The 59,471-nt window shown below is 38.9% G+C and overlaps 1 protein-coding gene across 1 annotated transcript; it reads left to right on the top strand.

Annotated features, from left to right (window-relative positions):
• Positions 1–20,403: 20,403 nt before the first annotated feature.
• calcr (calcitonin receptor) lies at positions 20,404–46,374 on the top strand. The gene is made up of 21 exons (XM_040121768.1): positions 20,404–20,465; positions 23,086–23,233; positions 23,538–23,645; positions 26,403–26,488; positions 26,620–26,779; positions 26,903–27,013; positions 27,140–27,252; positions 28,340–28,412; positions 28,564–28,674; positions 28,908–29,020; positions 29,533–29,698; positions 29,793–29,903; positions 30,123–30,235; positions 31,683–31,774; positions 34,349–34,475; positions 39,160–39,313; positions 40,182–40,242; positions 40,417–40,483; positions 40,623–40,841; positions 41,502–41,543; positions 45,467–46,374. Exons 1-21 carry the CDS (start codon positions 20,421–20,423, stop codon positions 45,686–45,688), a joined length of 2,442 nt encoding a protein of 813 aa, XP_039977702.1. The 5' UTR covers positions 20,404–20,420; the 3' UTR covers positions 45,689–46,374.
• Positions 46,375–59,471: the final 13,097 nt, after the last annotated feature.

The raw sequence follows: 59,471 nt of genomic DNA on the forward strand, positions 1-59,471 counted from the left end.
AGTGAATGGCTGATGGCATAGTAAACACAGGTCTATACAACAGAGATGGCAAGAGTAGTGTGTGCTTATGACAAAGAGAAACAGACAGACCCATTTGTCATGGTTTAGCATTTTCATAAAGACGTCTCTGTGCCTCCTCTGGCCTGTGATATCTTCCCCTCCTCTAATACCTGAATTCAATTTGCAGCACCGCTGCTCAAGTTGCTACAGCTGCACAGCTAATGGCAAAACGTGCTCCCTTACCACCTTTATTGATCAATTGTTCCCTATGTGAAATCATCAAGATTTGTTGGCAAAGCCGAGGGACGTGCAGATCCACATCACCTTTCTATTATTTCTACAGTGTTCGCCTCACAAGTTTACCTTAAGGTCATAAAAATCACTTTATAGGTTTTGAAACATAAAAAGCAATTTGTTGAAAGGATAGAAAAGTCCTTGCTGGGGCTTTTATAACTTAAAAACAGCTGTTTTTACTGGCAAGGTAGCTCATTATTGAATAGCTGTAAGTCTATGCAAAGGACTGATTAAAGCCTCCTTGCAGTTGTTAAATTGGGCTTTTAATGCAAATTCAATTCTCCAGAATGGTTAATGATAAATTTCCACTTGACTAAGAAAGCTGTTACGCCTCTTAAGTATTGAAATCTCCCATTCATGCCGTCTTTAACAAGTGACTCATTGCAAACACCAATTAACAAATCTCGCAGATAAATGTTTAACGCTGATAGCAAATTCATTTTCTCTGAACACAACTATTAATAACCAAACACGAAGCCTTCACGGGGTGTGAAAGAATGGGTTTGGCACAGCAGCAGCCAGATGCCATTGCAAGTCCCTCTGCATGGGATCAGAGTGCCTCATGTGTGATCAATATACTGTATATTGTAAAACTAAAAGTCAATGAAGGAGCCTTTAAAAGCCAATTTACTGCAGACCCTTCTCTACCCTTCTGGATGACTTTGACAGTAAATGGAACGACCACGTCCATGTAAAGGACCCAATTAGCATACTAATGTCTATTTGCTTCTATTTTCTATAGTTGGCACAACAAGAAACGGCACTTGTCTCATTTTTTTCCCCATATTTATCTTGCTGGTATTTGCTGTTCATTTGCTCAGATTCTTTTGTCAGTTCCTTACTTTCATGTTCCTTTACAATATCTACTTTACTCTTATCTATTTATCTGATAGTATTTTTTGTTGTACTTCCAAAGTGTCTCATTCCATCTTCATAGTGTCCTCACCTCATGTTTCTCCTTTCATTTCTTAGTATTTTTAAACTTTTTAAAAATTCATCAGAGGCCAGACTGAAACACCGACCTGCCTCCTCTTATGTGATTTCATTTTTTTCTGTTTCTGCATGTCTCTCTTCATCTCTGTCCTCTGTACTTCTCTGCCCTTTCACTCTTTGTCCTTCACAGTTAATTGCATTCTCAGTCTCTCCTCTCTTGTGCCCTTCTCTCTTTTCCCTCTATCCTCCCACTTTTTTTCTAAATCTTTCCACCTTCTCCCTCCTGCGCGTGGTTGGAAAACACATCCTGTGGGTTTGTCCCTGCCAAAGTGTCAACCCCTGATGGCTTTCTATTGCTTGGAGACACATGCAGCCACAGATTGCATATAATGCGGGGTCACTGACACAAATCGGGGAACTGATGGCTTGTCTTGAAAAGATCCTATTTAATAATTAAAACATACTTCCTTTTTTTCGTTGATTCAAGTCCGTCTGGGAGAAAATTGGATTCTAGAAAGTTTGGAGCAGAAAAAAGAGGGCTCAACCTCTCATAATGTCCTTAATCTTCATCAGCCATTTCTTTTACCTTTCTGCCATTGTTCACATCAGATCTTTCTTTCTGTTTACCAGCCAGGTGTCCAGATTATCACTTCAGGTATGCCTGACATTTAGAGTGACGCACTGGAATATTTTTGGCTCCAGTTCTGCAGATCTGATGCTCTCACACAACACTGATGCATCTGTCTGCAAACGTGTCTGCAAACTGTGAGACAATGGCATGGATAATGATCTTTTTATTAATTGGAACTTGACCTTGTTTGCACTAAATAGAAGACTTTGCATTTTGAAGAAAACATGAAAAGGTCATTAAAGGGATAGTTCTACATTTGGGGAAATTAGCTTATTTGCTTTGTTGCCCAGAGTTAGATGAGAAGATTGATGCCACACTCCTGACTGTATATTAAATACGTAGCTTGAGCAAGGAGAATTAGCTTAGTATAAAGACTGGAAATGGGGTGCTGTCCAAAGGTAACCAAATCTGCCGACCATCACCTCTCAAGCTTACAACAAGTTGTGGTTTTATGGGGCCTATTTCTTGGACCTGGGCAGTCAGTTCCTGGCACACCAATAAAACCAACACCAGTTTTACACTTAGGTTTAAAAACGACAAGAGAGATTAGCTGTTTCAAGCTAATGCTCCATGTTTTATCCGTGTTTCATTCAGAAGACTTTCCCCCCGCTTTTTCCAGGACTGGAAAAAGTCTTATGAGAAGCCAAGATAACCTTGCTGCCGGTTACCATACAGACACAAGAGTGGTGTCAATCATATCATCTAACTATCGGCAAGAAAACAAATAAACACATTTCACATTTTTCAATTTGCTTTAACACTATACATTTAGCATTGGATACAAAGGGAAAAAGCTTATTCCAAGTTTCTTTTTTGTGTCTTATAAAGCCCAGTGGTTAAGACAATTTTTTTTGCCAAAAAAGTAAAGACCAGTGAGAGAGAGCCTTGATAAAAAAAATAGTTTTGAGATTGAAATGAAATCCAGTCATTCTGAACACAAGACAGCAGATAAAAATCAGAAATGACTTTTAGGCCCAAAGAAATATAGCAATAGCATTAGTGACACATCAGGCCCCTCTAAAAGACCCCAGCTGTTCAAAATAAAGTTTCACTTTCAAGGGGCCTTAATTTATCGTCCTTTTTCCCTCTAAGAGCAGCTCTGTGTGTGCTATGAGACAGTGGTAGCTACCGTTATTATCTGACTTATTACAAAATCCCTAGACTACCAGACAACTCATTGATTTCCTTTGCCGTTCGTTCCCTTTTCCTCCTAATTGTGGCTCGCACTTCAAGTTTCTTTATGACTCAAAGGGTCCTCTGTAATACCTGATGTAATCACCCCCTATTAAGACTTCCGTGACTGATTGGAGGCACCCAGGTAGAGCCGTTACGCTGACGTTAGAGGTTGTGGCAAACGATTTTCTCCTTTCTCCTTTTTTTTTTGTCAGTTGGTGTCTGTTTTAGGCAATTTTCTCTGGAAAATCAGAGTTGTATTTTCAAGTTGAGTGCGACTTTGATGGAATCGCAGATAGAAAGAGTTTATTTCAACAGTTATCATCACACAAGTGGTATTTGAACAAACTCTCTGCATAATGTCTGCGAAACTTCAAAACATGGCTTTTTTCAGCCTCAACAGGGATGTCTGTGATCATGGTTATTATTACACACTGGTGTCCTCTCCTCCTCCTAGTATCATTTTCCAAAATGTTCCAAAAAATGTCCCAAAACTGTTCACAAACTTCAGTGTGAGATACCAAAATAATACTCTTGCTGTTTACTTTAAAGAACCCTTGTTGCATGGTAAATATGCCCTTTGCTCACAGTTACAGTGGGTCAGAGCTGTAGAAAGGCCTGGAATGACTTTTTCTGAGGGTCTGAGAGGGGTTCAGGGGCTTCAGAATGAGGCTTGAGTGGTTTATTTTGCAAATAGAGTGTTTCTCAGTGTTCTTCAAAAGCTTTCTACTCTCCCCTATTACTTATTTATTACTTCTTACTTTATTCTTTTCCTCCTTTGTGATTGGCTTCCTTTCCTATTTTCTCCATTCTCAATGACGCTCCTAACTGAATGTATGATTCTAATTAACCACATTTTTATTGTAATATTTGCTCATTTTCTCTCCCTCTCTTTCTCTCATTACTATCTTTATTTCCTCATTTTTTAATTTCCTTACATTTTTACCCGCAAGTCACAATATTACAAGACTATCAGAGAGCTTGCGCTACTATTTGAGTTATCCTGTTGGCTACGTGCGTACCATCCCTCTCACTCTGCCCGTCTCTCTCTCTCTCTCTCCCTGTGTACAGCTTGTAATACCCAGACACAGTCCATTCCCTGACCCAACAGAGTGTGCTGGGAACACTGTGCCCAGAAGAGAATTGCAGTGAATGGCTGAAGTCCAGCGCCAAAATACCTCTTTAATTGGTTTCCCATAGCCCTCAGCTGCAGTGTGCATCCTCTCCAATTGCACATGGATGCAAGCGGGAGTTAGCGATGTGGGACAAAAGACATATCCTAGTGGGATCTGTATTACATGCAAATACGAAGCAGTGCAAAAAGTTTGCCATGATCATCAGTATATAATGTAGCTATTCATCAATTTGAGCCTATTCTGTTTTTCTATTTTTTAAATCTCATTTATGTTCAAAAAACAATATTTCAACTTTTTAAAGTTTTGAGCAGACTTGCTAAAAGCCTAAAAGCAAATACCTATAGTTTCTTGTTAGATAAAGTATCTTGTGACTTGTTGTACCCGCTTGTTTGTGTGTATCTTAATGCCAGTTGCCTTCATTTGACTCTCTTTTTTTTGTTTTGTTTTTTTGTTTTTTGCAGTGACCGACAGAAGATTAAAATTCTTTAGAAAAACATATTTAATGTGGAAAGAAGAGCAACGTTTGAGAAGGGGAGGTGTCCTGAGAAAGGGTCCTCCCTCACAGTGATAATTGAGAGCATACTGTGGAAGAATGTGCGCATGGTTTTCTTTTTTTTTTATTTCTCTGGAATTGAAAAAGCAAGGTTATCTTTAAGATGTGAATTATGATCTGCAGATGGAGAGGGGGAGGATGGAGAGTACTGTACGGTAAGTCACCTAGACAACAGTGCAGGCCTGGGCTCGGCCCATCTGTCACTGCCTTTTTCCACTCTGAACTGGCTCTTAAGCTTTTGAAGGGGATGTTTTCCTGTTTATGCAAATTCGGTCTCTGTGTTTGAAATTGTATTTTAACTTGAAACAGGAAAGTAACGTTTTAGAAAAAAGGGCTGAGAAATCAGACTTTATATTTATGTAAATGTAAATTTGTTTTCGATGTCAAAACCAGCCCAGTGAGAGCAGTTTCAGTCAGTATGCAGGGGTTTTTGATGTAACCACAATAACTACAGTTTAGTTACTATAATTCATTATATTAAGGGTAAGGGTTGTCTAAACAATAACATGAATTGATAAACTGATTATATTAAATGACAAATTATAACAAAGTGAGTAATTAACTAATTATAAGTTAATAATGTAAAATTTGGTAGACAGCATGACTTAGGTTAAAGGCTAACCAGAAACAAATTCCTGTAACTTATGGTACAGTGTTTAAAATAATAAATCTAATAATAATACTTATAATACTAATAGTTGCTCATAGTTTTTGAAACTAAATACCATTAAAATATTCATAATGTACTAGACATACACTTAAATCCCATTTAATTTGATAAAGATTATATTTATACAGCATATTGAATCTTAAATGTATGCACAGAATTTGAGAAAAAAAGGTTCTTAATCTTCTGAAAAACTGTCGGCCAGTTAAAGTTTAACATATGCATTTGCTCAATAGTAGAAAATTATTAAGTTGGTGTGCAAACACCTTTCTTTTTAATTACCAACAGTGGAAAATATGTTGTAAACTATTTAGTCATAATACTGAGTAAGCATGACCTCATCAAGGAGGATTTGGACACCAAGAGTTTAATATTTATCTGTCAAATAAGAGATAATTTCCAAGGAAAATGAATAATATAACTATATATAACTTTAAAAAACAATTTAAAGAATCCATGTTTTCAGTAGTTATTTGCTAAATTAATGAACTGGTACTTAGTCAGTCAGTCACACTTTAATTGTTAAATCTTTGTACATAAAGTTGTGTGGTGGAAACATTTTATATGAGGACATCTTCATGTTTAAACTTAATTTTTATAGTGCTAATGGATTATTAGGAGGCTGACTGTGATATTAACAGTGCAGCACATCGGACACATCAGTGTACATCCATCCACTGATTAGTTAATAGAGGGGCAATTTGCAGTGTACTTTGCTGGCCAGACTCTTCCTGGGCTCTAAATGGTTGCCATGAGCATAGCACAGATAATGGTAATGCTATCAGACAGAGAGGAAATGGGAGACAGAGAGACTCTCTTCACCTCTGTGAATATACGTGAAAGTTTGTGTGTCTATGGATGTGTGAGTAAGGTTAATACACATTTCCTCTTTAACTAGCCCACGTGCAAAAGAGCACATTCAGCTGCCGCTGATAAGGACTCGCATTGCGTTAAACCACTTTGAACTCATCAACCTAATGAACGCACAGGCAGATCAAGTATCTAAAAAAGGGGGGGTGCTATTAAACTGATCCCAGACTTTCTATTTTTTTCAAATGGTTTTGAAAAGAAAATCCAAAGGCAGAATATTGAAACTGAGCCTGAAATAAAGAGTGATCATCTCATTTGGAGTTATTTTTAGAGCAGTGACGTCAGGTAAGCCTGAGATGTTTTAGTTAATTGCTTTTGCATGATACTATTCATAAGCTCTCTATTGCATGACATTGAGTTTTGATGAAGTATCTATGCCACTCTTTTTCCAAACAGTCCTGCATCCATCAGAAGTACTACTCTGATCTCAAAGCATCTCTGTGTCTTCTGCTGATTTGGGGGTAGTGTACTTGATAAAATGTTCTCAAAGCAACATAGCTGATATATTTGGACTGTACGGGGCATGCCTGCACGTACACACGTATCGTCTCTCTTTCACTACAATAGATATCTGAAGAATCCAAGCTTTGCATGTACTGCAGGTAACCACACCATTGTCAAAATATTTTATGTTGGAAGTCTTCCGTTTTATGTTGCTACTAAAAGGGGCTAGTCAACAAATATGATTTCCCATTACCTTTGAAGGAATACTTTGACATTTTGTGAAATACGCTTCTTTGCATTTTTGCAGAGAATGAGATGAGAAGTTTGATACCAGTTATGTGCATTAAATATTGAAGCTACAGCCAGGAGACGGTTGGTGAAGGTTAGCATAAAGATTGAGAGCAGGCCTGGCTCTCTCCGAGGTACAAAAAAACACTGCCGTAAAAACTAGAAATTGTGGTTTTACGGGGTTATGTACTGGATTAAAATTTGTTTTTGCACCTCAGTCTTTACACAGATTAAACAAAGGAGATCATGTATAACACGTTAAATAGTGAGTTAAATTAGAAGTATTGGTAAGGGGATTTATTACCTTCGACGGAGCCAAGCTAGCTTTGTCCCCATGTTTCCAGTCTGTATGCTAAGCTAAGATAACAAGCTCATGGCTGTAGCTTAATATTTAACAGACAGAAATGAGATTAGTTATATATGGCTATATTTTCAACTAACATATTTCTCAAAATGTCAAACTTTGACTTCACAACAATATGTGACTAAATTTCCAAAACGTTTTGGGCTTCAAATATCTGAGGACTGTGTAGCATATTGGTTGGAATCACACCATTAATGATCATTGTCAAGGAAATTATTCCTTATGGGTCGGGGAGATTGGTTTCGGGAAGTCATGGATCTGGCTACTTGCGCATGAAGCAGATGAGTTTTGTGATCACCACTTCTCCGAATTGCAATCAATAATCCATGCTCTGCCAAAGCCAGCTTAATGTAGAGAGGGCGCGAAGGAATTACTCCCCTATTTTACAGTATATTTAGCCGCAGCCACTTGTGAATTAGAATTTCAAATGCAATCAACATTGCACTGCAGTAAATAGAAAACGAGGCATAGGTCAGGAAATGATGAACTTTTAATCGCTGTTATAGAGTCAACTTATTTTGTAGGTTTATTGTGTCAGTCACAGCTAGGTTGTCCTGAGGATTTAAATGCCATTAACAGCACGTAAATGGAAGTATGCTGCAGTGAAGAAAAGCTAACACAAAGCACCTACTGGAACAGATCATTTTTTCAGCGGGGAAATGTGTGTCCTGTTTAAGAGAGCTACATCCTTTCCATTCCAATGATGTAATTAGATCTGTTATTCATGGACAATAAAAATTGGCTTGCCCATATCTGTTAATGATTGGGAGCTTTATCAGCGAGGGCTTGGTTTAATTCCAGGTATTTCTGCTCAGGTTACAGTACTCAATCCTGTCATTATCTGCTGCCTCCCGCCAAGGTTGATTATTTACCATCTCTGAAAACTTAATTGTTCTGGGACTTTTTGAGTTATCTGTTTTCCTTCACCTGCCAGAAAGTGACATCTTGACAAATAGATAAGGTTAAAAATATGTCAGTGAAATGGTTGTAATTATCAGAGGCATTTATATGGACTTGAGCAGTTGGCTAAAAGCAGTGAAGTCACTGGAAAGGATGTGTGTGTGTGTGTGTGTGTGTGTGTGTGTGTGTGTGTGTGTGTGTGTGTGTGTGTGTGTGTGTGTGTGTGTGTGTGTGCGTATGTGAGTGTGTGTACGTGTTGGTGCTGCTCTGTCTGTGCTTAACAATACGCAGAAGAAAAATTGTCATGAGATCTGCTTCGCTCTTCAACAGATTATTATTCTTTGGCTAAAAATAACTCACTACAGAGGAAGATAGTCTGTGTATATATGTGTGTGTGTGTGTGTGTGTGTGTGTGTGTGTGTGTGTGTGTGTGTGTGTGTGTGTGTGTGTGTGTGTAAAAGTGATAGGGAAGAGTGGAGGATTGTGTTCTTTAACTCCATGATACTTCCCAAACAGGACATCAAAGCCTCACTGCCTGATGTTATTCTGCCATCAACAGTTTGCATCTGTAAAAGTTTTGTGCGAAGTCCTTTGCATACATTTGCAGTTTCTTCTATGAGTAATTTGGTTGGATGACTTGTATTGTACATACATTTATGTGCAGCTGCTCTGCCGTCAGCCCAGCAGACGCATCTCCTTGGCATTGAGGATTGTTTCTCCGCAGGCAGAGAGTGTCAGTAATGGTGAAACAGGATTTACAGTACAGTGCATGTTTTGCGCGGAGGTGAACTGTGTATTGGTTTAGGGAAATGCTTCCGAGCCTTCTTGGAAATATGTTTCCATATCTGATAAAGATTTTCCTCGGATGGAAACAGATTTCCCTAAAGGTTATAGACAGAACTATGGTATCTTGTATCCATTAAATGGTATTTTTTCAGTGTCTGTGTGCACGTGGGTATGTGTTTTGCTGTCTTTATTTTGCAGTCTTATTGGATCATGCAGGACTGATATGCCCTCTTAGCCTCTGCTGAAATGACTGTACTATGTGTCTCTGATATGCCTTTGCTGTGCCTGCTGCCTTTGCCTGAGCTATTTCTGTCAACCTCGTTTTTTTATTTCCTCCCACGTAGCCTGATTTATTGTCAAGAATGTTTATTCCATTCAACCAGTGAACATCCCAGAGCTATTAGTTGTTCCAATAGGTGTCGATCATTTTCCATCCACATAAGCCACTTCCATCTGATGCTTTTTGAACTGTCTTGTTTGAGTTTGAGATTGAGTATCAGGATTAAGTTAGATCTCTGCCCTAGAGGCCTATGATCTCATCCTCTGGGATTCATTTTCAGTCTGATTGCGATCCTTGATCCAGAGTGGCTTATCTTTTATCATTGATTTGTAGCACCTCTTCTCTGCTAATGCTTCTACAAGCTGACCTGTGCAGCCATATTGTACCTGTTGTCCACTCATCGTCCATATTGCTCTTTGCACTTAAACTTGCATTTTTCCTCTTATCATTTAGTATTGCCTTCGATGAGGTGCTTTCAAGTAAAGATATTACCTTTGATCTTGTTCAAGTGAAGGACTTCTAGAGGGCTCAGCTTGTAAAGCCAAACATGGGTTTGTAATGCCAGCATTAGGTAGGGGGAAATTGTGGGGGAAAAAAATTTAAATCCCAAGAAATACCAGATGGATGACATCAAGAAGACTTCAGTGTTTCAGTTTATATTCATTTCTTGTCAGATTATGTGTTGATAGAAACTTTAGTTCTCCTAAAATACCTTTTTGCTGATTAAATGTAAAGAAACAGTTTGACATTTGGGGAAATATGTCTATTCACCTACTTGCCAAGATAATAAACATGCTCTTAAAGCTATGGAACGGTCAGGGATAAAAGAATCAACGCTGACAATCAGTTTCACACCTGAAACAAACAGTCTCCTGTGTAAAAGACCTCTGTTTTGTGGACCCATCCATCCACCCCAACCTCCTGCCAATGCGGACTTTGTGGCTCCATATACGAGGTCACCTAACTTCCTCATTTGCTCCCATCACAATTACTACAGCTGCTAGACGTCACTTAATAAAATGTAACTATGGGTCGCAGTAAGCTGCTTGCACAGATGACCTATGGGCTCATTTTTTGCAGGACAGTCTTAGTCGCAGTGTTACCCCCTTAACACTGAGACTGAGAGTTAGTCTGCAGAACTATACTAACTCAGTTACTGCCCTCACTCTCCACTGGTCAACCTCCCAGAGGCAGGCTAGCTGTTCTCCCAGTCTTTGTGCTAAGCTAAGCGAACCAGCCACTGGCAGTAACTTCCTATTTAACATATGGACATGAGAATGGTGTTGATTTTTTCATCTTCCTCCAGGTGAGAAAGCAAATAGGCGTATTTACAAAAATGTTTTGAGGTATGTTTGAGCTGAAATGTGTTTTCCCCACTCTGTAACACTGAACCCAAACCTGGCAGAGGTCATATTTTATTTGCCATCTGTCCTCTGCTTTTTGCTTTTGGGAAGTGAGACAAACAAGCATCACTGGTTGGTTGACAGATGAGATATACACTCAGTGAAAAGTCAAGTGGAATTGAAGAGGATGGGGAAAGGAAAGGTTGCCAGATGAAAGGATTTTGATCCCCTGAAAATACCCTCCATTCAGTGGCAGATGTCCATAAGCACCTGCAGCCATCCATGCTGCCTCTGAGAGGCTAAAAGTATGAAGTGACACTTAATCAGTTCAGGAAATAAACAAAAACTCAGTGGGAAGATGTCAGTGTCAGGGAGGGAGCTGCTCATTTGACAGAACAAAGCCTGTTTTCATAAACAGACTCCTTTGTTTACTGGTATCAGGGGATTATATAACAATGAGGACATTTTCAATAAACCTGACAACACAGCTGATCGGTCTCTTTACTTATTGGAAATCCTGTCATGTTTAGTGACAGTCTGAAGTACAGGTACATTCTATTGTAGATGAGCGTCATAAACTATGTAGCGTGAAATGTATATTAATGCGCTTTAAATATGCAGTTTTATAGTGAAACTCTTGTTAGTATTTGTTGTCCATATGGCAAGTATCGAGGAAATTAAATCTTGTATTTGCAGATTTACATAATAATTAAAGGAATAGCGGTCCTCAAGATTGCTCATTGTCTAATGATAATACAAAAACAAAACTAAGATTTCAATGATTGTAGTCTTTCTCAACCAGTTAAAAAGTTCCCCAATGCACTCAGTAATACTGGCATGAAACACAGCCACAACCCTTGGGATTCGGTGAATTAATTACCTGTATGTAAATCAGCTGAAGCTTTGAAAATAGTAATCACAGCAGTGTTCCTCTTTTGTTAGCCAGGCTGGTTGCATGGCTGACACTGTTTAACATCTGATTATGTTATGCTATAACGATGTTGTTCTGTGGATTGGCAGAGTTGCTAGTTCTGGAAAATTAAAGCAGGTGATTGTGTTGCAGTTTTGCTGTTGCCGAGAATAGAGAGGAAACAAGCTTTTTTAAAGCTTTTTAAGAGAATGAAATATTTATGACTGTGAAATAATTAGAAGTCTCCTATTAGAGGTGGAAACATATAATAAACCTGGTATAATTACCTTGTCAGATGTACTTAGTGAGTTTTTTTTTTCTGAGTTTTAGTCTCTAGTATGGGTCAGTTTTAGTTTTAGTCTCTAGTGTGGTTCAAGCGAAGCTGTATCCTACGCTTCCCATAATGCAACTTGACAGCATCTTTCATTAGACCCTCCCTGCCCCCTTCTGTAAATGCTAACTTGTATTAAATCATACACCTCCTGTTTCTAACTCAGGCTTTCTGAAAAACAAATAAATAAATAAAAATTGAAATCGCAAACCCACGTCAAGAGAACTCTAAGACATCATCAGGGTGATGAGTAAAACGGAGCTCATGTTTAAAATCTCAGCCGAGCCCCTTTACGTTTCCTTCTCCAAAGCTGATGGACACTTTAGATCTGCAACTCAAAATGCCGTTTATCATACATAACTCCCATTATTAGATGTGTTAAGGAATTGAGCCATACCTCAATGTCTTATTATGTTATGTTATATGCACGTATAACCATTTTTTTCATGAGGTACGGACCAACACCTTATAAATTTTTAGAGAGCAGAATAAGTTTATGGAATGAGCTAAAGCTGATCAGTCGACAGTGGTGGTTCAGCTGTAGACTTGTCTGAGGCAGATGGGGAATGCTCCGGATCTTTTTACTGCCGGTGGTCCCTCCGCAGATTAATGCAAAGACCACCATGTCTGTAACCTTGACACACAGACAGATCGGGAGAAAGAGAGAGACAGAGGAGGAGAAGTGGGAATAAGGAATGGAAGAAATCTGCAAAAAGCAGAGTACAATGGGTGCAGGTCTTGCCAAGACATACAGTATATGGAGCATTTAATTGAATTATAGGAGGAGTTCACTTTTAGTGATGAAGTATGGTCCTTCTTACTGACTTCAGTTATTATTATAACTCGAATAAAAGCAGCTGTAATCAATATTTTTGTATTGACAACGGAGAACACGAACTGATTCTGCAACTCCTCTCCTCCCCTAATTGGCCAAAACGTTTGTTTTTGCAGGTTTAATATAGACTTTTCTGTATTAACGATTTCTCGATAGTATTCTCCAGCAAGACAAGTTGATTTCATGTAACCAAAATTTGTTCTGATGAAGGGCTCATGAGCAAGCTGTAAATCCCTCCTAGCCCCTATTTTGGGATGTGTATTTTCTTTTATGCGAAACTTTGACAGGTTCTGGAAGTAAATAATTTGTTGTGCTTCAAAAGACATACAGTACAGAACCAGAGATGCACACCATATTTTATTTATGGCAGACAAAATACAGTACACAACACAATTTCCCCAGACATGTTCCAGACAGATTGCTAAAACTACTGTAATGCCCAATTTAGGCTTGTTTAGGGATGTAACAAAAATGGAAAAACCATGTTCCCTTTGGGGTGTTACCTCACAGTAAATGAAAAAAAGCAGTTATCCTCAAGATGCATAGGCACACGTAAGACTGTTAACCACCGCTGAGTTATTAGCTGTTGGAGTTGAAGAGTGGCTCCGGCCTGTTCCTTGTAGTCAAGTGGAGAGAATGAAACGGTAAGAAGACTTCCATCAGTCTGCCTGGCAAATACTGAATAACTCCAATTTATATATGATGTATGTTTCTAGTACTTGAAAGGAGTCCATGCCAGTTAGAAGAAAAATGAAAGAGAGAGCATATTTTAAAGTAGCAACATGGGTAGTGGATTAAGGTAATGTGTCTGGATAATGTCCAGACTATGATGAGATGATATCCACCACAGTCTTGTTGCGCTGCTCTCCATGTTTCCCATCTTAATCTCCCCTTGCAATCCCCGTCTTTCCCCTGTCTGCCCTTTCAATTTCTTTCTGGTCTAGCAGCGGATGTGTGGGATGTCATGGAGTTAGAGATCAGATATAAATCAGCTGTTTACACAGAGCCAGGAAGAGTCTTCTTATTACAACAGGCTTGTTTTGAACAGTTGGAACACTCAAGCACACATTGCTCTCTTGCTTCATTGCCCTTAACCATATTCCTGCAACTGCATCGGTGAATAACAGGAAAGATCAGAGAAAGGTGCTTGAGCTCAATGCTGAAAGGCAATATAACTCTTTTAAGGTGAGTTACAGGACTAAATGTCCTGTAGCTCACGCGCAGACAACGGAGACAACGGAGCTTTGGACGTGTGTGTGTGTGTGTGTGTGTGTGTGTGTGTGTGTGTGTGTGTGTGTGTGTGTGGGGTGGGGGGGCGACTTTCAGCCCAACTTTAACTAAGAATCAATTTTGTGCGCTTATTGGAGGGTAATCATTAGTTAAAAGTTAGAGAATGAACAGGCTTAAATATGCATAACGTGTAACAAGGAAGACTGTGTCTGCAATTAAATACACTGACCTCCTTTATATGAATCGCATTATGCTGGATAAATTTGTGACTGTCCAGACAATCCAGACTATGAAGGCTTTGTGTATTCCGTTGCATCTTAATTTGTTTACTCATCATGGAGATGAGTTTCCCTGTCACAATCTTTTAGGTCTCCCACTGGTCAACTATTCACACATTATTGGGTTGTTTGGGATGGTGGACAGTAAATCATGCCTCAAAAGTCTCTCTCTGCTGCGGGGGCATCGTTTCGACGTTTGCTCAAGACTCATTCTCGTAGAGAACAATCAGCCGGAGGGTTTTTGACTAATAGGCCAATAAGTCTGCATTCAGAAGCAGCCACTCAGTTGCCTTTGTTTTGTTTTTGCAAAGAAAATCAACATGTATTGTAGGAATTTCCAGTTATTTTTTTTTATCATGTGAAAAGCATTAGTTAACCAACAGCACTAACTGGTGGTCATTGTTTTGTGCCAGTGCTGAGACATTGCTAACTGTGCAGCTGAAGACTTGATATCAAGGAGGAGCAGGAGCAATTCAATGTCCTGAAAAAAAAAGAAAAAAAAAAAGAAAAAAAAAAAGAAAAGCATCAATCAAGTCATAAACCTCCTTAATTAAAATTGCAGATCTTGACACAGCAAAACAAATTCATTATTTACATACTCCTAATGCTGAACTGTTTCCAACAGCTTACACAAAAAAATGCCTATAGCTGTGCTGGATCAGGGGCTGGATCCTCTGAAGTTTACGTTTTTTAGGTCAATTACATCATAACAGCCAGATGAGGCTGTCCTATTTCTTAGCAACTTCTGAATAAGTCCAAGAAATGCAGCCTTCTTTTTCTTGAGGAAGATGATTTTTGTGGTTAGTCTGTCTGTGGAGGACCTTTATAGAAACCAGCTGTGATGTTCCAAATCTTTCTTTTGTTTAACTCTAAACAAGATGTTATCTAACACTTCTAATTATGTAAACACACTTTTTAAAAAAAAATATTCTATTCATTTACATAAGACATACTGATCATGGAGTTGTCATGTTTAGAATAATATTTTGCCTCTAAAAAATGAGAAAAAAATGAGAAAGGCTATATATAGAGCACAAAGTTCACTCTCAGAATACGGACACTGTTACAATAAACATCCATATACAGTATGATGTTACTGTATTTTGTCCCCCATCCACTGAAAGACCATTCCCTTTAATTCAAGATAGAAATATTATAAATCTGAACAATAGTGCATTAGTTCTTTGATTTTTATTATGCTGCTTTTCTTTTAAGTAATTTAAGTATTTTAGCAGTTCTGTGTCTTGTCTGTTCTGTCATACACAGCAGAAGAGGGGATGGGACTTTGCTATGTGAGTGTATTCTGTGGAGCACAGACAGATTAGTTGAAAATATGATGTGTCACCATAAAGGGAGCCTGTTTAATGTTTAAAGGATGTGCTAGCCGATGCATCTGTTGGATCTGCCAGGAGAGTTGGAGACAAAGCCTTGAAAATGTACCAGGAAAGGGGGAGAAAAAGGGGACTGGAGCGGGAAAGAGGGCAGAGCTTTTAAATGTGGGTGATTGTAGAAGAAAGGAACGAGACCAAGGGGAAGGGGGAGTCACAGTGAAGACAGGAGAGGAGTGGATGAGAGAGAGATAGAAAAACGAGGTGAGAGGGGTCAGGGATTAAAACAGCAAAAGATATATGGACGTGAAAAGAGAAAAGGAAGCCAGAGAGGAAATGAGAATGCAGAGAAAAGTGGGACATGGATGAGGAGGGGGAGGTAAATGCATGGTGAGGAAACAACACAAGATTGTTCTTTTTACCTTAATTGGAGAGACTGGCATTTGGTATATTTTTAGACAGATAATAAAGCCAAAAAACATGAACATGAAGTCAAGCTTCAGAGCTTTCACTACTTTCACCACTTACCTGTTTCACCCCACCACGAACTTGACTGAAACACAGATTTATTATTAACGTTTTTTTTTTTACATTTTGGTGTTAACCAATTAAGGGGCCACATCTATATTATTGTACGTTTTAGCAGATTTCCTCCAAACAGCATATACTTGCTGTTTTTCCAAAGCTTGCTATAACTTTTTAGATTGATAACCTACTTTCCAGGCGGCCACGTTTCCATTTAATTCCGTATTGTTTAAAAATCAACTTGCAGAGACTACTCACAAATTATCATAATTTTTTTGTGATATATGTGACTATCCATCACAGGTAAATTATGTTTGTGTCAAACTCACATTATTGTGACAACGTACTAGTGTGCAGCTACACATTTCAAGTCTCTGCAGGAATTTAATGTGATTTTAGGGATGGGCAATATGATATTATATAACCTGAGAAGATAGACTCTACTGTTTATAGCATGGCGGCTTTCCTTTTAATAAATCTGGTTGTTGTAGGTCATTGTGGCCAGTGTTGCAACTCAGTGAGCAGGGCTGCTTTAGGGCAATAATGGATTTTTAAATGATTTTTGCATTAGTATGATTAAACGCCTTGATTTGTCAGGTGCGAAATTATTGATCTATTGTGCATTTTACAATGGGATACACAATACAGGAGACATAGACGGTAATAGAGGATTTTAGTCATATTCAAATGTACAATGTTCCATTATAATAATTGTTCTCAAACGTCCAAAAAACGTGCAAAAAAATACATACTTCAAAAATGCATTCCATTCAGATAAAAATTGTATAACTTCAGTATGTGTGCACCATGGATGTGTGTATTATGTGTGTATTATGTCTCTATATAAATACACTGTGCATATTCACACAAGGCCCCGAGGGCCACACAGATATCCAGTGCACCTGATGCTTTCACCAGTGCCTATTATTCTCTTTGACTTTGCAGTCAGGAGGCCAGTGACTTAATGGGAAGTGTGATTATGGATGTGTTGATGTATAGCTTGTAGATCAGCACAAATATTCTGCCCTTTAGACAAGACTTACACGATAGCCTTGTGGGTAACGTCCACAATCTGTCCAATTGTCAAACGAATCCACCTGAGCTTGCTTTGTAATCCAACTCATTTGTTGTGGCCCAGGACTGGGACGCCAAATCAAGACTGTGTGGCTGCTCCCTTAAGACTGAGTGATGGGGCCTTAAATGGTTAGAAGTCTGGGGGGCGGATTAGGCTGCTGCATCCTCCATCACTAATGTGATGTCAGCACAAATCTGTGTTGTCGCCGTGCCTGTGACCGCTCACTGCAAGAGGACAGAGATGAGTGACTCTGTCTTCTGCTGTCAGAGTGATGTAATGTCTTTTGCACAAACAAAAGAACAAATTTATTTTTTGTCAGACTTGAGTTTTAAAATGATTCGTTACTGTGGTTGGCAGTCAAAGAGAATAGAGATAATGAAGGAAAATGGAAAAAGGATGGAACATATACAAAGAGATAAGATATGATAGATTTGAAAGTCAGTCACACATTCATTGTGAGCATTTGTAAAATTCAGAACTCTAAAGAAAAAGACACTAAACTAGTGTCTGTACAAGGTCAAGAGTAAAAACCTGAAACAGTTTTCAAACATTGCTTTTACAGTCACTTACAGTCTCTGCTTTATACTGACAGTCACAACACAGGAATTAACGTTTTTATTTTCAAAGTTGTTCAGAATCTAAGTAGCAATTAATTTTTGTAAAAGATTCTTATAAATCCCTGTCTTACCTGATTGGCCTTTCACTTGATCTACAGTGGCTTTAATGCCAAATAGCATTCCTTGGGAGCACCGGGCACTCCAGCTATACAGTTTGTACTATGAACTCACTCATCCCGTTTGAGTGCTTTCCCTCCTCTTCTCTATAGGGATTCTTGTCTCTTTAATGAACTACACGTCTCACGCTTTACTGTTCATATCACATGAGACTGCTGGCCCGCAGATTGTTCTGGGGTCTATGTTTAGAGACGTATGTAGAGCTAATGGATAAGGCAGAAAGGCACAGTTGTAGAAAGAACACCGACCTCTGCCTGCTGAAAGTCAAATATAGCTGGGAGGTTTGACTTTGAGTAAATTCTCACATGTGTCGCTGAGTTATTAAGATGTACTACTGGCAAATTTATTATTGATGGACTGAGAGTGTGTAATAATGTTAAAAGTGTCCAGGGATCATTGGTGTTTTAGATCCTCCTAGCTGCTACCCAACTCCAACCACACATACATAATTCCCATAGATTTTATAAAAGTACCTCTTCAACAAATCCAGCATCGTTAGCTGACAAAATATTTTGCCAGTGCCTTCCAAAACAAACCTATATGAATGTTTTCTAATCTGCCCAGAGTCCTGTTGCCACGGTTAGTGGAGATGTTGGTGGGTGAGTTTTGTTTAACCTCTGTAAAGAGCCTGTTAAGCTGTTCTCACCCTTTTTTTGGTGAGGACACAGTCAGTATGTGCCTTTGTTCTTCCCGGCCTCAACAGGACACACTCAATGATAACTAAGAAACCTTTACCACTGACTTCCCAAGCTATTATGATGCTAGTTATGTCAGTTGTCTTGATGTGTTTCTACCGTTATTTGACTTGTAGAAAAACGTCTCTTTCCGAGATTAACCCAACATCTCACTCTTGGACAAATTCATATGCTCAAGCACACGCAGAGGTGATTAGCTGATAGTTGACTGGTGTGAATCATCTGCTGCAGCAAGATGATGGTTTTTGTAGGTCTTCTCCTCCTAGAAACCATTTTTGGATTCATACTTTCATACTCCCTCCCCTGTCTTCTGTCATCCCTTTTGTCTTTGCTTGGAGTTTTTGTGCTTCTTTGTGTTCCTTCACTGCTTCTTCTCAAAGCATAGGTATGGAGAAGCTTGTTGCTGTGTGATTGACTGTCAGCATGCTGGATCCACGTGGGTACACTGTATAGTCTTCTATTACACTGGAAATATTGAACATAGTTCAGGAGGTGGATAAAAGTTTTTTTTTTTTTTGGGGGGGGGGGGTGTTTTGTTTTTTGTTTTAGAGCTGAAACAATTCAAAAGTCAAAAGAAAGTTATGATAAACTATTTTGATGGTCAGATTAGTGTAATTTTGTTATTTAGCGCGCATGTCATCATAGTCATTATTTCCAGCTTCATCAGGCATCACTTTGGGTTTTAAGAAATATTAAATGGCATTTTTAAAATTATTTTTTACAGACATAATTGACAGGTGTTTGTCCTAAAATATTTTCTTTGTTGGTATGCAAGAAATTCATCCACTGAACAATTTCATGCTAAGTTGGGCCTGCAACTTAGATTTAGAGATGGTCTCTCTCTGAGTTTAGATCCAGACCAGAGGACATCCGGGACCAATGTTAATTATGATAATCTATATATCCATATCTACTTTCAGTTACTGTATTTAGTTACTTTTATATTTCAGGAAAGTGTGGAAGAGAAAAGAGAAATTTGGGGGGAAATCAAGGAAACGCTGATCAGTGATCGCCACTCCTAGCCTTAAATTCTTGGCAAATGTATCTCCAGGTTTATTTGTCATCCTAATGCTAAGTAGTCTACCATCAGTGTGCTGAAAGCCAAAACAAATACTATCAATCCTGCTAACCTTTCAAAGTGACTAATGGGACTTGCTCATGGACTGTATGACTGTGTGCTCAACAGCCTGCCCCCTGGGCTGCTGTGAGGTGTGGACAACAACCAGTAGGTCATCTTAACGGTTCAAACCGTGGTGTGATGGGCTCCAACAGGGACTCTGTGAGCCAAGGCAAAGATACCTGAAGTGAATTTTAAAATCACATGCACTTGGTTAGCAGATCTGCTGCTGCCGTCCTGCAGGAAAGGAGGCTCAGCACACGATGATTAATAACCATCAACTATTTTTGTCTTACCGTGTCTCTGTCTTGTGGTTTTGATTCTTTCTCTTTTGCTCACACAATATAATGTTAATCTTTAATGCTGTCGTTTCACATATGGATGGGTATACTTTCTCTCTATCTCTCCAACACACACACACACACACACACACACACACACACACACACACACACACACACACACACACACACACACACTCATACAAGAAAACTGTCACAAACTGCAGTGCTTGTGCTGCAGTGTTTTGCATTTCAGATTGATGATTACTGTTGCTGCCTTCTCGTGAGAGGCCATAATTCCGATTTGATACAGCCATGTTTGTTTAGTCAGTCACTTTCACGGTATACAACTTGTTTCTGATCGTTGGAACTCGACGTTCTGTTCTCCCTCCCTAGAAATCTGCCTGTGAGAGGAAGATATGAATTTAGTGGGCTCCCTGTGGATCCTTTGGCTTCCCCTGGTGGTAAGATCTCATTTTTTTTCGAAGAAAGCTGTAAGGTAAACTTTTTAAGCTCCTGTTTCTCATTTTGTCCATAAAGTATGCTGCACTGGTGTTTTTAAGCATACGATTCAATTTTCATTAGATACTGTGGATATGTAATATGATTTGGTCCAAGGGGTTTTCTTTTATCAGCAAATATCTCGTGATTAATTTTCACTCACATTCTATAATTAATAATTACAGTTTATAATAAGCTCAGCTTGTTCAATACGAACTTGGATGACCCAAATTAGAGGATATGTAATCCATGACTGCATGTGTTTATGTGTGTGTTTTCCACCTTCTTAATATAAATAATCTTCACTTTTATATGCAGATGATGCACAATATAGGATGTCTTTCTATTACCTGTATTTAAACTTTGTGTATAGACAAAAATTGAAAATGTAATACCTGTAATACCTAATTTTTTCTTAATTTGTAGTTGTATAGTGGACAAGGTACAGGCTTCCTGGGACTGTCATTCAGCAATTTTTGGAAGGCACCAGCTTAACTACCTTGAATCTTTATAGAAAAATACCTACCTACTTTAGGAAAAGTCCAGAACTAAAAGTGTAAGCAGGCTGGCATAAGTCCAACACATGCAATTTGTAAAATAAAGCAAGAACTAGACTTCCTGTTAAACACAAAAAATTCCCTTTAATAGAAAGTGTACAAATTCTACATTAGAAAACATTTACTCTTAATATCAATATTTCCACTTTATATTTCCACATGTGTAGGAAGAACTGGAAATTTAACACCATAAATATTCATACGTACCATTCAAAATAAAAGTTTCTGCCTAATCCACATAGGAATTTACACGTATTAATGTCCTTTTCATAACTGAGTGCAACAAAATACGTGCTGCTACACAATCCTGCCTTAATATACATCAATCCCACACATATATAGAAAAATAAAGCATATGTATGTCTACATCTCCTGAATTTGTTATTAGGGTGTTGGGGGTTGGACGGGGCATTGGTGGTTTGCGCCCACCTGCCCACCAAATGTGAAATCTTAATTTGAGGTACCCATGATCTAATTTCAGTTCAGCTTGGAGGGTTGAGTCATATTCACAGTCTGCTCCAGTGTTTGAGAAATTATAAAACTTAACTTAATTGGGGTGGTGCAATCACTGGTGAAATGTTTTAACTTAAATGTGATATCTCAGACAAATCATGTTGGGTCTGACAGCTTTTGGCACTATGCTTAAGGTAAAAATGAAGAGATTTGCCTGATGGAAGTGTTGTAACCATACAAATCAAACTATGAAATGGCCCCTTTGATGGACTCCATACAGATGACACCAATTGGCTTAATGAGGGTTATTTAATAAATGGTATTTTCAACACTTCAGCTCTAAAATTTGGAAAGCTCAGAGGCAATATTTATCGTGTTACCAACTGGCTAAACCGATGTCAGCACATGTCCTGGGGACATGTTCATTTTAGGATTTTTTTCAAAGCTTTGACTGTAGAAAATGTGAAATGGAAGTTTAATGCTTCAGTTTCCTTTGCTGTTCAGCATCAAGCTTGACATTGAGTTCCTGGATAGTATCCCTGTCAGATGGTGTATGCCTGATGTATCTAGGCTGTTCTACTCTATATTTCTGCACTTTCTTTTTGGAGTGGTCTTGTCACGTTGATTCAGGAGAATTGTGCAAAGTGCAACGTGTGAGGAGAGGCCTTGATGAGAGAAGGTGTTTTCCTTTTTTCCGGTTCAGCTCATCTGTTGATATTGGTGGTGGCCTGGTGGTCGTATGTATGACGTCATTTACTTCAATGTTTGGAGTGACATCATATGTACGGCTGCTAAACTGCTACATGGGACATCAGCATTCTCACAGTTTTTTTCTCTCAGATGTTTTGCCTTTCACAAGCCTTTATCAGGTAAGAATGATATTTTGGTCTGGTGAGCATTCCTTTTCACGCCACAAAGAGCAAAAGGTAGGCGGTTTTCATCTCAGTTGTGATAAGGTATGTAAAGACAATCTCCCAGGCAAAGTATTAAAATTCCTCAAATGATTCAGAAAATGCAAGTGCATCAGCCTGGTACTCTGAGAGGCTCAATTTTCAGCCAAAAATTTTTTTTGAGATAAGTCAGCAAAATTGACTATCCTTCAGTGAGTAGCATTATGGAAATCAGCATTTCGCACGGCAGGCCTCTTCATTTATAATGCTATCTCCATATACAAACAATAGAGCAGAGGTAGATAAGATTAATTTGAAGAAAATCAGCTGCTTGCTGAATGGAAAGTGACTACAATTTCAAAGTGGAGTGAAATCCTCATCAGATCAGCTTTGAAGATGCTTCAAAAACCTTGCATGCTCATTCTTCCATTCAAATTTTTATCTTATATGATTAAGCTTATCTTGATATAAGCATGATAGAACTGTGAAACATTAGAAATTAATATAACATCATCTTCCCAGATAATATTTATGCTTTATCTTATTTTTCACAGTCAAGGGAACATCAGCAGCAACCACCAAACACACACATTAACACCTCACGATCAACTCTGGCCCAAGTCAGTATTAGGCATGTTTTTGTCTTCCCTCCTCTCACCTCTATTGTTGTGTTGTCTCTACAGTGCAGGGCTGTGGCAGGTGCTGAGTCGATGTCAGACCCATCGCTCAGGCCTGGACAAGGCATTACAGAAGGACAGAGGCAGGTGGTGAACCAGGCCAAATACAAATGTGTTGAGCTGTCCAACAAAGACCGCCCAGAAAACAGAACGGGTGAGATGCCCAAATCGTTTTAGGGTTTCTTAAAGCCAAATCCATCCCCTCTGAGAGAGCATCGCAATGATGACTTTGTAAGGTGGTAGATTTGGATTGGAAGACTGTTGTAGTTCTTGGTAAAAATAATGGTGGTGTTGCCAGCAGTGGTTCCAGCACAGCTGACCTGAAAAAGCTCATAATCATTTTCATGGCTGTGGAGAAATTATGTTACTATGGCATACACTTTCACTATATATAGAACTGAAGAAACAGAAAATGCTTAAAATAGTCATTACCCTTTTTTGCTTTTTCCTCTCTCAAGGTATGTTCTGTGGACGTATGTGGGATGGTTTATTGTGCTGGGGTGAGACAAAAGCTGGGACATCTGTAACACAAAACTGTCCAGATTATCCTGACCTGGACCCAGCTGGTAAGAAAGTTTTACACATCCCCAACAACAAGCTTGCTGAATCGAGAGTGATGGGAATTTGGAAGAGTTTTCTGCATAACTTTATAATTCCAGGTCAGCGGGCAACACAGAGAAACGATTCAGTCTTCTCTGTGTTTGATGGAGGCCAAAGGTCATGGAGCTGATTGCAGGATATAAAGGGAGGAGGGAAGCTGGGAGGATTTTAGTTCATCTTTTATGTATTTTCTATTTAATTTTACCATATATTTCCCTGAGATGGTAAATGGAAAGCTGCTTCATTATTAGGCTGTGCTATGAGTTTTGTAACAACTCATAATGAAAGAACTGCAGATATTGCCGTGACAATAATATATTATCACATTATTATAGGATTTTTTAAAATGTCACAGATATTAGTTAGTTAGAGTTAGTTCAGACATTGCAATAAGGCTACGCTTGCAGTAGTTGACCGGCTTTAATTTTCATTCATGCCTCACAATCACTGGCTCTTTCACCAACTGTTTGGCTACCAGTTGACAGGCAAAGTCCAATAATATTCATCCAGATGTACACCTCAGCCATTATAATCTGACAATTGTCACTATTGCATTGCTGATACATTCATGCTAAAACCTCTGCCACAGCTCCCTCCACTACCCCAACCTCCTCCTTTTATTTTTGGTCTTGTTGATTTAACTAAGATTTAATGTCCATGTGTTTTTTAGGTAGTTCTCCACACAGAATCCTTGTTATTGCTGAGATTCTTTGGATTCTTTCTGTTCCCAGTGCGTTTCCTGACAAATCTAACTCTATCAATTCTATTTGCTATAAAAAGTAATTTCCCTGACATTAGTGTCTCTGACAGTGTCTCTGACTGTATAACATAGTGTTATTGTGTTTTATGCATTATATCCTAAAAAATGATTTATGTTGAGCAGTAAATAGATCTGTCATTACAGTAGTGGCCAAATCCTCTGCTGTAGTGCTTTTGCCCTTCCCAGACAGTACACGTCAATCAGTGCAGCGAATACTGCGAAACCTTTTCTTTGGATTTTCTGTTCTGTTGTGTAGGTCATGCTCTTTTTTTTTTTTCGCTTTTTGGCCTTTATGGAGGTTCATGCTAATTACCAAGTTCTTTTTTATTAGCTATGCTAGCATCTCTAGGTATGGCAACAGTCTGTCGTTAGGTTGGTCAGTCCACCAATTTAGTCCTGACTTAAATATCTCAAAAACTATTGGCTGACTGTCATGAATTTTGGTACAGATTTACATGTTGGCCAGAGGATGAATCCTAATATCTTCATCAAACGCCACCAGGAGGTCAAATTTTCCACATACCCAGTGAAATATCTCAATGTCTACCAGATGCATTGAAACCAAATTAATAACTGTAATAACTTTAGCGATCCCTTGACTTTTCATTTGTCCTATACTTTGGTTTATCCAAATGCCTGCAAAAGTAATGACATTTTCATCTGCCTCCGCTGCACTTTCTGTTTATTACTAATTAGCATATGTTAGCATGCTAACATGCTAAACTAAGATGGTGAACACTAAATATTACGCTTACTAAACATCAGCATGGTAGCTTCTTTGTGAGCATCTCAGTAAGCATTTAGCTCAACGCACTGCTATAGCATTATAGTCCTGCAGAGGTGGTAGCACGGCTGAAGACTTCTAAACAAATTACTGTTGATTCTATGTGCTAAAATGGAGGAAGACTTACACAACAGTGAGTGTAAAGGACAGCTAGTATAAAAGATTTATAATCTGGATACAAGGTCAATCATTAGTCTGTGGTGTTTTATCAATCAGAGAGAATAGAAATGGACATTTATTTATATCGAAATTGACTATGGAAATTGATTCTGTAAGTACACTTAATGTTTAGATTGCAGTATAAGTAGTCACTACAGTATGTGCAGTTTTTACATTGTAAGGAATGCAAGGCTCAATAATTTGTAATTGAAGAGTTCCACTGTCAAGTAATGTCTGATTTAAGCTGTGGAATATGATCAAGAGAGGGGAGGTGAGGGAGAGGACAGAGAGAAGAATGAAGGGTATATATAGCGAAAAAAAAAGACAAAGGAAAGATGGGATCTAACAAAAGACAGAGATTTCAAAGTCAGAGAGATGGATGGTGAGACATAATATGAATGAGGGAACAGAGAGGATGTTTTTGTAATAGAAGGCTCATAAAGGATCTTCCCACATTGCCTGTGATGTTCAGAGTTCCCCTTATGGCTCCGTATTTGAGAACTGATTCTGCTGATATGAGGCTTTGTAGGGGACATACAGTTAGAAGTGACTGTCGAAAAGTTGATGAGCTGTCAGAGAAGACTGGGCAGTTGTGCTACGGTTGTTGTTGTCAGTAACAATATGATCTCATTCTTAGCCCAGTCATGAATCTACAGTACATGTGGTTTTAAGCCCGACATTTGAGAATTTGCCAGAAAATTACTCCAAAAATGGAATTTTCTGTTTGACATAACGTTTGATGATGTGTGCCAAGTTGAATTAATCACAGTTGTTCTGTAATGCCAAGATTCAGGGTCAGATTTATGGGTTTGGATGATGCCAACATACAAATGCTAAAAGAAAAAAACAGAGCCAAAGATTATAGAGACTCTCTACTGAACATGAACCCCAAACAGAAGCAATAATGTCCCTATAAGTAATCCGATACAGTATATGAAGCTTTCAGGATAATCACTGATGAATTATCCCGTTGTCAAGCTGTCATTAAGTCAGTACATGTTTTTTTTTTTTTTTTTACAGAAAAAGTGACCAAATATTGTGACGAACTGGGTAACTGGGTCGAGACTGGCTCCATCTGTCAGCCAACTTCAAAGGAGAAATTAGAGGTATTTGGATACATTTATATTTGCATTTGGATACTGGTTCCCTGTGACTAATGGAAGAACGAGACAAGGCTTGCCTCAGTTTCTTTGTACACTCTTTTTACATTGAACATGTGATTTTTTTTTTTTCTCAGAAGGAAGTCCTCCATTTTTTAAGAGATGCTGCAGAAGAGCTTACTACAGAGGCCACAGGGGTTAACAAAGAAAAAGGCAGTGTTGTAGAAAAAAAGATACTTGAGAATGAAAATAAATGCTTAGAGAAAATGAAGCAGGATCCTCCTTATGATAAATCAGGTACTGATACTGTATACTTTTATTTTACATCAACATGATTTCTACGTGAGTTTTCATGTTGGACAAATGTATGAACGAGGGGCCTGAAATTCATTGTGTTTTGTGTTTTTGTTGATGGTGCAGGTCTGTACTGCAGTCGTAACTGGGATGGCTGGTTGTGCTGGGACGATACCCCAGCGGGAACCTACGCCTCCCAAAACTGCCCTGATTATTTTGTTGACTTTGACCCCACAGGTGAGCAGTGGGACTTTTTTTGAGTTTTTAGCTCATATCTTTTTACCCTCTCATGATGAATTCACCTCTAGTCCTCTGCTGAAGGTATTTAAAGAGGTGCGATTTAATCACAATTATTCTTTTCAGAAAAAGCAACTAAGTACTGTGGAGTAGGCGGGCAATGGTTTCACCATCCAGAGAGCGGTAGGATTTGGACCAACTATACACTCTGTGCAACCACCCATGAGAAAAGACAGAGGGTAAAGTATTGTTGAATTAATAAACTATCACTTGTGGATTTATTGTACAGTTTTTGCATACAGGTTCTTAGTGACTAGGCTTATCATTACTGCTTGGTCCTCTTGGAAGATTTAGATATGTAGGCCCAATTGCAATTAGATAATAAAGTATTAAAATATGTAATATGTATTTTGCTTATGGTACTCAAACCTCCAACCATATGCAGTAGATATAAAGTTTAAAATAATGGCATCTACAGTAGGGCTTTCACTTTTACAGAAAATCTGATAATTCAAAATGGCACCAAATTCGTTTGAATTAATTAGAATGAAAAGTGACAGCCCTAAAGTACAGCAGTGTTACAGTACTGAATGTACACTTTAACAATAAGCATACAGGTCAAGTTATTAAATTTTGTGTTAAAAGATACACTTTACACAGATGTACCATAACAGGCACATAATGTGCCCTCATGAGATCAGATACATACTGTTGATTTTGATCCACTATATAGGTACAATGTAGTTTTAAGACACGATGTGCACGAATTCAGTCTGAACTGAAGGTAAAGGTACACTGATTGAGGCACCTGGTGATGCAGGACAGACATTCATCCACCACTGCAGAGGTCAGCGGTAGTCCCGGTTCTGCCATATTAATCAGACTCAGCACTTTTGGTGGGTAGGAAGCTGGTGAGGGATCACCATGTCTTCATCGTTGCACTAGCAACTCCTTCTGTTCTGCCTGTCCACACTGCCTTTTCTGTCTATGCAACAACTCCTCAAATCTAAACCAAAAAATAGGTTGTTCATCAGTTCATTCCAAAATGAATCAAGATACGGTTTGGAATATATTTTTGTAAGTGTCTTCCAAAAGTGGTTGAAATTAGCATCACAAAAATTATTCATATGACAAGTCTCTAGTCTGCCACCACTGTGGATATGATTTGCTTTGGTTTAGGCAACTAAATCCACTTGGTTGAGTTAAGAAGTGTTTTTTTTTTGCGGATCCATGTGTAACACGATTCGAGTCGTACTTTTGGTTAAACCTCAGTTTATCTGTACAGTGTTTTTAACAATGAAATATCTGGGGGGTTTTTTCCCACAGGAAATGAAATTGGTTGAAAATGAATACAAATGCCATCTGAAAATAATTCGAGATCCACCTTTGAACAAATCAGGTACTGATACTGTCTAGTGTCTACTGAGCTTTACTGTGTAACTCTTTAATTTCCTTTTTCATATATCCATGTGATTGCTACATAATGAGAAGTTAAATCTTGGCCTGTTAACATTTCTAATCATGTTCTTGTGTTTTTGTTGATGGTGCAGGTCTGTACTGCAGTCGTAACTGGGATGGCTGGTTGTGCTGGGATGATACTCCAGCGGGAACCTACGCCTCCCAAAACTGCCCTGATTATTTTTCCAACTTGGAACCCACAGGTGAGCTGTGAGATCAAAGTTTTGCTGTTTTAAAGGTTTACTGATTACTTGTTAAGCTCTCATGTTGAATTACTTTTGAGCTTCTGCTGACTGATGTTAAAGAAATTGTACTATTACGGATTAGTTGTTTACCAAAACTAATGTGACTAAAGTTTATAGACACTGTACAGCGGCACAGATTTATAGAAATTGTAACATACAATATATTTATAACATAATTGTTATTTTTATAGAAACGGCAACTAAGTACTGTGGAGAGGACGGGCAGTGGTTTCGCCATTCAGAGAGCAACAAGACCTGGACCAACTATACACTTTGCGCTGTTAACACTAAGGAGAAGTTGAAGGTTATGTATTTTTTATGAAATTACTATTCATCAAAAAGATCATGAATGGAGGTTCATGATAACTAGGCTTAACAGTGCTGATGGCTTTTCCTGCCAGTTTAAGACACGTGGCCCCCACCACTGTTACAAAATAAATAGTATGTATGTAGTTACCACTACCCAGACCATATACAGTAACATACAGAAGAATAGATTTCACCGGGTAAGCCATGCACAGAGGCTGCATAATATGATTTGCAGGAGAAAATACAGATAATAACATTCACATAGTACCTTTCTTTCTCTCTTTCTCTTTACTGAGGAGCCCTTTACTTTATCGTGTCCCCATCAAATCTGAGGGTTACCCATAAACCATATAAAAGTGTATTTTTGTACTCAAAAGTCAAATTCCTCCACATATTTGCCATAATTATATGTCACGCCTTTTTTCCCCATAGCCTCACTTCTCATTGTGTTATTCTGATTGATAATGGCTGTGTATGTGTGTGGGTGTGTGTGTCACAAAAATGTAGGCAGCCCCCCAGCTCTCAGGGGACACTGAGGTACAGCTCATCGATGAGGCCACGGTCAGCCCAACGGTTAACCCAGAAGAGCAGGAAATTGTGAGAAAGAAAATCCTTGACAGCCAGTACAAATGCTTTGAAAAAATGAATCGAGATCCACCCTATAATAAATCAGGTAGTGATAACATCTACTTAACTAACACTTTGCTCTCATTGTGCTTCACCTCTGTGAGTGTTTAACTCTCTGTGTGACTTTGTTGGTGTTACAGGTCTGTACTGCAGTCGGAACTGGGACGGCTGGCTGTGCTGGGACGATACTCCGGCGGGAACCTACACCTCTCAAAACTGCCCTAATTATTTTGTGGACTTTGACCCTACAGGTGAGCGGTCAGACTCAAGGGTTAATGCACCTCTCATGATAAATTCACCTCTGATCCTCTGTTTTTAAAGAACTTGGACCATAAAATATGAATTGCTTTGAGGATGAATTATTCACCAAGGTTAATGGAACCAGGCTATATGGACAATGAACTGTATGGATTTGAAGAAATTGTTGGAGAATTCACTACAAATATTTATTACTTCATTGTTACTTGCAGAAAAGGCCACTAAGTACTGTGGGGAGGATGGTCAGTGGTTTCGCCACCCGGATACCAACAGGACTTGGTCCAACTACACACTCTGCAACGAAAACACTAAGGCAAAATTGAAGGTAATTTATTTAAGATAAAGTAGCTCGCTTGGTGGCCACAGTGAGATGGGTCGGCATAATCTTTTCTTGTGTTGCCTGCTGTCCTCTCATATATGCAGTGTGAGCAGATGGGAGAAAATGTGGAAACTAGAAATATAGTTCTGACCTAGTTGCAAATAAATATTGTACCAGACATAATTATTATCAGAGTTCCATGGAAATATTTACACATGGAAAGTAACAGGTAAATGCACAGGGTCACCTGGTTTGACACCTGGTTTGAATCAGGTGAAAGTCCAAGGGCAAAGCTGACATTTAATGATACACACCAGTTTGGTGCAGTAGTTTACTTGCAGGAATGGCGAGTTTAAAAATGTTGTTTGGTTAGCGGTCACTGATTAACTGCTCACAGGTATCATTTGTATTTTTAATGAGCCCACTGAGTAATAATCTCACAGGTAACAAGGGCTGGTAAAGCAAGATTTGTTTTTCTGTTCAATAGACTTTGCGTACTCTATGTTGGAACAAAACCATCACATTATAAAACACAGGCCTCACCACAACATCACCACATATTAACAACCTTCTTATCACCAACAGGACCAGGCTGCTGTACCAAGCCACTAACAGCGTTTCCCCATGGAAACCAGACTAGGAGACTAAAGAGCTCATTCCAGTACTTTGCCAAACGAGACATCGGAGACAGTTGTGGACTATAAGAGATTTTAGTTTTTTTTTCTTTAGTTAAATATATGGCTATTTTAGTATCAGTCTTTTTAATTTTTCCACTAAGGAATGGTACATTATTTTTTGTGGCAATCATCTATAATTGATCAGATCGTATGTGCTCAGTAAATATGTGCATTAAAAAGTAGTTGTGGTTTGGTTTCATTCCTGCAGCTTAAAATTATAGCCCTTATTATAAAAAGTTTTCACGAGGTTCAGACTGATGACGAACAATTGACAAACTTTTTTTTTCATCCTGGGTCTTATTGTAATTCTAACATAACATGTTATCTAACACCTTTGAAAAGGGAAACAGTGAACAGTAGTTTTAGCAAGTTCCCTTAAAAAAGCTGTTTCAAAATTCAGTGGATGATTATAATAGACATTTACCTTATGTTTTTCTCAATTTTCACATACAAATAATTGGTTTCAATTATACACTTAAACTGGACCTGGGGAGTCAAAAGAAGTAAAAACCTTTCTGATTACTTGTGTGGATGCTGCATTTCTTCAGTTGAAAAGTTGGGTCTAGAGGTATCATCATATATTATAGATACAGATATTGGAAGTGATGCTAAAACGACAAATACAAAACCCAGGGTGCAAAACATACCCAAGGTTTCTCATTCCGTGTTGAACGTCGTGTCCTCCTTAATGTGAAAAAAGTGTATATTTTCACTGTAACATCTTCCTGCTAGTAATGCCACACATTATATCTATCTTCTTTGTGGTTTTTTTGCAGTCAGCATACATCCTGTTTTACATGGCAATTGTGGGTCATGCTTTATCCATAGCCTCCCTGCTTATCTCTCTGGCCATCTTCTTCTACTTCAGGTAATGGATTAGATATGTTGCAGTTACTGCTTTGATGATGCACATTCTAATGCAAAATGAATATTCACGACAGGTATACAATGATGCGAATGGCTGATACAGTTTGTCATAATGCAATGCTGATTAAATTATTAATCGCTGGTAGTTTTGCCCTTAAAGGCTCAGTCATCTTCAGTGTCATCAGTGGATCTGACAAGCATGCAGATGGTGCTGGGCTTTCACTACAGTCTCCTCCAGCCATTTCATTACTCATCCTGGGCAGTGCTTTGGTCTCAGTCTTACTCTCAGTCAGAGAAATCTTCAGTCTGCTTCTGTCTATACCAGCAGAGCAAGTTTTACAGTATGAAACACTTGCCCCAGAGCCACACACATGTTTCAGTCACATTTTATACATCAGTCAAATGTGCTGATTGTTTGTTCACTCATAGAGCTACTCTGGGCCAAATGTCTAACATTGTCTAAACAGGTTAAAATAACTCTGCTGGTATAAACACTGCCATAGTATGAAATTATCACTGAAGACTCTAATCAAAAATTATCACCATCTCAGCTGTGCCAAATTAATGCAAACTATCAACCTGAAAAGAGTTCTGCTGCTTCACTGAGTGTAATTTATACACAACTGCCGCTAATTTCATGCCAACTTGGTTTCCTTGTACAGCTCATTTATTTCATGGATATTTAGGATTCAAAACTGGAGAGCTCTGACATCCATTGAATACGATGGTGTTTTGCTCTTATTAGAAACGTGTGCCCCTCAGTGCATTGCTCATTAAGGACGTTTGTCCCAATGTACTGCTCAATCCCAGAGAGAAAAAGTGCACAATTAATTGAGATACTGCTGTTGAAATTCAATTAGACAAAAGTTCAAAATAACATAGTGGATAAAGGAAAGAGAGGTATAATATTCAGTTAATGTCTCTGAAGTCTGGGAAGGATAAAGCCAAAAGTCGGCACATTGTTGAAACTTTATGTCATTGTAAGTTCATCTCTGGGAAGGAACTTTATCAGCATTGTTTTTAATGGCACAATGGGATTTAAAAAACCAAATATGGAGCCTGGGGCGGGGTGGGGGAGATAACTTTAAGTTTCTGTAACAATATTTGGATGCGTTGCTTAGTTGGACCTGTAGTTATTGAATGCTGCAGTTGTAAAATTTGATGTTTTGAAGGGTGTTGACCTCCTAAACGCAGCTGTTATCAGTAACAGATCTTGTACGAGACCCTCAGTGTGCTGCAAAGTTTTATACACACTCTTAAATCTTGTGGCCGTGTTTAGGGCAGGTTTAAATCTCATGACCCACTGACAGTAAAACTCTTAATGCAGCTAAACAGCAATTCAGAGGGACATGCACAATACCTCGAGATCAAAGCCCTAACAAATTAAGATCCCAATAAAGTAACAAAGTTATGGCAAAGAAAAATTTTAATTTCTTTTTTCTTTTTAACCATAACTTAGCATATTTATAGCCAGAACACTTAAAATATTGGAGCCTTAATGTCCCTTATAATATCCAGATGTGAAGTGTACAATGGTATGTGGTGGTGTACAGCTGCACTCTGTTATTTATGACTCAACATCAACACCGTCAAGATTCCCAGATAAGAGTACTACAGCTTGCCACGGAAAAAAACAGGAGTTGGTTAGACAGCTGATCCAAAGACGTTACGACCTGTGACCGAATGAACAATGTTGCCTTAAGGAGTCAGCCTTTGTTTTGACATCTCCTTTTAGATTAAAAAAAACCCCTTGCATATAAGCATTCAACAGCTTTTTCATGTCCTTTATTGTCTGAGACTGTATTTCTGTTGGAGGTCAAGTCTGACTTAGACAGTGAAAATGTGCAGTTGTATATATTGTCTTGTCTTGGCTTGAGGAAATGTAGCTCTCTTCCCCTTTTTCATGGGTCTCAGGTGGTTTTATGACTCAATGAAGATAAAATTGTGCAAGAAACGGGTAAACTTCTTAAACTGTGGAGGACATATTTATAGGAGGCTATATTCTGTGAAATATATTTGGCGCAAGGTTAAACAGAATGTTTGAGGCTGAATCGAACTGTGCAGTCTGTTTGAGTGCTACCCTGAAATTAAAACATTACTTAACCATCACCAACAATAAAGCTAGTGGATATGGATGACTTAAAACGATTTTGATTCTCATTGGTGTTTTTAATTTCCCTGTCAAGCATTTCATTGTGCTATTAATTCTGAGTGGCCAGTCAAGGTAATGAGGAGGCACCCTTGGGATCCATTATTTAACACCACTTCTAGCATGCACAGTATAGCATTTAGAGGCAATCCAGCTCATGGATCACAGGGATTTTTTTTTTTTTTTTTTTACCAAACACAAAAATCAATTATTTAAAATTTGAAGTAACATCTGACAATATTAGCCTGCCATTCATGTGAGTTACTCTGTTGTGGCAAGTTTTATTCCTCTTTAATGTTATATTTGTATGTGTCAGAGGAGACTTTAGACCCAACGTGTTGATGCTATTTTTCTTGAATTAATCATCATCGTGTCCTGAACACAAGCCACGTTACAAAATGAATTATGGCACCTCTCTTCACACAGGAGTCTGAGCTGCCAAAGGATCACCCTCCACAAGAACCTCTTCTGCTCCTATGTGCTCAATTCTGCCCTCACCATCATCTACCTCATAGCGGTGGTCAACAATCCTGAAGTGGTAGGCAGAAACCCGGTGAGTCTGTAGGCACAGCAGTGCTTTGAGTGAAATACTAACATTAGTATGCTAAAATGCTCAGAATGGCAATGCTAACATGCTGATGTGTAGCAGATCGAGGTTGTGTCTGAAATCGCCCTCTTGTTCACTCATTCACTACTCCCTATCTAATAGACACTTGATAGTTTACACATTAGTGAGGAGTAAATTGAGATTTCATACACTAACTAATCAAAATGGCGATTTTCTCATCTATAAAATGCAGAGGATTTCATTGTGGAATTGTTTGCAGAAAGTAGTGTAAATGCTGTGGACCCTACTTTCTTCCATTCCTTAGACATGATTCCTGTTTACAAACAGTCGAGGATGCGTGTACAGGCTTAGAAAAAATGTATACACAATGTCATTCCAGCTTATATTCGGACTTTGTCACTATTGAGAAATAAAGCATTTGTTTGAAACCCATGAAATTATTGTTTAGAGGAGAATTTGTATGCAGCATACACTCCTGCATTTCGTACCTTTAACAGACAACCCTGGCAGCTAACGTGATCTTTCCTCAAAATATACAGGACAATGGATATATGACATATGTGCTACTTTAATGCAAAAACTCATATTAGAGATGACTGCAGTGTAAACAACAAACTGTGTCAATACAGGATTTAATCAGCAATACTGATCAGCCACACAGGATCATGAAAAGAGACGGTATGCCTGTTCAATTCTTTTTTCTCTGGAAAATTATAAGCATAACAACACGATACATTTCCAATTCCAAAACCATTAGTGTCCTCCTGTATCAGCTGTCACCGATTCCCAGACTAAAACTCTAAACACAGAGCCTTAGCGATATTCATTGTGCACATCTCACTGATGTCGTTGCTCAGGAACCCACTGTGGTATTTGTGAGCGCACTCAAATAAAATGGCAGAAAGCAATCGTAGGGCACTATATTTCAGATTCGGATTTGTGATTTCAGTCACAGAAATAGTGTTTGCCATGTTCACCATCTTAGTTTTGTTTGAATGCTAACATTTTTAATTAGCAGTCAACACAGCTGATGCTGGTGTAAATGTGAACAGTTTTTCAGGTATTTGGTCCTGACCCAAAAGAACTGAACTAATTGAAATTTAACCCTGAAAATTTCATTAAACGAAAAGTTATTGTATCACCAAAGGCATTTAAATTAATTACTGAATTTTTTTCAGTCTGGACCAAAGTAGTGGCCCGACCCGACTGACAGATGACATCCCTGTTGTTAACATGACCATTTAGCAGAATGCAGTGTGAAGCTAAGAAATGTGAGGAAACTAAATTTAAATAGAGAGACTCTATATTTTAATTATTAATTAGTTTGTAGAACAGACTTTCAAGTGTATCCTAATTAGTATTTCATCCCACTGTGCCATATATTGGCCGTGTTACAGACAGACAGTTTTTTTGCTCTCCTCCACGTTCTCCTGTTTTGGAGCCACACTGCGTTACGTGAATTCTGTGAAACTCTGAGGTATGCTTAAGTAGAGGTGATAAATCTGTCTTGTAGGAATGCCTCGCTATCAGGAGTGAACATAAATTGAAGAGTTACTCTTCAAAAACCACTCCTTTTTAGAAATCAAAATAATGAAAGCCCATTAACTCTTGCTGTGTCTTGAAAGTTATTATTGCAGAGTTTTTCCAAATCCGTAAAAGGATCGTACCGTATCTTCTTTGCTTTTATGTAGAACAGAATAAAACTAAACAGTCAGGCTCTTGAAGTTCAAGTTAATAAAAACTGTGTCACAATATTGCCTGCTATAAAACAAACTTACAAAATCATTAAAAAGCAAAACACTCATCCTTCGATATGTTAATGTGTGAAAATTGAGATAAATGAAAGAAAGAACTTCAGATGAACATGGTGACAAACAACAAAAACTCCAGATAGGATTCTAGAAGTTGGCTCGCATTTCCCACAATCCCTTTAGCTTCAGCCTGCTTTGTGCTGGAGCGTCACCAGCCCGACAAAGTACTAGAAACATCCAGGAGCCAGTGGAGCTCTGGGTTTGGTTCTATGTTCTGCTGCTTGTCCTTTTCACGTGTTCACCAAATCTGACTGGCTGCTGTTGTTATTCACATCCCATCTCTAAACATTTCCAAGAAGCAGGCAGAAATGACAAGCAACATCATCAAAGTGAGGATTGGTGGATATTTGTGCAATGGCTCCCTTTCAAATCATTCCTTGTAGCCATTTGTCAAAAAGGTTTGTGTTGAATCTGTTATTTTCTGACATAGGACTGTCAGGTTGTGCTAACTCACTGCAACATTTCAAAATAAAACTCGTCAACATGGCCCTGTTTTTCAAGAGGAAGCCACAGAAAAAATCACAAGCACAATTGATTGGGATTCTCACATGTCTGTTGGGAAACATTTTGAAATTTACCGCTGCCAAAGTGAGAATTATAAGCCTTTATTCTGCGCTGGTGATTTAGGAATAGTGGATTGTGCTGGAGATTTGTTCATGCAGAGAAAACAAGCTCTTTTTATTCTCTCTGGTGTGGTGATGGAGGGTCTGATTTGGCTTGCCAGCACTGTGGAGGAGTGAATCCCCAAAGCTTATGTCAAACCAGAAAGGAGGCTGAAAACATGAGAAACACCTACATGATCTATAGCAGCTTGGTTTGTAAGCCAGAACATTGTTTTTAACTTTTGACAGACCTCGGTTAGCTGCAAAGCACAATGGTTCAGAACTGGTAAAAAGTAAATGACCTGCCTCTCTACATACTGATACAAGTCCATGTCCGTTATAGTGGAGATTCCTTAAGTGGAAAGGGAAACAAAGGGAAGTGAGAGAGAGGCATATGACTGCAGGTTTAGAAGTGAATGACCGTTGTGTGTTTTTGAGCTAGCAGAGGACCCCTGAGAGCAGCAGTTGATAGTAAAGTCAACATATCTGAATCATACTGTGGCTATGCTCTTTTAACACAGGACTGCAAACAAATAGAAATTTAATGTCTCTTACCAGTGCCTTCCTAACTTCAATCCAGTAACATGCATTGTACTGGAAACCACTCTTCCCCAGTTATGAGTTGGTATGAGAGTATTTTAAAGCTAACCTATCTTGGGATTTAGTGTCACGGTTGTTCACTTTTAACTCCACTAAGGATATTAAATATCACAGGAACTTAAATAGCACTGCCTTATAAATGAAAACACAGGTATGCTGATGTCACTGATGACCATCCAACCTTTTCATTTAACTCACAGATGTGATCATCCAGTGTCGATAGAATAGTAGATTCTATAATGCTTTTTCTGTTGTTGATAATGCTGTACTGTCTCAGATTTCCAGTGAGAGCATGGACTGGAGTTTGAATATCAAGAGTTCCGTGCTCTTGTGAAATACATTCTGCTTTTTTGGAGATTAGAGCATGCCATAAATTAATGAAAAAGGGATTATGAGGTTATTAAAAGCAGACTGTGACCTGAAGAAACTCTAGCATAGAGCCAATGGTGTAAAAGATGGAATCGTCAGCATACAAATGGACATTGCAATGCTCAGTTAGAAAATAAATATTATTTATGTATAGAATAAATAGCAGGGGAGAAAACATTGATCCTTGTGGGACACCTTTATCAGCTTTTCGGGTACTTGGTTTGAAACCGTCAGCCACAAAAAACTGAACTCTACCAGGAAGATATGATTTGAACCAGCTGTGTGCAGAATCATCAAAACCAGTGGAAGCCTTGGAGGAAACATGCTTTTTTTTTTTTGTAATACTACACAACATCAAAATGTGCTTTGCAGTATAATATTGACCTGTGTGAGTAGTTACCATAAACTGAAGAAAAATATTAATGTGTTACTGCAGCTGTCACAATTTGTGACATTAATAAATTTCTCGATAAATGTGTAATTTGGTGTCACCACTTGCTGCCTCCTTGGCTTTTATTGGAGCCAGTTTGGCACAGGGGAATATAAAGTTATCTGAGCTGGAACAAACAAACAGCAGTCACCAAAGCTGATGGGACAGACTGAAAACATTTTCAAAAACATGTCTCCTGAACAAATCTCCTAAGAAAATAGGAGATAAAAAATACAGAATTGACCTACTGCTAACCTTTGTGGAGTAGTTTTTGACACTTTTTGAGCAGATTTCAGTAGTCAGGCTCATTGGAGCCACTGTCTGGCAGTCATTAGAGGAATTAAGCCTTATGAAACATTCATAAGTGTCTTGGTAATTAAAGCATTAGTAGACTGTGGTTAGATAAGACTAACATAATAATATGTCATCAAAGACATCTCTTTCATGTTGTCATGTTGTTGCACTGTGCTGGATACATAAATAGGAAATGGCATAGTACCGTATAAAGTACTAATATGCACTTGAAAAACATGACTTTTTTTTTTTTTTTTTACTCCTCTGTGCAAAGTGAGACAAACACAATCAAAGAGCACTCCAAGTACAAAGTAAGACAAATCATCATTTCTATCTCAGCTCACCTCCAGAGGGGGTAAACGACAAGGATAATACTGGCTAATGATTTTGTGCCACGGGTGCAGAAATATCCACTTACATCTTTTACGTCTCCTGCTGAGATGATGTCAGGAGTGTTTAAATCGAGTTGTCTTAATAGATCTTTTAATAGATCTTTTCAAATAAAAAGTCAGAAAAACAGACAAAACAAATAACAAGCTTTCCTGCTTTGGCTGTCTCTGCAGGTCGGCTGTAAGGTGTTGCACTTCTTCCACATGTACATGCTGGGCTGCAATTACTTTTGGATGCTCTGTGAAGGCATCTACCTGCACACGCTCATCGTGGTTGCTGTGTTTGCAGAGGAGCAGCATCTGCACTGGTACTACCTCCTGGGCTGGGGTGAGTCATCGGCTTTTATTCAAAACACTGTTTCTTGTGTTTCATCTATTTTTGTATTATATTGAATTGTGTACCTTTAAAGACTTATATTTTTATGTCCACACTGGACTCAATCATAGCTTGAAAACTGAGAAAGCAATTCAAAAAATGGGACATAATCTAGCATCCATTATTCACACGTAACCACCCCGTCCTTGTACAGTATGTCAACCTGGATATGGTGACAACTTTATAGGCCCTCCTGCTGCTTAGTACTGCTCCTGTCCTGTTTTTCACCTTGTTCAAAACTGGAATAATGGGAGCAGTCTGTTACACAAGTAGTTGATTGAACTAAATAGATTTTCATCACTAAAAATGGGAGGATAACCTTGAGGCGTGTGTTTGCCATGTTTGTGTGTGTGTGTGTGTGTGTGTGTGTGTGTGTGTGTGTGTGTGCGCGCGCGTGTGTGTGTGTCTGTGTGTGTGGAAAGAGTACAGCCAGTTTGTCGGGTCCATCTGCGGCCAATATGCTGCAGGGCCCCAGCGGTGACTTGTACATGGATTCATGTGTTTATATTCAGGCAAAAAGAGCCCTACTTTTTTGTTAATGTAGTGGATTATAAGATCAGCAAGATAGTTAAGGAAAATTATCCATAAAGTACTGTTGTTAGAGGTGGGACAATAAAATTACAGTAGCAAAGTTTATAAAAATGAGGATGAGAAAATCAATCCACTGTGTTTCAGTCTTTCCGAGAATAAATGCAATAATATTTTTATAGTAATCGTTCATTTATTGAGGAAGTCTAAGATAATAACTGCATAAATGAAAAACGAATTTCACTAAATTTTCTCAAGATCCCAATGTCCACCATCTTCTTTCCTGTCCAAGGCTTTCCGCTAGTCCCTGCATCCATCCATGCTGTAGCAAGGAAAAAGTATTTCGACGACAAGTGAGTAATGTTCCAGCAATTTCTGCAAATAAACAGGTGATGTTTACATATGTGCACAGCTGTGTGTGGCAGTGAGTGAGTGTGCAGATCCGTACACATGCGTGTGTTTGTATGTGTGTGCAAGTGTATTTTAGGCGGCAGACAGCACTGACTGATATGTTTTTCCTTCTGTAGCTGCTGGATGAGTGTGGAAACCCATCTGCTCTATGCAGTTCATGGTCCTATAGTGGCAGCGCTTCTTGTGAGTCTGCTAATCCACCATTTCAGCACAATATGAGAAAAAATATCATCAGTTTGTAATTTTGGTAGGGCTTTTAATACTTAAACACAAAATGGCTATCATTTTTGTTCTTCTCATAATTTTTTTTAACTTTCTGCAGGTGAACCTCTTCTTCTTACTAAATATTATAAGAGTGTTGGTGACCAAGTTGAGAGACACGCACCGGGCAGAGTCCAACATGTACATGAAGGCGGTTAGAGCCACCCTCATCCTTGTGCCCCTGCTGGGAATACAGTTTGTCATTTTTCCCTGGAGGCCAGAGAATCGGCTGGCCGGGGAGGTCTACGAGTACATCATGCACATACTCATGCACTACCAGGTAGGTGCTGAGCTGACAGCCAGGCTCAAAATTAATCAGAACTTGAATTAAAGTACCAGGTATGGGGCTCAGTTCAAAGGTGAATCAGCAACGAATATCATAGGACAGATAAGTGCTGCTTCACTACTGCCTCTCCGTGGGTTTGAAGCATTTTGCATTTCTGGCCACACCCAATAAACAATGAAGGAAAACAAAAATTATCTGTTTGCAATGTAAATACTAATGGATAAATGTACTTTGGAATGAATGATCAATGGTAATATTTAGATTTTAGACCCAAACGCACAGTATGCATGAAAAAAAATACATACAAAAAAAGCAATAGTCCGGAGCCCAGCCCAGATTTGTCCGTACCCTCAGGCCCTGTCAGACTTGAGATTTGGCCATTTGGCATGCTTGAATGTTTCAGCTCATAAAACCTTGTTTTCTGCCTTGTGATTGTTGTGACTGACTGCTGAATTACCTTTTAATGAACCAGTTAGGCACTCCATCAACTTTATTTAACTACCTTTTAGGCACTTTGCAGTCCATTCAGTACATTAACTTACAACAAAGTGATTACATTGCTCCGCCAGATACTCTTTTTTTTTCAAAAAGCATTTTACTATTTTTGTGAAATGTATGTATTTTAAATTTTGTATACTTTTTCTTTTTTTCAAGGGGTTATTAGTGGCAACAATATTCTGCTTCTTCAATGGAGAGGTAAGCACTCTTCGTGTATTTAAACACATTATTAGTGTGGCTTCCCTCCAGTGTGCTGCTGCCACACAAAGCCATGTGCAGTTGATGGAACACTTTGACATTCTGGGAAGTATATGCAAATTCCCTTTTTTGTCAAGGGTTAGATGGGATTATATTGGCACCACTCTCATGTCTGTAAGCAACCAGCTCAGCTCTGTCCAAAGGTAGAAATATCTGCCTGCCAGTATCTCTAAGGCTCACTAATTAAGTCCTGTCTTGTTTGTTTAATTAGTGAGCTTCAGAGGTCCTTGTAGGAGAATTTTGTCACAGAGCCAGGCTAGCTGTTTCTCATTGTTTCCAGTTTTCATGGTCTCCAGCTTCACATTTAATGGTCTATGAGAGTGGTATCCCAGAACGTCAAATTATTCCTTTAAGACTACTGCATCCGTGAAAAGTTCAGTTTTTTGGTGGCACGTGACAAAATATTGCTGTAGTTTTGATAGCGCAATTGCTCTTTTATAAAGGTCAAACTATAGATGTTACTCTGGGAGCTGTTCACTCAAGGAGCAAGAAAACTGCTCCGACTCTATCAGACAAAACATTTTCATATTTTGTTTTTCTGGGCAGATTTCTGACATCCTACTTCTGTACCTGATAGCATATTAAGAATTGACGCATGAATGTCACACACAGTATCAAAGTTGTTTTTTTGGCATTAAATACTCCAGTAAAAAGTTGTAAAAAAAAAAAAAAAGAAGTCTTCACACAGATTCTACATCTGTCATTAGTCCATCTGTACTAGGTTATAAAGTATTGTGCTGCTTGTTACTTCAATCTAGTGCTGCGGCAGTAAAAACTGAAGGGTCATGTCAGGTGAAGAGTATGACACAGTTTATAAATGACTGCATGGTTTCCAAGCCCAGCTGGGAATTGACTCTCCTTTCAAGACATCCTGTCAGCCTCTCTGAGTCCGTCTGCCACTGTCTGACTGCAAGCATCCTTAAATCGGTTCAAACAATTCTGCAAACGAATTAACTTGGTTTTCATTAAAACCCAAGTCTGGGCTTAATGGTGTGGTTGAGACCTTTTGGCTCCATAGACTCAATGTATCACAGATGCTTTCAAGCTCAGTGCCTCCGCAAAGCCAAGCACCAGCAATACGTGCTGTTAGCAGGTCGCTAGACTCCATGACAGTGTGAAGAGCACAGACAGATCAGGCAATTACAGACAACTATTTCTGTCTATTTAAAAGTAACATGCTTTTGTAATATGTCTGGAGTTGCAATAAGTGAAACTTAAGTGGTGCAATTATCCATAGAGACAGTGATATTGTTTAGTGACATTTCTTTGCATGAGAATAAGACTGGGCAGAGATGCATAAAGAGAGAGAGGAGCAGATTTAAATAATCAGCATGAGGTGTCTGGCATGGCGGAACTAGCAACCTACTGTAGGGTTGTGTTTGTTACATTCAGCCGGGTAAATAGGTCAGGTATTAGCTCATACATGAGCAGCCAGAATGCAACAGCATCTTCTTAAACGATGTTTACAATTTGCGGAGTATAAACAATGTGTAGAGCATATGTTTAGTGGGTGAGCCAACGTTTCTGGGTTATACAGGGTCAATAACCACACAAATTGTCACAAGGGAATAAAAGGGTTTCTTTGCTGCACCCGCATAATGACCAATTCAGCTCCCTTAATCAGGAAACGGGTTTCTGGGGCTGGGTTCAATTCTGTTCTTTGATTTCAAGGCCAAACTGCACAGACCTGCCTTGTTTCTTCAGTGGCCCCATTGTGGTGTTAGGTCAGTGAGACAAACAGCTTTCATGCTGTATTTGTGACATCAAGCAAGATGTTCTACATGGAAGATTCTCTTTTGTCTCATTATAACAATTAGTGCCATAATTTTCATCATTAGATCATTGTGTGTTAATATACCCACAGCAATTACAGTAGTATTAAAGTGTTGCAGAATTAAAAATGATTAACCCCCTAACCCTAACGTTGCACTGCGGGTAGATTGTAACTCTAGTTTCTGTTTTTAGAAACTCGGTTCACACTCCAGTTCTTGTTCAGTCAATGGGTATTTACGTACATAGCGCTGAATGGATTAGTTAATCAGAATTGACATCCACTGTTTCCAGCTTCTCAAATGTGAAGCTGCTTTTTCGCTGGTTATATCACTTTGAATGCAGTATAATTAGGGTTTGCACTATTGGTTGGACAACAGAAGTGATCTGAAGACGTGACCATGTCCTCTGGGAAACTGTGATGGGTTTTTTTCATCATTTTGTGATATGTTATAGACTAAATAAATAATAGCTTATAAATGAGTATTTCACCCTCTGTGTGTTGGGATTTTTATGCTGCATCCTGAAGTGGTATGACTTTGGTTACTGAATCTTCAGCAGGTGGCCGCAAGGAGGTGATTCCATTTGTTCAGCTTTGTTGGTACTGCAAAGTGTAAAATTTTGAACTCTTTGCATTCCTCCCTGGCATTTGAGTTTGTTGAGTTTAAGTTTGCTGTTGTTGTTCTGAAGTTTACTAAAAACTCCAGAAAGGAGAACAAGCTTACAGGAGGATTTGAAAGCAAAGATACTGTTTTTTTAAAACAGATAAACTGCATTTTTTAAAGGATAGACATACATTATTCTCAAGTATTTCGCATTTTGGTTGGTATATTAATAGGGCAAATCTCCAGACTTTACATTACAGTTGAATTTTGTATTTGGGAGTTTAATTAAGTATTAGTATATAACACCCTAACTGCTGATCACATTGGAGACTAAATACAGGGATTAGGCAGGGTTACTTCCAGTATGTTTTCAGCATAATAATTGGTTTTGTGATGGTACAATATGGACTTGGTTTACATGCTTACAAATTTGTTTTCTGTATCAAATGGTTGCAGCAGGGTAATAATGATTGTGGACATCCCTGCCCTCTTTGACATCAAAATGGTCTTGATGGGTGTTGTATGTGTAATCACTGAAGTAGTGGAAGACATCTAAAGGATTCCCATCAGTTAATTTATGCAGACCAGCAAAGAGAAAGAATCAGTATACTGTTTGATTTTGTTATTGATGTATACGGAGTACTATTTCAGTCAAGAAAAGTACTTGAAAAGCATGAGTGTACCCTTTTTGCAAAAGCGTGGTGTCGGTTGTGCAAAAATTTCACAAATTTAACCACAAGGAATGGCTGTGCATGGTTTTACACCACATTCCTCAAATTACAGGCTGAAGATAAAATGTAAATGGGGAGGGTCCTCAAAAACCCTAAGAGCAGTTGTGGATGACAGATGTAGGGGAGAATTAATATATAATTACATGATTGAATCTTTAATATGTAGTTCAATAGAGATGACACCTTTCTTCCTTTTAAAAAGGTGATGATCTGCCCACACGTACAACTTGGCCACATTTCAAGAAATGTGACTTTGGTGTCTACATTTCCTAAGTTGAATCTGTTAATGTGATTGAAATTTGAGTGATCCACACATGCAGCAGCTATGCTGCAGCATGTGATCACCATTGGCTGGATTTTATTCTCACAAGATGGCGTTTAAAATGGGCCCTGTCTTATTCCCATTGCAATGTAACTGCATATTGGTTTGCATGTAAATTTGGACATCTGGTAGAGTCATGTTGTGGTGAAAGTAGAACAGAAAAGCAAAGCAGGAAAAAAAGAGTTCTGGAGGAAAGTTTGTACAACTTTGATAACTAAAAACACAAAGTGCTGGCACTTGCATTGAGAAGTGGTCTCATGGAGAGGGCAAAGACAAAGTTTGGGTTTTTTTTTTCAGGTGCAGCCAACAAAAATTTGACTTTTTTGATGACACATTATTAAGCTTGATTCCCACATTAGGGCCAAAGTACCACAAACAAAAACTCAAATATTCTCAGCATAATAATGAACTTGCTTTTCTGTGTGTGACGTCCAGGTACAGGCAGCTCTGAAGAGACAGTGGATGCAGTATAAGACCCAGTGGGGTCAGAGACGAAAGGACCACTGCTCAATGCGCTCCACATCCTACACAGCCACCTCCATCACCGAAGTTCCAGCCTTCATGTACCACCACGACTGTAACAGCGAACAGCTGAACGGGCGCCACACGAAGGACTCTGAACTGGTTGCACTAAAATCAGGAGAGATTTACGCGTGAGTCACACTGAGGATGAAGAGCATAGCGGCGGGAACAGCTGAGCAAGAGTAACGGCGCAACGGAGATGTACAGTAAGAATGGAGAATGAATCCGGTTTTCCCGCCATATCTCAGTGACTAAATCTCAGAGGCAAATGCTGGTTTGGACGATAATACGGGTCTGGAAATAAAGTGCTCACTGGGACAGAGATGGATTAGCTACGAGACTGACACTTCATTTTACTTTACAGTGTTGTTGCGGCTGCTTTTTGAGAACTTTGATGTCGAGAACTTGTCGCGTGAGACAAGAGCTGCTTTTGACACTTGTCACTTCCTAAAGCTGCTAAACTGTGTGAGCGTGCTCACAGTGACGGAGGCTTGTGCCGGTATGGAGACGGAAATGACTGAGACTGAGATGATGGCAGCGCGGGTGGCGATGTTTTCTGTTTGAAGCGATGGTGCTGAATGTGAGTGACAATGATACCAGTTACGATTGACGTGATGAAGAGGTGAACGACAGTTATGATGACGACGATGATGATCATGATGATGATTATGACGATGACGATGATGATCAAGGTGAAGTAGAATCCTCCCTTACCTCACCTATACCAAAGGGTACTGCATGTTGCTCACAGCTATGAAGGGGTGTACTGTGTCCAGCTGAGTGCAGATGTGGTACCCTGAAGCAAAAGACACACACACACACACACACACACACATGCAAACGTCAACCGACATCACAAACCTGATCATATGTGCCATGATAGGGGTCAAAATTTCAAAAGACCCTCTGTGCTTAAAAGCTCTGGAATTGTGTACATAATGTATGTTCACCATGTTTTATTTGAAAAAGTGTTTCAATGTTTTAAAAGGATTTTATATTTGTTTTCTAATAGTATTTTATTCTCGCCAGTTCCTAAGTATGTGCTTAGTGTTTGTCCTGTGATGCTCCACAACCAGCTGCTTTATTGTTTTGCTGATGCCGATGCTGAACATCACAGGGCTGAGAAGCAAAAAGGAGCTAAATGCACACACACACACACACACACACACACACACACACACACACACACACACACACACACACACACACACACACACACACACACACACACACACACACACACACACACACACACACACACACACAGAAAACGTGAGTAAAAAAATTTTGTTTTGAGGTTGAACGGCTACAAGAGTTGTTTAACTGTGTTATAAGTCAAATATGCTATCAGTTGTGCCAATGTTTGTGACAAGGAAGCAGTTTCTCTCAAGTGTGGAAGCTGCACTGTCGGATTTTATCCTCAATCATCCTTTGTCATGTTCATGATGCCTCTTAATCTATCTTCTGTTTGTTGAAAATGTAATATTCTGTGCTCCATGCATATTAATTTAAGAAGTTTCTAGCCTTTTGTATGAATGAGCATCCAGGCCAAAAGAAAGGCTTGCTGACGATGAATTGATGAGGAGATCACATCCATATCGTATGCACCAATTTAAATCCCTGTCATAAAGGCACAATCACATCTTGGTCACAATCTTGCACTGTAAACAAAACGAATGTGTCCTAAACGCATTCATTTAATTCTAATGTCATGTCATCGTTGCTTTTTCATAAAATTTCGGAGGATGACAGTCAAGAATCGTGCATTTAAGTGTGAACACAAACACAGGCCCACAATGAATTGGCCTTGTGTCAGCAGCCGACTTTTTAAAAAAATCGCCAGTTTGGTTCAAACCTGGATGAAGATGTGTCATGCAAAAATCCAGGATGTTCACTTAGAAGCACGATAGGTTTCTAAACTGCATATAAACTAACAGACATTTAAATTCAGCTAGGGAAAGACGTTAATTATCCTGGAGCGTATAGTCAATAGTCAATAAAGTCCCTAGCTGGCTCAGACTACTGTGATTTGTTGTTGACCCCTTAAGAGAGATCTGCACTCCCTGTTTACGTGACTGGGAAAAATGTTAACTAAATTTCTTAATTTAATTAAAATCGTAGTAAAAGACACGCAACGGAAACATCTTATAGGATAAGACTGGTGATCTTTTATAATTTTGTTATTGTCAACAAAACCAACAACACTTTTGCCAGACGGACTAAATACTTTCTGACCTCCCTATTGCATTTGTCAGGGACTATTTTCAGCCATGGATGAATACGCATTTGGTGCTCTATAGTATTTACAGCAGAAGGACGGTGTATGTGGGAGTGGACAAAAAGGAACCCCATCAGGGATATTTGATATATAAGGCTTTGGATACAAAGACATTACTTGTTGGAAGGATCAATTCATTTTGGGCTTCGGTCTTTTCATCTTTTGATGGGACAAAAACAAGAATATAGAAAATGACGAGACCTTTCTTTAAAAATAATTAGCAAATCCTAATTTGGCCATCTGAGATGACATATTCATTTTTATTTTCAGACTCCCTCTTCACTACATTTTTCTAGCTCCTTGGGTGCTACTGTTTTATTATCTGTTGAATGTCGGGCCACCGTATATGTGATCAATTTTAGGTTTTCTTGTCATTGTCAACTGGAATAGCTTTTTGACAGAGATTTGTATGAGAAATTGAGGGTTATAATGAAGTACAATTGAAAATGTACATCCATGGACCTCTACAGTGAACCCTAAAAAGTTCACAGTGTAACATACTGGTTTATTAATCAACATTACTATATAATAAAAATGAAAATGATTAATATAATTAAAGATATATTGTTAACATTTGCTTTCTGCAATAGCAATATAACCAGAAAAATAGATCCATACACAAAAATCACATTCAAATACATAATGGAGGTTTATCTTGGAAGAAATGTGAATACTCACCACTGGGATTTAATAATATTAAATTAGTCTAATCGGGTCACCAAATCTAATCGTGTAATCTGCAGTTTAGCCAACAGAAAATAAATGATCTGCACAATCTTCCCTTTACAATCTCCTTAATTCCCTCGTAAATAAAAACAGACATTTGGACCTATTGCATTACTATATTTCAATGACTTTGCTGCTGTCAGCCAGGTATAAGGAAGAAACGGAGAGCGACAATCAATATGAGCAATGACATCATCATCCTATGATGGCAGAGTAGGTTTTAGTGCTACACGTATTCTCATGTGAAATTTTAAAGTCTATTATTTATTTTACTATGAAAGTCATCTTCCTCCTCATCTTTAAAATGGTGATCCACCTTGGATGTGGTGCACACTGTAAGACATATTATCAATCCTTTGGGTTCGGGGAAGACAGATTTTGTATATTTTGTATGTTCATGTCTATGTAAATACAAGCTGATACTGTGTATATAATAGATTTTTGCACTGCGAAATATTCTGACAACTATTTTTGTTATGTTTCTGTCATTCGTTTTGGCTTGTGTTTGTCTTTTCCTCCCTCTCAGCTCGGACCGACATCATCTCAAAGCTAATAAAAAAAACTGCATTTTGTAAAAGCCAAACTGATTGGTGTTTTTTGTTTTTTTTTTTAAAAACCCATTAAGGTCAAGAATACACACATAAAAGATTTGTTGGTGTTCTTCTTTATCTCCTGAGCAAATGGCAATCACAGGAACAAGCTGCATGCAACATGTGTTTGTAAAGGGGAAAAAGATGAAAGGACTCATCTGAAAATGGATCATTTTCAGCACTTATGATTTGGTTGGAAAAGGTACTTTTCTTTTGTTTCTTTCTTTTTTTAGAACATTGAATGAGATGATGGATTTTAAAGTAAAATGAACCAGAGTTCTATTTTCCAACCACACCAGCAAAAACTTTGTTTTCACGTATTTCTGCGCTACTCTCTGATGATTCAGCAGCATTTTCCTCGCCAACACTGTTCATGTCAGTGTTTCAGGGTTGAGAGATTTTGTATAATGAGTGCGCTGGGAAAACAAGGGAAGTCTTACTCCATTTGGTGTCTTGCTTTGTGATCCCTCGGGCTTGCCAGTGCCATACAGTGTCTATCTATTCTAAAGGTTCAGCTCAAATCCCATACCATGACCCCCGGTGTGCAACAGAACAGAATCAGCTGACACAATTGGTCTCCAAGATGGACGTCTGCTCAGACCCTCACACCCTAAGGTTGTTATCGCACTAACAAGGCTGAGTTCTTCCCATTTATATGAATATTTTTCAGCCTTTCTATAGGCAGATACTGTACAATATGTCATTTCAGGCTCTGCTGAATCCTAATGGTACAGCAAAGAGAAGAAGAGGTTCGGTCCTCCTGCATATTCACAGCCCTTCTGAGTCTATGAGATAATAATAATATGATGATGAAGTCAGACGTGTATGGAGCCGTTTCGTTATTTTCTGATAAATATTGTCCCCTGCCAAGAGCACAACAGCGAAATCATCAAAAGGAATCTTTAAATGAAAATATTTTAATACAAAATCTGAAATGGTATGCAAACTATTGCATATGAAGGCAGAGATGGAGGAGTTATGTATTAATCAAGATAGAATGAAGATGAAATCTCCATAATTGTCAGAGAGCTTTTTTGTTATGGGCTTTTTTTTAGTAGATCCAATGGAACAATAAAACTGAAAGTTAGAGGAAGCCATAAATTGCTTTGAACAGCCTCCATCTTGGGAGTTTGTTGGCCTGGAAAACTTCAGGAAAATGTCAGCGGCTGGCTATTTCAGGCATTTGAGAATGTTCCCCGACAGCGAGAATCTCACAGTACACTGGACCAATCCAAAAATGCGTCATGTGAGCTCAGAAATAGACAGTGGAAGTCATCTTGCGTGTGGTTTTACTCAGCAGTGTTAAAAACCAGAGATCCTCGTCAAATACGTGTCAAGGTCACTTGCCACCATCATAACCCCAGCTTTTGACCTTGACTGCTCAGATCACTCGTGGATGGTCACTTTCCTTTCCTTCCCACTCCTACGCTGGGCACATTCATGTCCACTCATTTCAACTCAAGTGTACTGACTGTGCACTGAACAACTCTTTCATCCGAGGCATGGAGCATTTTCGGCTGCCGTGGCCAGAAATTCAATACAACTGAGCCTCGCTGCAATAGGCACGAGAACAATAGAGGACCAACATGTTTATCTATGTAAATGTATATCTATACATACATATATATTTTACTCGGTTTGGTCACACAAAAAAGAGACACTGCTGTCCATTTCATTCATCCAGGTGTGATAGCAGCTTATTTGGTTTCTTCTGGGACACAGTGTACTGCAGCTCTTACCCCTGCAGCACACAGCAACCCAGCTCACAGTCACGGTTGCTGGGCAAACATGCCTGGAGCACTGAGAGACCAAAGATTGTCATGATGTGGCCATAGATTTTTGTGTTTATGTACAGAAGCCAGTAAGTCTCAGGAGGAGGAAATTACAGTGTAAATAACTGGTAATTTGGGCAAACAAATTACTTAAGCCAGTAGTGTGCATCAATTAACAGAACATAAACAATACTCCTGACATTTTAATATATGTTTAAAGGATGTCAAAAATAAGACTACATCTGAAGTAAATCATGTATCTCAATCCAAAATTAAAACATAACTGTATTAAACCCAGCTTGGCAACTTTAATTGTTTATTTTGCACTGCACTGTTGAATGACACAGTGGCATATGTGCACCAGAACAATGCCAGCCGAAGACCAGTACTGCTGGAAAAACATCCAGTGCAGCATCACAACTATATAAAAAGACTGTCAAGGGGACAATGAACAAATGCAATGAATATGATAACTTAACAATATCCTTATGACGGAACGAAGTCAGTATTTAGATGCTTCAATACCACAACACAGCTGCTATGGCTGCTCCTCCCTAGAGTATCCACAATAGCCTACAGTATACCTTCAGTTTCCGCTGCTACTGTAACTTGACACTAATTCATGCACAACACTTGTCTCAGAGGTGTTGACCATACAATGTTTCTGGGTTTCTTGCAGTTGTTGCTGTTGCCCATGTCTTTGTCTTGCTCAAGAAGTGTGTCAAAAGACCTGGCTGCTGAATCAAAATGTGTGAATGTGTGTATGTGTGTGTGTGTGTGTGTGTGTGTGTGTGTGTGTGTGTGTGTGTGTGTGTGTGTGTGTGTGTGTGCGCACGTGCAATATAGTTTCATGCTATGTGTGAATGTGTGGATGCATTTGCCCATATGTGCCTATATATGTGAGCCAGTTTTGGTATTTTGAGCATAATGTGAGAGAAAGGAGCCCCTGCTTTGTTCAACGCCACTGCCTCAAAGAAAATAAATCAAACCATCGAAATCTCTTTTCCCTCGGGGACTAATCTGCACCATCATCTCTATCTGCTAACGAGAGATAGGACTTTTGAGTCGTGATGGGATTTAACATTAGTGGCTGCATTCAGGCATTATAAATTGCTACACTTGTGCGGTGGGGCGGACAAATGCACGGAAAGCAGGAAAAATGTAAAAGAAACATTTTGGGGGTTGGAAAAATCAGTTTTAGGTTCATTAGTTAATTGATTGGCACATCATCCCCATGAGTATTAAATGACTCATTTCAGAGATCATCATGCCATCTGTGCTTCTTTCTACGTGATGCGCTTACAGCACTATTCCACATTTTAAAGGCCAAGTCGGTTTATTCACAAAGCCCAGAACAATCAAGATTTTTATTGGATTTTTAAATTGTACTTAATTAGCATCCCCCAGAAGTCTATAGACAGAGAGTACAGTAGAGATTACCAAATGAAATAACTCCTCCTTCAGGATTACAATGCAAGACTCTTAAATTATAATCTCAAATGAGTTTTGTCTTTTTGAACCCTTTGATGTATTATTGGAATACAATGCTTGCTGCAAGATAATTATCAAGGCCCTCTTGATTTAAACCCTTTGATATTAAGAACATAAGTGCCAAAGCGATGCCCTAAAGCAGATCTCTGATCCACTCGTGTAACAATATTTACTGCCACATTCATCTTAGTATCTTCTTTTGTAGAGAAGCGGGGGAATGAGAGACCTGAGGCGTTGTGGTAGCCGTAATTTGTAGAGCTGCAAGAATGAGAAAGAAGGAGTGGGAGAGGGAGCATTTGAAAACAGTATATTTTTCTAACCGTCCAGGGATGGGAGCAGCACTGACAGAGGATTCATCTGCCACGCCCACTCATAAAGCTTTTCTGAGTCAAGTTGTCTAGTGAGGTCTGACGAAATAGAGAGCCTGACAAGAACCTGTGGATATCTGTTTGATCACAGTAGAGGTCCAACACAACCTGAGAGTGTGAAGTTGATATCACCACCTGAGTATGTCAAAGAATACGAAAGGAGGGCCTCCCTTTACATCTTGTTTGTCCTAAAAGCACGGGTGAGCCTGTCAGTCTTCCCAGACTAGAGGATAACTGTCTTAGTCATGTCTCTCTATGTCACACTTGTTCCCTCATTATGCACTAATGAGATTTGTGAGGCAAATTATTAATTATCAGGGTCATTGATGGAGTACATGCTATGTCAGTGGAGAGGCTTTCCGTGAATCAACAATTTATTTCCCCCGTCCTTCATTTGGAGCTTAAACTCACATCTCTTATAAAAGTTCTGCTGTGTTCTTTGTTTTTCTGTGTGAGTTCACTTCTGTCAGATATTTTAGCACTCGTCACAGCAGAAAGGCAATTATTCACAGTGTAAAAATAATTACACAGACAAAAACAATGCAATTTTCTAGGTCCTGGGGAGGCAGAACACTTCAGTACACTTTTTTTTTTGTGTTCTTCTGCTTGCATATTGGCAGACTGCTGAACAAAGTAGCAAATGTATTCCTTGTTGACATTTCTCAAAGTCTGATTCATCCACATATTTCTCTCTGTCCTCAAATGGTTTTAAGGAGGTATTACTCAGTGACGGGGAATGCTTGTGGTATAAACAGTCACTGTACATTTACACGAACCAGTAACACAGCTTTAAGGATTGGAAACAATTTGATGTCAAATAAAACTGAAGGAGATTGTTAACTTTAATCACACGCCCTGTTGAGTGTACCCAAAAAGGTAATTTACCTCTTAGACCATGTTGTCAACCAAATTCTATCACAATACAGCTGATTGAAGCTACATTATAAGACAGGGTGTAACATTTAGCTAGACTGGATACTTGTGCTGGAAAAAGTTCACCAGGCTGCTGTTTTCAGTCAAAGTATAACAACCTTTGATCCTACTCGGCTAAAAAAAAATCAGCATTGATTACCCCTAAGCCACAAATTTCAACATATGCTGTGCAAAAATATGGATATTCTCCAGTGTTGTAATTCTTTGACACACAGAGCTTATGGTGACACAGCCGAAATACCAAAGTGCTTAAAGTTAAAGGACCACAGAGCCTCGTTAAATGCCGGGCTAGTGGCCAAAGTTTCCCATTAATCCAAAGACTGTGTGCTCGGATTTTCCTCAGTACTCAAAGCATTTTATGAGTGGTCCCCGCACAGTGGGAGAAGCACTAACTTATTCAGTTTTACTATCCTGCAGTGTGAATTTAAGAGAGGTTTGAAGACATACAGCTGGGTTTAGGCTTGAAGGGGACTCCTGGTCAACATGTCGTCTTAATGGGCCACGTTTCAGTCACCATTTCATACTTGTTCCGCTGCCTGAGAACAGCAACAGAGAAAACTGTAAATGAGAACAGCTTTATTGGGAATTCAGCTGTATTAAATTACTGTAGATGTGAGGACAGAGAGTAGGAGAGAGGCAAACAGACAAAGGATGGTCCAGAACATATACGAGGTTTTTAGCTAGTCTTGTTGCATTTTGGTTTTTGTACGGATTAAACAAACAAGATATTAAGTATTATTAATGAGTTTATTTGGTGCTGGCTTGAGAGGTGCTGGTCATGCTAAGACAACTTAGCCACCTGGCGGCTCTAGCTTTATATTTAAAGTACAGACATGAGAGCGTTATCAATTTTCTTATCTAACCAGTAGGAAGAAAGCAAATAAGCATATCAGTCAATATGTTATATTGTTATTTATTTAATCGTCCATTATATATTATGCTTATTATTACAGAGACCGATATATCTTACAGCATATGTTTGGCTTGGGAGGGTTGCATTATGATAGACTTGAAAATAATCCAAACTCATCTTTTAGCTTGAACACGCTCCCTTCCCATGTGCAAAAAATGCTTTAAAACATAGACCACCCCAGACCTCAAATGTGTGTGATATGTCCCACTGCTAATTAATACATTTGCACTGATATCTTTCGTGTGTGCATTTTTAAGCATGGACAGGTCCTTTAATTGCCTCAATATAAACATCCCACACACTGATACGCATGTACTCAGGCTGTAAGTCACACACTTAAAGGGAAGAGTGTGTTTCTCCTGCTGAGTAATGTGCCATAGCAGTTTAGGTGAGGACAGCCAGCCACTTTCCACCCACAGATAAGGCATTGTTTACTGCTATTCAAACCTGGCTGTGGCACACACGCTGGTACACACGCCATATCACCTATCAGGCTTAAATCAAACCCAGATAGTACCAATCTGTCTCTCTCCAAAGGTCCTAAGATGTCTGCTGAAGTGGACGATTAACATAGGCAAGTGCCATGCATATGCAACAACACACAGCCATTAAAATGAGAGGGAGAAATGCAATCCCAGAGCATCTTGAATCATTAGAACGGGCGCCGGAGACAGGATTCTGTTCGGTGGAAGCAAACAGTGACAGAGACAGAGCTGAACTGGATCAGATTTTCCTTGCATTTATGAAATCCTTCCCTTGTGTTTTGCCTAAATAGTGTGATTGGTTGGTTGCATGCAAGCAGTTTGCTCACAGAGATCCTGACCCTTCTGATGATGAATGACTGGAGGAAAACAGAGAGAGAAACAAAGATAGATGACAACGCTAAGAAGCAAAGCCGAAGGATTTTTTTTTTTTTTGAGCAGAAAGTTGCTTTTCTCTGCACCTTGTATTTCAAATGTACTGAAAGCTGCCATCAGTGGAAATATTTTAATAACTGGGGAAAATTCAAGCACATGCACAGGACGCAAAACTCAAGTTAATCCTGTGGTTCATTTGAATATGCAAATGTTCTGGCTGAGGCCCAAGTAGGATTGGATGAGATGATTTATCTGGAGCAGGTCTGTCTGCAGTTTCTATCATCCTTGCAGTATCCAGGGGGAGATCTTTAAAAACCTGTCAGCGCTCAGTTGGCCAGTGCTGAGCTCAGCCCACAGTCTGCATATAAGCCTTACCCTCTGAGATCGCACCTAAACCCTCAGGATTACCAACAATAAGATCAAAAAACTTGAGACCACATAAAAAAGGAAATCAGGAGGCCTGATGGTCATCTTTTTCAAAGCGCTTCAAGGCAGGTTTAAGTGTGAGAGATGATGATGACAGGACAGTAGAAGGGTGCAAAACTTCATCCTCTCAACATCTTTTCAAATCTGTCCGGATGTTGGTTTTTGCCAAAAGCAATGTCAACAGAAAAGGATCTATGTGTATCTTCAATGGTGCTACTGGAGCAGTTTTTACTGTATGACCTTTTACGATTCTATTCTATTATTAAAGGATAACTTTGGTTCATTACAACTTGGATGTTATTTTCATAAATGAGGTTTCATGTTGATTCTTGACCTCTGAAACAGCAATCAACAACCTAAACCTTGAACTCAGCATGGATGAGAATTCCTAGTTGTGTTCAGGATTAACGGGAACTTTGAACAGCTACACTTCCATGACAATGTAGAAAACTGAACCAGCGAAAAATTAAATAGCAAATGACACATCAAGAAACCGACCATTTCTAGCAATTGTTTATACAGATGGAAGAGAAATTTGTTGCAGACCAACCACTAACCACCCTTAAAGAGCACATGAACATTAAATCTTTGCGTAACCAATGCTAAAATTGTATCACATAAGGAGGAGGTGCGGCAGCAAACATTGTTGGCATGAGCGTACCAGTACAGTTGTGATGTACACATTCATGAACTGTATACGATTGGACATTATGAGTAAGCTGGTGGCTCGACAGCTGTGAATGACACAGCGACTGTATAGCGAGAATGAAACTGATTCCAATTAGCTGATGCAAGTATGACGCCAGTGTTCTGCCTGAATTAATGCTATGCTTCATGCTGTTGATTAAGACTGTGTGATAGAGTCAAAAGTTCCAGGACAGCTGAACAATGACGTAATATTGTTTTTTCAGCTACTTTAATAGATTTGGCGATTACTCATATTAGTGATAATAACTTTGATATCTGTGAATTTGGCAATATTGCTAAAAGGAAGTCAGACAATGCAAGGCACACCGGTGGTCAGACTATATAACAGGATAGCGAAAAATTATGTGGAAGAGAAAACAAAGGCGCAAGGTAAAATTATTACCCAAACTTTCTGCTGTAGATGTCCGTCACTGGTCTCAACGCCAAAATCTTTATCAGATAAAGCTTCTGTATCCTGGGTCACTTTGTTTCCCGATAGAACACTGTAGCTGCTTAAACAGTTTTCCAGCACAATGAGGGATTATTACTGACATGTTGGGTGTGCTCACTTTCGGTTTTACCTTCAGAAGAAGTGGTGTAGACAGGCTAACTGAGCCGTTGGCTTGTTTACAACCTGTACGGTCGTCGACCACTTGTGCTTTTTTGCCCCATCTAACTTCACTGTAGTGATGTTGCCCTACTCCCAGGTTTCTGACTGATGACTCTGGTGAGTGCAGTGTTTTTCTGAACCCACAGACATGATGGCCAAGAGTATAAAAATGAGGTCCAAGTTGTAAGTAACCGGAACTATCCTTCAGTGTGCTATGTAGCACATTGCCTTTCCCCTCATAGTATGTAGCTATGAGGGGAAAGGCACAGAGGTTGGACACATTTGCATTCATTGTGGTGTGTGCATCATACAGCATATATTTATATATTTTATACACTACTATTATAGAATATATTACTGGTATATAATATGTAATATGTATTTCTCTTCCTTTCTAAATCTCTTTAACACACATTTACACACTGTCAGCATGGGAGCCGATCAAAGGCGGTGTGTAATTGCCATTAAAAGAAAAGCAGTTTGAGGTTAGCTTAGGTTAAACCTGTTAAACCTTCATCTACTATTCGCCTTGACTTCCTTTTTTAAACCCCCTGATCTGCAGGCCACTGCTTTCCTCTGAGTAATGAGAAACATGGAAAACCAAGAGGAGCATGCTGGGCCTTATGATAACCCATTGATTTTAAAGGAAGGTAAAGTATACAGAGTATATTACTAAAAGCAATGTGTTTGGATGTTTATCCTGTCAGCTTCACATGCAACAGTGAAGAGGGACAGTCAGGATAGAGTTTTTTATTATGGCATCTTTCCTGCAATGTGATAAGGCTTGATTTTTCTTTCAATACACTGGACATTTCAGGCATTCTTGGCCCCTATTTGAGCTGTTTCAGTTGTCTCTTTAAAAAAAGACCCTGTTAAATATACAACGTAAGAGACAAAATGTGATCGACTACAACATCAGTGACCTTTAGTGACATTCTGTTGTGATGCATTCTGTCAGTATTAGAGTTGTTTGAGGGGCAAAATATGATTCCAGTATGTAGATCAAAATTCTTGTTGTATCTTTTACTCCTTAGCTCTGGATCAATAGGTAGGCTGCAATGTTCATCTAAATGTAATTTTATATATGCAATAATGGTGAGTCTGGCTGTTTAGGTCAAACATGTTTTTTAATCACACACAACAGATTGTTTGTCTGCATTATGATAAACACGGTCAAGCCTGGGGATTGTTAATATTGTTAAATATTGACCCATGTAGTCTGTTAAATTCTCCTCACAATACAACCATGTAAGGTAATCTGAGGACATTGGCTCAATGGTTGAATAAAGAGGAAGTGCAAAAATAGCACAGCACAACAATGTATCTGAGTTCATACGCATTCATCAGAATTATTTGCATATTGTGAGGCCATGAATAAACTGCAAACACAATTAGATTTGTGAGACACTTTATCTGATGAAATATAGAGACTCTCTCATCTGTTATCTGTCATCACTCTGTTTGCAGAGTTGTGAAAGGGAGGCTGGGACCCATGAAATTACGTGGAATAATCTTTTGTGATCATTTTGTTTGTTTACCAGTATAAATATTCTGCCTATTAGTTGGATTCAGACTCTTCTACTGTATGTTTATGGATGTAAGTCATGGCTCACTTATTAGGCATAGTGGATATGAGTCATTTGTTATCAGGAATGTGAAATTATGCCTACGCAAAAACGTTAAAATCCAAGGAATATTCTGTTTTTTAAAGTGGCCTTGGGGCAATGATGTTTGTGGTTTCTGAAAGAGAAAAGTCATTAAACAAACAATAGGATAAAGGAGGAATAACAAATTCCAAAGCAACTGAAACCATTATCCAGTTTTATGCAGTTTTGATGCTTGTGCCAACTGCAGGAATCGGGTGGTACACCTGCAGCTTTTAGCCACGCTGGCAGTGTGGCTCAGGCGCGGCTAGGTCGGCCTGTCGGTCAGTCCTTTAGTCCAGACAGAAATATTTCAACGACTGTTGCATGAATTGCCACAAAATTTAGTACGGATGTTCATGTTCCCAATTGAACCCTGATGACTTTGGTGATCTCTTGATTTTTTCTCTAGCGTCACTATGACATTGACATTTTTGGTTTTGAGTGAAATGTCTCAACGACTATTGGACAGATCACCATGAAATTTGGTGCAAGCATTGTGGTCCCCTCAGGATAAATTCTAACCACTCTGGTTGTTCCTTCACTTTCCTTACCTGCTAAACATCAGCATGTTAGCGTTGTCATTTAGAGCATGTTGCATCCTGACAAAGCATCACAGTGCCA

This window comes from Xiphias gladius, chromosome 24, assembly GCF_016859285.1.
Source record: "Xiphias gladius isolate SHS-SW01 ecotype Sanya breed wild chromosome 24, ASM1685928v1, whole genome shotgun sequence".
Taxonomy (NCBI): Eukaryota; Metazoa; Chordata; class Actinopteri; order Istiophoriformes; family Xiphiidae; genus Xiphias; species Xiphias gladius.

What these genes read in the sequence shown, in the direction of transcription:
- calcr (XM_040121768.1), top strand. Translation starts at nt 20,421, where the DNA reads ATGAATTTAGTGGGCTCCCTGTGGATCCTTTGGCTTCCCCTGGTG. An exon ending in ACATACTCATGCACTACCAG is followed by an intron (nt 40,842 to 41,501) that starts GTAGGTGCTGAG and finishes CTTTTTTTCAAG; the next exon opens with GGGTTATTAGTGGCAACAAT. An exon ending in TCTGCTTCTTCAATGGAGAG is followed by an intron (nt 41,544 to 45,466) that starts GTAAGCACTCTT and finishes TGTGACGTCCAG; the next exon opens with GTACAGGCAGCTCTGAAGAG.